At 35.6% G+C, this 60,948-nt stretch overlaps 2 protein-coding genes across 2 annotated transcripts; both read left to right on the plus strand.

Moving 5' to 3' along the window:
• Positions 1–25,424: 25,424 nt before the first annotated feature.
• Positions 25,425–27,345, plus strand: LOC149795431 (uncharacterized). The gene is made up of 2 exons (XM_089963799.1): positions 25,425–26,090; positions 26,588–27,345. The coding sequence occupies exons 1-2, from the start codon at positions 25,425–25,427 to the stop codon at positions 26,912–26,914; spliced, it is 993 nt and encodes a 330-aa protein (XP_089819925.1). The 3' UTR covers positions 26,915–27,345.
• A 5,662-nt stretch (positions 27,346–33,007) lies between these two features.
• Positions 33,008–60,747, plus strand: LOC149795432 (protein D2-like). The gene is made up of 4 exons (XM_089963800.1): positions 33,008–33,130; positions 55,470–55,590; positions 57,866–58,003; positions 60,485–60,747. Exons 1-4 carry the CDS (start codon positions 33,008–33,010, stop codon positions 60,745–60,747), a joined length of 645 nt encoding a protein of 214 aa, XP_089819926.1.
• Positions 60,748–60,948: the final 201 nt, after the last annotated feature.

Genomic DNA, 60,948 nt, shown 5'->3' on the forward strand with positions numbered 1-60,948 from the left:
ATTATTATTTTAGGTGGAAATGATGCCAGTGACGGAAGGTCACTAAATCAGATCAGAACAGATTTTGAAAGTTTATGCTGCTAAGCATTGCAGCCCAGATACATGTAAAATAATATCAGGACTACCTCCTTGTGTGGACACTAGGGTGAAAGTAAGCAATGATCTGATTATTGACCTTTGTGAAGACTTCAACATACAGTACATTCCACATCTTTCTTTCTTCAGAACCAGGACGTCAACCTAAGCCTCCACCGCAGACACAAAATTCATTTAAGTAGAAAAGTAACCTCTCAACTACTGAGAAATATTAACATGTATGCCCTCATTTTCAGGCACTATAATAAAGAGTGCTGTCTCTACTGTGGAGAAACTGGGCATGTCACAGGTGTGCCATCATGGAAAACAGATTGAGTGCTTCAGATGCCATAAATTTGGACACAAACAAAAGCTCTGTGAATCAATAAATACTAGGAAGCTGGCAAAGATGAGAATGCCAATGCTTCATTTATAACAAATCCAAATGTACCTAGTGAGACTATTGACTCTAACTATTCAATGGATGGACACTATGGTAAATGCAAAAGTTAACGGATTTTCAGGGATTGTATGTGACTTTGAAGATGCTAATATATATGAACATTTAAATATGGAAATAGGATGTCAGACTGATAAAAGTAGTATGGAGACAATCTCATTGAGTACCCCATTGCATGATGACATACATATAACTGATATGAAACTAAATACAAAAGGTTTTAACATAGGTCACTTAAATGTACAAGGTATAGTTGGAGAAATAGACCAGATTAAGCTAATGTTGTCTTCAAGGAAAATAATATACATGTTTTAGGACTCACTGAAACCAAATTAAATGCTAACCACAATGATAATCTTGTTCACTGTCAAGGTTATAATCAACCATTATGTAGGGACAGAGAGACATCAGGTCTTTATAACATATATTAGATTTAATTTATATTTAATTAAGTTGTATTTGATTTGATTTGATTGTTTGTGGGTTTTGGAATCTTTTTATGTTCTTAACATGTCAAAATAATGTAATTTTGTTTACAAGGAATTTGATATTTTCCAGAAAATTCAGTTTGATCTGAATGTTTCTATAAATACCTAATAATAGAAACACTTGTTTCTATTTTTGACATAGTTCCTGGCCTTGATTGAGGGTCAAGTAAACAACTTTTTTCTGGGAGTAAAATGATTGGTTCTTATCAAGGACATGCAGGAGCTATGTGACTTTTACATGTAAACATGATCATGTCATCCTCTATTTCACAATATATTTTGCAATTAGGCATTTCCGAAATTGCAAAATACTTAGTATTAATAGTGATGTTTAGAGAGAGAGATCTCAGAATCCGGGCCTTTAAACACTTGATGTCAAGTTGTTTTTTTCTGTTGTGACCAGAAATGAACTTTTGAGTTTTTGAGTTATTAGTTAATTTTTCTCCAGATTATTAGGACTCTAAAAGATTAATTAGTTTCTCTGGAAATATTATTGTATTCATAAAGAATTCTTGAACAAGGACATTTATTGAAAATTCTGTTTGGATTTCCAAGACAGGAGGATAAATTATTGTGTTTGTACAAAGAACTGTAAATGTCAACACAGTACAGGCTACAGCATACATCATCGCCTTCCATCTTGGATTCTTCATTGGGATTTGAACATGGAATCATTATAACATTTCATTATTAGAACTTCAAAAAAGTTTTTGTGGATTATTCTTGTATTATTTTTGGATTTGATTCTGGATACTGTAAGTTTTCATATTTTTTCCTTTTTACAGTATTTTTCCAGGCAGATAAATTATTTGTTAATATTTTTCAAAGCTTGTTGTTTTCACACTTTCTTGTGTTACTGTTTATTCGAGCCTAAACATGTAACATAAGAGTTAGGTAGCTAGTCCTTAGGATTATTTTTAATTTTGGATAGAATATTTCAGAAAACTTTGTTTTTTGAGATTAGAATTCCCCTAGTTTTTGAAATCTTTAGTGGAATTGGCAAGCTTTTTCTAAAATGTCATCAAAAGTAGAAATCTTTTTTTAAAATATTCTCCAGGAACAATTAGGTCTTTTAAAAAAAAGATGAATTGATTCAACTTGCCAGAAAATACGATCTTTCTGAGGTAAAGGCTTCATTAATGAAATAGGATATAAGAAATATTTTAGTTCAGCATTTGGTAGAAAAAAATATTTTGGATAAAAGTGACTCTGACATAAAAGTAAAGGAATTAAAATTAAAATATAAGATGGAATTAGAGTTGAGAAAGCTGAAACTTCAGAAAAATAAGGAAGAAAAATAAATGCAAATGCAGGTGCAGTTGGAGAAAGAGAAAGGACAAATGCAGTTGGAAAAAGAAAAAGAACAAATGAAATTGGAAAAAGAAAAAGAACAAATGAAACTGGAGAAAGAAAAAGAACAAATGAAGTTACAATTTGAGAAAGAGGAGAGAGAGAGAGAGACAGGAAAGAGAGAAAGAAAAACAGCTGCAAATGCAGTTACAAGAAAAACAAATGCAATTAGATAAGGAAGAAAGAGAGGAAATATCAATGTAGAATGAAAGAAATGGAACTGGCTAGTGAAAAGCACATTCATACTTCAAATCCAAATTTAAGTTTTTACCTTGCAAAAATATTACATTAGTGCCCCCTTTCAAAGAAAAAGAAGTAGACAAATATTTTCCTTATTTTGAAAAAGTTGCTGAAAATTTGAAATGGCCATGGGAACATTGGACTCAATTATTAGAAGTGTACTCATCGGTAAAGCTAGTGATATTTACCGTTCAGTCAGTTCAACAAAGTGGTGACTATGATACGGTTAATAAATGCATCTTAAGGGGTTTTAAGTTAGGCCCTGAAGCTTATCGGCAAAAATTCAGAAACTGTAGAAAAGAAGCTGGACAAACTCATGTCAAATTTGCTAGAGAAGAAGAGCAGTTATTTGATAGATGGTGCTTAGCCAAGAAAGTTGAACAAGATTATCAAAGTCTCAAACAACTTATATTACTTGAAGAGTTAAAAAAACTGTACATAGTAACATTAAGTCTTTTCTTGACGAGCATCAGATTAAAACCTTGGAAAATGCTGCTCGAGCTGCTGATGAGTTTTCTTTAACTCATAAAGTTCCTTTTGTAAATAAGACTTCTACTCAACAGTCTTCTGGCAGAAAAGTAATTCAGCCTCATACAAGTTCTTCTAAAACTCAGACTGGCACAACTTTTAAAAATCAAGCTTCTGATAAGCTTGATTCAAGATCCTTGTCTCTTCCTACGTGTACCTACTGCAAGAAAAAGGACATGTTATTTCTGATTGCTACAGATTGAAAAATAGGCATCAGAATCAAGACAGACCTATTCCAAATGCTCTTATTTCTTTTTGGTCAAGGTCACAGTCATGTATTGATAGCAATACATTTGTTGGGTCTAATAAACCCCAGTCTGATTTTATTATGGAGAATTATGAACCATTCATATCGAAGGGTTCTATATTCACTCTTGGGTGATTTGGCGCATCCTATCCCTATTAATATTTTAAGGGACATAGGAGCTTCTCAGAGTCTTTTATTGTCGGGTACTTTGCCTTTTTCTGAGAAGTCATCTTCTAATGAGAGTGCTCTTATTCAGGGAGTAGAGTGCAGCTTTGTTAATGTTCCTTGCCATTGTGTAAATTTGTCATCAGGTTTAGTATCAGGACCTGTGACAGTCGGAACGGTCTGATTTACCTGTTGAGGGCATCCATTTATTACTAGGCAATGACCTAGCTGGAGATAAGGTTGTGGTTAATCCACTTGTAACTGACAAGCCTTGCTTGGATCAGAAAGTTTATCCAATTGAAAAAGAATTCCCTGATTTATTCCCAGCTTGTGCAGTTACCAGAGATATGGCAAACAAAGCTCTTGAGAATGATGTTGATAAGGAAAGTATTCATTTAGTTGAGACATGTATTGGTCAGGCTTTTGATGAGGTCACTTTCACTCCTTGTTTGGATCAATCAGAAGGTATTGATCACAGTGATCCTCTTTTCACGACTCTTTATTCTAATCAGGGAGATAAACGACAATCACTTGTCGTCGAACAGGAAAAAGATCCTGAGATCTCCCATTTGTTTCAAAGAGCCTTAGTGAAACTGAAGCTACTGAATTTCTTGTCTGTTATTTCATTAAAAATGGAATTTTATGAGAAAATTGAGACCTCCCAAGGTACCTGCTGATGACGAATGGTCAGTGAACAGTCAAATTGTAGTTCCAAAACCTTACAGACAGGAAAGACTTAGTCTGGCCCATGAAACTCCATTGGCTGGTCATTTAGGGATCAATAAAACTTATCACAAGACTTGACTCATTTCTATTGGCCAAAAATCAAAAGTGATGTTAGCAAATACTGTAAGTCTTGTCATACCTGTCAAATGGAATGGAAACCAAATCAGAAAATTCCCAAGGCTCATCTACAACCTATTCCTGCCTTTGATGAACCATTTAGTAGAATTATGGTAGGTTGTGTTGGTCCCTTACCTAAGACCAAGTCAGGTAACCAATACCTGTTGACCATTATGTGTTCATCAACAAGGTTTCCAGAGGCAATTCCTTTGAGGAATATAAAATCTGAAACAATAATAAAGGCTTTGATCAAGTTCTTTACTCAATTTGGCCTTCCCAAATCTATCCAATCGGGTCAAGGGTTAATTTTTAGGTCTGGAACTTTCCAGCCTATATTGATTGAACTTGGCATTCAGCAATTCAAGTCAAACGTGAAATTATGGCTTGACAGAACATCAATGGAGAGACCTTTGGAGTTTTGTAATAATGGAGTTCTGTTTCTCTTGCTTATTCTTCAAATTTTTCTTAAGTTTGGAAGATATTATGGCCCTTACAAGGTTAAGAAGAAAATGAATGAGCTAAGTTTAATATTAGTGCTCCTGGGATCTAAATAAATTATAGGAGTACCAGTATATTGAAAGAGATAGGTTAAACATGCAGTTAATTTAGTTGTACCTGTCCCACTCAGTGAAGATTGAAGTGAAAAGGAATATCATCGGATTCTATTGATATTGGAGTGACAAACCTTCATAATTCAGAAATTATGAAAGATCTGCATCAGAAACTTTCACATTTGCAAGAGCAAGAAAGAAATGAACTTAAACAGTTATTATTTGAATGTGAGCACTTATTTCCAGATGTTCCTACAAGAACAAATAAAATGTTCCATGACGTTGAAATTGTAAATTCCAAACTTGTGAACCCTCTCAAACAGGAACACTTGAAAAAGGTAATTCAATATTTGCTTGAGAATTATTTTATAGAGCCCAGTAAAAGTGAATGGAGTTCACCATGCATACTTGTTCCAAAACCAAATAAAACTTTCCATATGTGTACTGATTATAGGAAGGTGAATAATGTGACAAAAACAGATTCATTCCCATTACCAAGAATCGATAACTGTATTAATAAGATCGGGAATGCCAAGTATGCCGCCAAATTTGACCTTCAGAAAGGATTTTTGTAAATTCCACTAACGGAAAGAGAAAAGGAAATTTCGGCATTCGTGACTCCTGATGGACTTTACCAATATAAAATAATGCAATTTGGGATGAAAGGGTCACCATGTACATTTCAGCATCTCATGAATATGATGACCTCTGGTCTAGACAATTGTGATGCTTACATTGATGATGACGCAATGACACCTGGAAAGAACATTTAGCAACAATTCAGAAATTGTTTGACAGACTTACAGATACATGTTTCACGATTAATTTTTCTGAAAGTGAGTTCTGCGTTGCTAGTGTAACTTTACTTTTCTAGGACACATCGTGGGACATGGACAAGTTAAACCTATATATGCTAATGTCAAGGATATCTCTGATTTCCCTGTGCCTGTAAATAAAAAGCAGCTGATGCGATTTTTGGATATGGCCGGATACTATCGAAAATTTTGTTCCGATTTTCTCTAATTGCTGAACCCCTGACAAATTTACTAAGAAAAACAAAGTTCCTTTGGACTGAAAAATGTCAGGAGGCTTTTGGCAAGTTAAAAACCATACTTAAAAGTTTGCCAGTTCTTACAGCTCCACATTTCAGCCAATCATTTAAATTGTCAGTTGATGCAAGTGATGTTGGGGTTGGAGCAGTTCTGATTCAAGAAGATGAAAATGGTATTGATCATCCAGTGTGCTATTTTTCAAAGAAATTAAATAAGCACCAAAGAAATTATTCAACAATCGAGAAGGAATGTTTTGCTTTGATATTTGCATTACAACATTTTGAAGTTTACCTTAATTCAGCTCCTTATTCGATTGTTGTGTTTAGTGACCACAACCCCCTTACTTTCATTAGCAAGATGAAAAATTAAAAAAATTAAAGACTTGTAAGGTGGAGTTTGTTGCTACAGGAATATAATCTTGACATCAGGCACATCAAGGGAAAAGATAATTTAATAGTAGATGCACCTTCCCGTGTATAACAATGTATTATTTCATGTACACTGTGTGTGCAATTCATAAGAGTTCTTATGTTTTTCTTTAATCTGTGGAAAAAGAAAGTTTTATCAGCGGTTAAACATTCTACTGCTAAAGCGTGGTTATCCATACAAGCAATATGGCAAATTTATTTACCACCACCTAAGCAAATTCGATTTGCACATCTTGATGTTAGTGTTCCTAATGAAGTTCATCAAGCTGATATATTATTTCTACCACATGATACCGTTAAAACTGGTCGACGTCAAATAACATAAATACGCGCTAACTGTTGTTGATGTTGTAAGTAGATACAAAGATGCAGAACCGCTATAAACGAAAACAGCATCTGAGGTAGCTTCTGCGTTTGAACGAATTTATCAACGAGGTGGTTTACGATGGCCACAGCTACTATAGGTTGATCCTGGCAAGGAATTTCTTGGTCCAGTATCATCGTCGATGAAGCAACATAATGTCACTATCAGACTAGGACACACTGCAATTCATCGTGATCAGGCAATTGTTGAACGATTTAATCGAACACTCGCTGAGCGGTTATTTGGATATCAATATGCGAAGGAATTTATTCAGGATACGAGATCTCGTGAATGGGTTGCAAGATTACCAAGTGTGATAGCCGCGTTAAATAATGAAGTAACTCGAACGACCAACATGAAACCTATTAGCGCAGTCACAAAAAAGTACAACTACACAACGACGTGATTTTTCAGCGCAACCAGTGGTAGGTAATATCACTGTCAGGTATTTATATGAACGAGGTGAACTTGAAGGCGGTAAAAAAAGAGCGACTGATCCTATTTGGAGTCTTACCACACATAAGATATCCACCGTGACAAGATCCTCAGGTAGACCCGCAATCTACAGATTAGATTCAACTGCTCCTCAACGTGGATTTGTACGTGAACAATTACAAGTAATTCCCGAGGATACGCAATTACCACCGCGATCACTTAACTAGCTCCTCTACGTCGATTACACTTAAGACAGGTCAACATTATATTTTCGCGTGTATGACCGCGACTGTTATCTTTTCTATACACGGTAAATAGTCTTGGATTATTACTCGAATATCTCCATAACATCACACAATTACAACTTGCACAGTGATTATTTTGTTGTTGCTTCAGCGCGTTGATAAATTCAACATCAAGATCAAATTCTCGATTATTATTTTTTTCGCTTTATTTATAACCAGCTAATTTTTTTCTTATTATATCATTGTCAATATCATCACTAGTCACTGACTCGTCCAAGACAATTCGTCTCAATTGAGATAGTTTTCTGACTCTAGACACTGCGAGATAAACTAAGTTTGACCACTCGATACGATCATCTATAATCCAAACAACTGTATCGGTAGTAGTTAATCCCTGAGATGAATGTATTGTCATTGCATATCCTAGTGTCCACGGAGATTTGTTCAACGATAATGCATCTTCAACAACATCAACATCAACTGTGATAATATCATTTAATACTAAATTCTGTTTCTCGGTCTCTCCTGGTATATCAACGTCAATATTTTGCCGCCGTGTATCAGCTGGTCGATAACACAACGGCACTGGCAGCGTCGGAAACTTTTCTCGTTGTAACTGAAACAACTCTCGTTGAAGTGTATCACGAACTATTTTTCTACTTGCAACTATCACATCATTTGGTCGCCACGTTTGTAGAAAGTCGTTCATGGGTGTTTCTGGAATTATTCCACGCATTACTTCACACTGAATTTTATTCGGTTGTAGTCTGATTAATTTTTTAAATTCCTTTAATTCTGCATCAAGCGCTCTATGATCATCAGTTATTTCTTCATAGTAATCAACAAAGTTCTTTAGCCATCCATGTGGAGATAGTCCAACAAACGGTGGTAGTTGACCGTGATCGCCGCACATTATCACAGCAGTATTTCTTGTTAACAACCAGTCTAGAAATATTTTTAATGTTTCTAACGGCACCGTGCATATTTCATCCCATATTATAATCCTCGGAATATATTTCTCCCCTATCCTTAAAGATGTCCATGCATCACCCTTCCATCGGAAGAAGCTATGATAAGTACATGATTGTACTCCTCGTTGTTTCATATCTCACGCGAGTCTGTGTGTAGGTGTCAGCACGATCATATTCGAGTTCTGAAATAGTTCGATCGCTCGAGTGGTTTTACCAGAACTTCCAGGTCCGTTTAGATAAACCGTTTTATTTCTGGTTATTGGATCATATACCGATGGTGCAGAAGATATCTCATTATTTCTGCCTGATTTTATCAGGTAAATATCTTTAACCACAACATCAGCGGATTCGGAATAATCGAGTATATATTCCTTTTTTATTCTCCACGAACCCCACGATGCACAAGTGCCTATGCTTAATTTTTTTAACAGTATTGAATATTTTTTACTTATATAAAACGAATCAGTAGCAACTCTGACAGCGAGTGTAGAAACTTTATTTATTGTCGATAATAGGTTTATTGAAACGTACGCGAGCATTGAAGATCTTAAATGAGTATACTGCATTGACTCACCGTCCATATAACTTACAATTGTACCTAATTTAGTTCCATTTGACAAGAAAGCTATTTCTCGACTTATAAACGTATTTCTGTTCGTTGTATCAGTGATTATAAAATCTAACTCAGCATCATCCATAATCAGTCTTGTACAATGTCGTCTGTGATCATATGCTCCTCCTTGGGTGAACTTGCCAATTATTTTTCTACCAAGATCTTTTGTAATTTTATTCTCGTAATCGGTTATATCGGGATTTTCATCATTAGAATATTTCTTTTGTTGTGGTAACCAAACTTCGATTTGTTTCCGGTATGATATAATCGCTTCACTTACAATCAACCGTGTTAACATCGCACCATCGAGCATATACCGTAACAGTACTATTGGTGCCCACATTTTTTCTGAAAAATGTTTTCTAAACCAGGTATAACAAATCTCATTGAGCTCTTTAGACATTTCAAATGACTCGATACAAGCAAATCCAGTTAGGTCAAAATCCGGTAATGGTCCATTTATCGATACTCGTGTCATCTCGTGCGTCGGATGACCGAATCGCTCAAAGTACACAGAACAATCTCCGTATCCAAGAAAACTTCCCGGATAACATGCAACCATATCAACTGAAATAGCATCTTTATGATCGTATTTAGTATTCCATAGTCCGCCGTGTCCGTATTCGACACAACTCAGTAGTATGACATTGAGAAAATCAGACCGAGTTGGCTTCCACGAATTTTTCTTTCTAGCAAAATGATCCGCAACTGACGGAAGAGTAAAACAGTTGCTCAATAGTTCGTCAGTGTCATCAGTATATTGCAGTGCAAGATGTTTCATTTTTTCGTGGAGAAGATCTGTTCGATAAATAACACCATTTGGTCTTACAAACTGATCAAATTTATTCTTTTCTTCTATGCATGATTCGTCACTAAAACTCTGAAATAACCATACTGACACAGGATCGATTTTACTTATTTCGTTAATAAAATCAAACATCTCCATCAGAATTGTCTATGGGATAACATTTAACAGTTCGATCTCGTGGAAACACTGTTACTGCGTTAGTCCACGCGTGTGCGTTATGATCAATAATTTCGATCGAAGCTCCTTTTGATTTATATTTTGGTTCATATAATATTTCTCTTGTTATCGTCGCAACGGTTGTTGGGAATTTTAATCTTTTTCCTAACTCAGCGACATCTTTGATAGACGCCCCGATATCTTTAACCATTTCTCCCCACGTGTTTATTATATTTTCGTCTTTTATCCGTTAGACAGTTTCCACTGGCCGCGTTTGTAAAATGTTCTATTACTCGTTCAGCCACACAATTTATTTTTGAAAATTTCATCGGCGCCAGTTTATCAACGCTGGGTTTTTCATTTATCACATAGATTCCATAAATAACCGCGGTCACAGGATATGCTCGTTCATAATACGGTTTGTCAATACTGGTCTATAGACCTGGTTTGGAATCCTTACTTAGTACGACAGTATTTTTATTACCGTGGACACGATTATATTTGTAACGGATAATCCAATCATCTGTTTCTGCAAGTATGACAAATTTTTTTTCTGAAAAGATATTTGCGATTATCAAGATAGTTAATGATAATTGCTGCTCGTTTGTCATTCATCGTAGCGTCGATGATATCTTTGTTGCGTATAATCTTGAACGTTGACCAGACAAGAGATGCACCATCTGCGTAAAATTCTTTCTTGGCGTCGTGAATTTTATTAATCAAACTTTTGTTTCTCGGATCAACCAGATCTTGCATCGGTAGGTTAGGAGATATTTTGTCGAGATTAAATTTATCTGCGCTCCAAGGCTTGATTCGGGATAATCTATCGAATTCGTTCATATTATATTTCAAACAAGTATTTAAATTAAAATATTATGTATACAATGTCTCGATGCAAATGGCTCATGGTGGGTTCATTGACTCACTACAATAAATCCTGTAAAAAGGAATTTTGCGGACAACACATGCAAAACATTCACCGTGGAAGCTTAGGACCAATACCATGTCTGCGATGTGGTGATGGAGTACGAGGTAAAACAGAGTTGTGTGCGTGTTGTGGTGGTAAAAAATATTGCGAACTTAAGAGATATTATGATAAAAAAAATAACGTCAATGACAACGCTATAAAATCCGTGGAGGATTATCTACGTTTTCAGACAAATTATGATTTAAGCAAATGATATTATTGTATAATGGAGCAAAATATGAACCACGAGTTTATAAAGCATCCCATAATAACAAAGTACGAATCAAATATTGATGGCATGATCAGAAATTGTCCGAAGAAAGTACCAGTTGGTTATATTAAAAATACTGGTTACCTATTGTTTACTGCTGGGAAGAGACCTTATCTCTGTCATCGAAAACGCTGCTCATTTACATATTTACAATATATTCAGAAACCGCTGTTTTATTATATATATATATATATATATATATATATATATATATATATATATATATATATATATATATATATATATATATATATATATATATATATATATATATATGTGTGTGTGTGTGTGTCTATATATATATATATATATATATATATATATATATATATATATATATATATATATACAGAAATATTCACAATATATTCAGAAACCGCTGTTTTATTATATCTATACAGAAATATACACAATCTATTTAGAAACCGATCTGTAGATATATGATAACTTCAGAAACATATATTGTTAGATGATTCGATAGCTCAGTTGATAACGTATCTGACCGTGATACTCGAGGTCCCAGGATCGAATCCCATGACTGACAACTGTCGGTGGTTTACGCTTATTAGCGATTTTTATAATTAATTGGAGCCCCGCCAGCCCCTCTCCGCTCAACAGAACCCCTCCAACCACGTCACTGGTGGTAGATACATGTTTTGTATCACCCACGGGCTGATTATTGGGGGGTGTTCTGTTGAGTGTAGAAAATGGCCCCATATATGTTTGTGCCGTCCTTAATTACGATTTCATTCATTGCATATATTTTATGTCATTCATTCATTGTATATGTTTGTGCCGTCCTTAATTAATATCGTCATTCATTCATTGTATATATTTCATGTACGTACTGAACTTGCTAAAACACTCGAATAGAGGTTCATGTGGGGATTATCATTCATCATACATGTTGTGCTGTCCTTGAAACATCGTCGTGAGCTCGCTAAAACACTCGATTAGGGGTTCACATGAGGATATATTTTTTGATTTAAATAAATATATACCGTATAATAATGAACTACGAAAATATTAATGATGTAATTGTTGCTATTAAAAAATTGGAAAAAGATGGAATTAATATATCTCATGAACTAAATCCTGAAAAAATAATTTCTGATTTTGAAATTTTACAAGAACGTAAGAACCAAGGAATACACACACTATCATCCGAATACAAGTTTATAAAACAGATTCAGGTGGCGATGTTTCAGTCGCTAACTACTGTAGAGGAAGATCAAGTGAAGGAACTCGTCCCCCTCTCTGCCGCAGTAGAAAGAATTAGATCGAGTTATCCCACGAATACGAGGCAAAAAATATAATTAGTACTCGTATAAGACAATTAAGAAAAATTATGTCAGCGAGTAACTTCGTTGGTGAAACGACCGAGCACGAGTAATATTTTATTTTATTTTATCAGAAATATTTTCATTTTATTTTATCATAAATCTTTGATCTTAATATTTATTTCATTTTTTCTGAAATATTTTATTTTTTCTGAAATATTCCAATATATTTAGTCAAATTTGTTATTTTTTTCCAGCTATTTCAGTCGATTTGTCAAGGAAAATTGATGAATTTTCCAATATCATTCAGGTCAAACCTCAAGCGGTTCTCTAATTGATTTATCGATAAATCGCCAAAAATCAGTAAAATTAGCTCAAAAAATGAGATTTTTCATGCGATTTGGTTAATTTTTCTGGTAATTTTCGAAAAAAAATGTGGATTTTTAACGATTTATCCATAAATCAATTAGAGAACCGCTTGAGGTTTGACCGGACGAAAAATTGTAATTTGATGAATTTTCCTTGACAAAATCGACTAAAATAGCTGAAAAAAATAATAAATTTGACAAAAAATGTCGAATTATTTCAGAAAAAATAAAATATTTCTGATAAAATAAAATGTTTCAGAAAAAATAAAATGTTTCTGATCAAAGATCTATGATCAAAAATCATTACGATAAAAATCTTTAAGATGAAGATCTATGATAAAAGTCTTTAAGACAGAAATTTTCAGATAAAGATCTACGATAAAAGTCTTTAAGACAGAAATCTTAAGATAAAAGTCTTTAAGACAGAAATCTTAAGATAAAAGACTTTAAGACGAAGATCTACGATCTTACATGTAGATTCACAATCAATTCCTCCTCACACAGGTCAATTAATCGTCCTATGTGGTCTGTGAGTTTGAAATTTATTCGTGACAAATACTGATTATGTGTACGTAGATAAACAGGATTGGTTGGCTCTTGCACGATCAAATCCCCAGGGGGAACTTGTGGTGTGAACGTGTATAAGATATATCCTTGTTGAGCCTGATTTGATTTTCCGAGATCTATTTGATAGCTGCCATCGATTACGTCACAAACAAGATTGACTGCGATCGTTGATGTTATATTAACGATTTCTTTTGAAATATGTCTACCACCTCCGTACGGGTCGTTATTATATCTAAGAACAGTTGATGGTGGGGTTATTTTTCTCCACACAGCTAGTATTTCAGGAAAGTTTTTCACGATAAGATTGTTGAATGATCTTATTACTTCGCCGGTTTCAAATCCTGGTAGTGTAAAATTTAATAAATTTGCTTCAGTTATTTTATAATGATCAATATATGCTTGTTTGATACTTTTTCTTCCTGTATTTATATAATTATTAGCATTTATTACTTCAATAATAGTCTGATTAGCGTATTTAAGATCTAATACAATTTATTTAAATGTTGTATCGTTGCAATGATCTGATGTTTTAGACTGATATTGGGATACTCCAGGATATAGTTTTTAAATAAATATGCTAATGTCGTTAATGTAGTTGTGTATTCGGTTTTAATTCTATTAGCTGATGATTTGAAATCTCTTTCATAAACAATATTAGTTGAAGTTTTTATATCAAAATCAATGATAGAAAACGGTGTTATAGGATATATTTTACCATCTTTCAAAATGTAATAATTATCCCTACCAGTCCATGGATACAAATTTCGGTATTCTGGAGTTATTATAAACTTGGCATCGTCCGTGAGAAATTCATTTAACTTCGGTTCTGGTGGTCCATGATGCTCTGGCGCAATATCAGGCCAACCTAGTACGAATCTTATCGTGGACTGATAAATATCAACGACATAATCAGTTGAATGTATTTCAACCACAGAAGATAGCGTCGGCTCATAAACGTTAATCGATATTTTTTATTCTTTTCCTGTTATTGATTTTATTCTACGCGCAAGTTCTTCGTTGATTTGTTCGATCTCATAACTGCCAGTTGGAATTCCAACAACGACCCAATCAGGTGTTCCATCTGGTTTGTTTTTATTAGCAAATACAAGTGAATTATTTGCTGGTGTACCATTAAATGATTTCGATCTGATGTTTGGCCAGCTGCAATATACTCGTAATTGTGCTAACGCGATTTCATTCGCGCGAAACGCAGTTGGAAAATTAATACTAAATTCGGGATTAGTCGAGCTTACCGAGATCATCGTGGTATTGTGCGGGGGTGTGTTTGTCACGATCTGCTGGAGTAGCTCCTGTGATGTCATTATTAATACTCGTACCTTTACAGCAGTGTTATATATTTTAATCATTTCTGAAAACTCAAAATCAGAAATCATTCCATCACTAAGGCTGATAACTTCGAGTATGTGACCGTTGCTGTGTGTAATTTTATCATATAATCGGAAAATTTTTCATTCGTGCAAGTACATATTTTTTTGACAATGATATTAAGCACACCTGCAATAGTTGTTGCTCTTGAAACACAAATAGTTACTGCTACTGGTGCCATCATTGTCACCGCTGATAATATCACACCGGTTCCAGCAACAACAGCGGATACTGAATAAACGATCACGTCGACGATAACTAGACGTCGTCGATATTTCTTTACTTTAACCGTGTATTGTTCGATGATATCTTGCAACGCTGCTTGCCATTCACGCGCTTGATTATACCTAAATGTCTGAACGTCGATTGAGGTACTCATTATATTTTATACAGTAACCAAATGAGGTATTTCAGCTACAAATTCCAAACACCACCAGTAAGATGTTGCGGTTAATTTCTTATCAGCTGCTTCCAGAATAAATGTTTCTTCGGTTCCCTTGTTTAATATGATCGTTGCAACTCCAGAAAACTTATCAGTTGAATGACGCCATGGATACGTTGTAAATATTTCAAATTTTGCAGCACTGAACACAGACAGCCTGTACACGATAGTGACTATTGCGGTATATTTAATAGTATTATTCTGCGTTGACCATGTTGCGAATCCAGGTGATACTGTGTATACGATGTTGGTAATATGCCCGGGAGTAACCCCGCCGGGAATTTTACTCAAACTGGTTTTATTAACGATCTCAGGAATCCCCGCTACGATGTTTTGCTGTGTTTGTTTGGTCGTGTCGATGTTCGTCTTGATATCAACGAGTTTTACGTCAACGGTCAACGGATTACCAAAAATTCCTCTGCGGTTTCATTAATTTTTCTAAAATTTCTGCGAAGATTTGTGAACGCGTGTACTTGAACGTCATACTCGGCCCGCAACGTGGATAATTTACCATCTACGGCGTTGTAGTTAACGTCAACGTATTTTTTTGTTGCTGCGTCTTCGTCGGATGTTGGATCTCCAAGTGTTGTTATCTTATTCCCGTTCATGTTGAGTTCTGCCGTCATTGTGTCACCGGTATTTTTCACGCGATTAGCAACGCTTGCTGTGATTTGATCTCTGATGGTTGTAAACGATACACTCGAATCCCTGATTTTTCCGCTGTCAGTAAACACAGGGATATTATCCGTGACCACACCGAGTACTCGTCGAATTATATCATTCCATTTGATATTGCTGGTTTTTAGTTTACCATATCGATCCTGAAAAATAACAACCTCATCTGGGTCAACTCCAGCCAGGTTCATAATATCAGCGAGTTCATCTTTAGTCGCATACTTCGACAGATCAGTGTCATCGGATTTTTTCTTAACGCGTGAAGAATATCTTCTTCCGTAAATATCAACCATTATATAAGATCTAAGATTTAAGATCTGTTTAAAACGAAGCGGTTGCTTGTATAATTATGCACGACTTTATGAGGTGGTTTGGATGATTTTGATACAGCGTTAAGTACATTAATTACTTCACGGTCGCATATTAGCGGATCTGTCATTGTTTTGTGGGTAGAGTTGAATACCAAACTTGCGCTTGAAGTGGTGCAACATACTTGATAAACTCACGCGGTGGAGCTAACCCATATGAATCAAAATAAACGATTCCACGTTAATCAACCGCGTATGATACCCAATGAGTACCGGTCCTGAATTTGAGTCAAGATTAATAATACCTGTTTCGAATTCATTCGGTTGTTTCGGTAATTGATCTCGCATAAAAACACCTCTAAAGGCAGATATTTTTAGTTGTTTAGCAGCATTAAGTAAATCAAAATTTGATGCTGGAACGTCTAACGTGTTCCTGGAAGCCTCAGACCTCTTCCCCAACGAGATCCTGGCAATCTTAGGCCGCGCCCTTTTTTGTATTCCTTTCCTGTTGCTTTCTTTAGAGCCATTCCAGCAGCTGTTCCAACAGCACCTAACGCGGTTGCTTTTGCTACGGCTGGAGCAGCAGCAGTTATTAATGCCGGAATGGCCGCGAGAAGTGGAAAAATACCACCTGTTTTAACCATGTCCTTGATGGCGCTCGGAGAAAGATGAAATTGCACTCCGGTTTTTTATTCTAGGGCTTTATTGAGATGTTTAATCTGGTTATTTGTCAACGATAATTTGTTTGGACCGCCACTAGAAATTTGATCTCGCTTTAGTGATATTTTTGTTCCGCATTTGTTGGCGTGTTTTGATTGTAATATTTTTTACCTGACCATGAGTCAGAACAACATTAACATGACTGTATGACATTTTATCATAAATACTTACCACGCTCCAAATAATGATTAAAGATTTTCCACTGGTGCTTCGATGACTCTCATTCAACCGCTGCCACCTTCAAGTAACATTACTTTATCGCTTAGTATAACCGCGATTGCTCTATAATCAACACCACCTGTATTTAATGTTGCTTTAAGATGTATATCAACGACATATTGTTTTGATAGATCAAGATGCTCCAGTGAAAAATAATAAATCGGATACAAAGTTCTGAAATCATATTGTGATATTTGCAACCCAGTATCAACATTTTGATCATGTCCCATGAATGACATCAAACGATGATATACACGTCCTATATGATTTTGTTCATAATTTAGTTGTATATTCTCTCTTGGTTCTTGTTGTCCGTTTATCCGTAAAGAAATATCTGTGATACCTAGTTTATCAAATATCATATGAGAGTGAATTTGTGAGTTTAATCGATCATAGTTCTGAAACGCAATGAAAATATGCCGCGGCGCAGAAACGCCTTGTTGTGATGCTATATGCCATGTAAACTGACCGTTAATACCAGTTTTTATACTATCCATGCTTGTTGTTAACCATGACAACAAGGATTTACCACCTGTGTCCATGAAGGAAATCAATTTTTGCTCTTCTGCGATCGTTGGAGTCATCACCGGCATCCACAGTGAAAGTTTCAATAATACTACTTTACCAGCATCACCAACAGGTCTCCACAACCGTTTGTCTAGCTCCAAAAATAACCTTTTTAACATTCCTACAAAATCCAAAAATATGCGATAGTGGAATTGTACATGAAAAACTTCTATTGGCTCCTAGCAACATATTTTTACGCGTTGCAAATCCCAAGTTGAAATCTGGGTTAGCACCATGAACTACTGGCGTCACATCAGCATCAGCGTTTCCGGCAAAATTTCTTGGTCGTCTTATATTATACGGATCGCTTTCAGGGTGACCAGAATTATCTTTCACAAACATCATTGTGGGACCTGCTGATCTTGTACAATCATCAGAATATCTTGCCGATCCTATTATTGTTGTAGCAACATCGACATCATTCTGAATCGATTCGAGATTTCTTCCATCAATCATGTATGTGGCGCTACTAAACAATGCCATAATCGCGTACAGACTCATCTTTAAGGACAGGTGCTTCCATGTCAAATGCTGTGTCGGACATGCGCTTGAACATTTTATTGTAATTATTTTCGTCTAACACGTTGATTACCGCGTTCGGGAAATTCCACTTCGGGAAGTTCCACTTCCGGATATTAAACTAGAGATATTATTTCCCGATTCACCGAGTCCCCGATCTGCTAACACTGCTAGTTTTTGATTTGCAGCTTGATTTATTATTTTGCTGACATCTGCGAGCATAATTTCAGCACTTGGTAATTCTACTAGTTGTCGTTTTCGTCTTATTAATCGTGCTAGTCTATCTTTGATCGCCCAGAACACCTTACCAGCAACAATGACAATTGCACCAGGAGTTTTTTCACGAACAATATCAATAGCTTTCATCGATAATTGTTTTGCAATAGGCGCTGCTTTTGGGGCTAACCTTGTAAATAATCCCTGAATGACATCACCAAGTCCATCTCCGTAAATTGCTCTGTAGATTGGTAATCGTGAATTTACTGCTCTGACCTGTACGGAGTCACTGTAATCATCAACAAGTTCATCGATAAGTTCTCAGTAAACACCGATATCCATGATGCCGCCGCGAAATAATCGCTGGCAAATATCAGCTGCTTCATTGGTTATTTCTGGTGAATTATTTCCGGCACGTTTTCCTCCTATAAGAACTTCTAACCGCGACACGTCATTAAGGATATTATCGGGACAAACAAAATTATTTTCTGGCTGTGTCACGATATTTAGACCACTTCCAGTTGCTCCTTCTTCTTCCTCACTTATTGTTCTGAGAGACTGTGATAATTTTGATTCTTTTTTTTACAAGATACATGTTTATTTTTCTGCGATAATCTTTATATACCTTATCATTAGAATAAACTCTATCTTTATTGTAAAATATACGATATATCCATTTATACCAGATTTCGGGATTACTAATACGAGCGGAACTATATTCAGGTTTTAAAAAATTTTCTTTTTTATCAAAACTTTCTGCTGCAAGTTTTGATAACGTATTAATATCACTAATTTCTTTTATGAATCTGATACCCACATTGGTAAATTTATTGCTCAGCATAATCATTTCCCTTTCATCATCTTCCTCTTCTTCTGGTTTTATTAATTCACGATCATTCATATCACCTATCTCAGCACGAAGTTTTCCAATACCTTCAAGTATTTCTTCACCAACGGGTGGAGGCTGAGTTGCATCTATATCAGTTGGAAGATCTCGCAAAATCTTGTTTGTTTGTTTGGTTCTTCTTGCTATTTTTTCAGTCTGCGCTGCAGTTTGTTCTAATACTGGAAAAATACCCTCTTTCCTCTTCTCATCTTCCTCCTTAATATCTCCCCATATAGTTTTTTCAACAGCCGCTGCAGCTTTCTTAGTAGCTGTAGTGACGGGTTTAAATAGTGTTTTAGTGTCTTCTTCGTACTCAACTTGTGATTGTTGCTGCGCTTGTAGGTTTTTTCTAAATGGATCTCTAACAGGAAGAATTTTTTTGATTGCTTCTAATCGTTCTCGTGCTATCCTTGCAGTATGAGATTCCGGATATACCATTTTATTATAACATAATGATTTAATTAATAGCAGCAGAGGGGGCGGGACCTCAAGTTGGTTCATTTTTTGTAATGTACTCGCCATCGACAAGTTTTTAGTTGGAGAAATAACGTGGACTAACCCTAGGGACTCTAGGGACTCTTTGAGAGACTCTTTGAGAGTCCTCCGTAGTTAGTTATTTTGATTTTTTAAGTTATTAATCCTTTTTTTAGGAAGGCTTATTTCGGTTTTTGGACGCTCCAAAATTCGGTCTGTTCACCCCCTTTGCTGCTACAGGTGTCATGAAGGTGTTCTGCTGAAGATGTTCAAGCTGCCCTGGTTAGCTTGCCCCAAATAGCTTATATTTCTGACATTACATGATGTTCAATGGTGGGTAAGTGAGGTAAGATTGACATTTAGGACATATTGAAATGTAATTTGTTTGTTTGAAAACTATGTGATATAAATTGTATGCTTCAATCATCTACATTCATATATATATATACTGACCAGTATCAGTGAAAATATTTACCATGAAGAAAAATCATATTTGATAACATATGTATCATATATTCAATTGGCAACATAGATATGGTATGATATCTATGTTCTATGTTTATCAAGAAAAAATGAAAAAGAAATGTTGATAATGAGTCCAAAAATTGGTTCAGAAAACGCAGGTTGCAATGGGGAGTCGAGACATTGGGAAAATGAACAAAAATAATCGCAAACTTTAATACAGAAAAAGCCAAGCCTATTCCCACACAAGATGGTGCATAAGGTGACATGGGTTTCACCAGACTTTCAGACCAAGAACTAGACTGGCCACATTTGCATAGGCAAAAAGTTCAGAAGGCATCGACAAGATGTAAAGTGAAAAGAGGAGCAGATGCAACCTCAGATCATTAGCTTAAGAAGGTCAAGTACAATGTAAAATCTCAAAGAGCAGAGTAGTTGAAGAAACATTTCAGCCGAAACTTGGCAATGTATCTGAGATGCAGGATGAGGAGGACAGATGAATATAAGAAACCTTTGTCTACACTAACACTGAACACAAACTATGGACTATTTTGACAACTCTTTAAAAAAAAATACACTTGCAGAAGAGAATGAAAGAAGTACAGAATAACGGTCACAGAGCAGAAAAAGCGACAGCGCAAACATGATACATGCAGGTGCATAGTTAAATTGAAGAACAGCATCAGAAAAAATAAAAGGCATTTTAAGGAAGAATTAGCATCACAGGCAGAAGAGGCAGCTGAGCAAGGAGATATGAAAGCCTTGTATGAGTTCATGAGGAAAATGGCAGGAAGAGAACAGATAGAAGACAGAACAATCAACACAGGAAGAACAAACTCTGTGCAACACAGGAAAAACAAGGGAAAAGTTGGGTGGAGCAATTTTAAAGAACTTCTTCACTGACTGGCATCCACCAGCAGACCATAATTTCACTTGCTAAGGATATATTGTGTTTCCTGTGAAAGGCAGACGAGAGAATCAATAAAAGTAAACCACCATCCAAATGTTGAACAATGGTAAAGCTGCGGGTCCAAAAGCTCTATTAGTGGCCATCAACAAATCTTCAGAAATGCTGTACCAGCTGGCAGAAATGATCTGGGAAAACAGAAAAAAAACATCCCAACATACCAAAGAACAGTGGCCTTGGTTAATGCAACAACTACTAGTCTCTCCACACCATGTCAGATAATCAACAGATGAATATTCGAAATATTAAGATCATGTGTAGACGTAAGCAGGCTCTGGACAACAAAGATTATGTGTAGACCAGCTACAGATGCTTAGAATTATCATAGCACAAGCTACCATTCTTCTGCATATGTAAATTCTCGTGTTGTTCATATGATGCCATTTTTTAAATGAGCGATTCAATGAACACTTTGTACTATGCGAACCAATGCCTAAAGTACCCGTTATTAATATTGTAATTGGTGATCAGTTCAAAGATTATAAACATTTTAGACGAATTTCCGAGATTCAATTGATGTTATTCGCTGGTGCCTTGAGCGACATTATCTATTACGTCCACATGCTGGCTATGTTGTTCGTCCACTCATGAATTCGTATCCATGGTCTGCATTTCTATTTTTTCTATGGTTTTTGTTTTTTGTCTGATATTTGTGTAATATTTTAAAATTATCTATCCAAGGTTGATTTAAATAGTACTTGATTTTAACAGGGTTCTTCAAATTTGAGTTTTGGTATACCTTGGTGAAGTAAATGAATTGTCCGTAAGATTTAACTCCAGGCGTTTTCTATTGAGACAGGATTTATCCTCATCAGCCTCTAGATCAAACGAGGGATATTGACATTGAAAATCATCATCTTCTGTCATTATTTATTTGCCTATACAAACCCTTACATCTGAATAAGGTATCATCGAAAACAAAATTCCATATTTACATCTTTTGTTTTAGAAATGGAAATATACAAACAAGAACTAGACACTGACAAAGCGAAAGTAACTGATAATAGAAATAACTGACATAAATTTGAAAAATCAATGGCAAAAAAATCAAGAAAACCTCTAATATCTTTATAATGCAGGAACTGCAAAATATCCAGTTTAATATCAGATAGAGCCATCTGTGCCGTCACTTCTTTGTTCAACGTTCAAAGATCTCAGAATGAATTAAACAGAGATTACTTGGTTTCTAATGATATTATATTCTTCTCATGAATTAGATTTACCTTAATCGTTATTAGGCGCATCTGTCATCACATTTGAAACTGATGCACGTTGTAAGATACAGAAGGAGCGAGGCCCAATGAAATACTCAGTAAATTCTTTTGGTACATGTCTACGTTGTACTTTCAAAATTGCTCTGAGCAGAGTCTAAATAAAATACAAAATTACTTGCATAGTATACTTGAATATCAGTACCTTCAGAAATTTTGTTGACAGAACTTATCGAACATATTGGTGAATAAACTGAAGACAAAGAAAGCCAACTTGCCAAGAAAAATATGGTTGACAGATCTGTAACGGCCTTTAAAAAGTATTGATAAATTTAACATTTTGCAATTAGACCTACTTTACATGGATTTACATGCGTAAGTACGTGTATCATTTAAGGGAGGAAAATGTGTGTACTTTCAAAAAGACAAAATTAGAAGAATACTTGATATCGCCGCCCAAAATGGTAAATACTCCTCTACTGAAATGTAAGACTTCAAACAATACATTACTCGTTGAAGCAGGGCTCTGAAAAATATCAAACATTATAAATTTGCAAGACTTATGTTAACGAAAGCTTCTCCTTTTTAGAAGGATAGTATTTGTTTATTTTGTTCTTTATAATAATATTTAATACTTGTATTTGTTTATATATATTGGGCTTTTGAATTACTTTTTTTACGTATAGATAAAATATGATTTTCAAAAGATTCGATCGATCGATCGATCGAAAATAAAAAAAACAGGTCGAATTATATTGATTGTTATGAGTCTAGGTTCTTACAAAAAGTAACAGGAAAAAAGTGAAGACAACAAACTTGGTAAAATTAAACAAATACTTTATTTCTTTAGAATATCAAGTGAAAATTGAGGGGTTAAAAAGAACTTACGGTTTTACGAATCAAATCCAAAAATAATCCAAGAATAAAAATATAGAAGTCCTATCAATAAAAAGTCGTAAATGAAACTGAGATCGAATCCCGATTAAATCCAAAATGGAAGACGATGATGTCATTAATAGTCAGCGAAGTGCGGCAGTGTCAACAGTCTATTGTTGAATCACAGAAAATAGTATTCCAGTTTTGAAAACTGGTCACAACAACACAGCTTAATGTGTCAAACGTTTAAAGCCCACTGACTACTTCTATACAAAACATTAGGTATAAGGCTTACTTAAGACTCAAAACAGATTCCCGGATGGAGGTCAAGAGTTCAACCTTCCAGAAGAAATGAAGTTTGTTGTTGTTGTTGTAGGGTTTTGTTTTAGGGTTTAACGCCATTTTTCAGCACACGATAGGCTATACATGGCGGCCAGTATTAATGGTGGAGGAAAACCCCGGAAAGAACCACCGACCCACGAGAAGCTAGTGGGAAGCTTTCTCACATACCCACATTAGCCGAATCGGACACTCAAACCCACGCAGACAGAAGTGAGATGACAATGATCCGTAACGAAGAGCGCTTTAGACCACTCGGCCACTCGGGGCCCCATGAAGTTTGTTACATGAAAATTATCATGTACTCCCACGTGTTTGACCTTAACTGAAATCAATGGTTCTTACTCTGGGAAATAATTTTTTTTTAAATTTAAAAGTTGTTTAACAGAACTGCCAGTGTTTCTGAATCAAGGTCAGAAACTAGACACAGTGTTTTTATTATTATAACAGTCAGGCCAAACAGAACTGAACTAAATTTCTGGAAAATGTCAAATCTAGTAAACAAAGTCACCTTACAATATCATGTAATGGAATATACAAAATTAAAACTAACAAACAAATCATTAAGTTAAATATATATATATAACATTATGATACATATCCTAATTAAAGTGTAATGAACATGTCATAATGATGACAAGAAAGATTAGCCATTGATTACTATATTTTGCAACATAATAGTGCCCCTAGACAGACATTTCCTCATTTAGTATCGCATGTAGCTTTTCACAATTACATGATTTTGTTTGTACTCCTATCAACTTAAAAATTACACCCACCGATCACCGATGCTGAATTTCCTCTGCCGAATGTAAATGTATATCTTTCTTTTTGAACAAAGCAACTGAGCTAGAATTGGTTTAATATGGAGCCCCTTAAGTAACATGGATGCACATATTTTTATTTCGTTTAATCGAAATATATTTCGTTATTTCGAAATGCTATTTCGTTATTTCGAAATACTGTTTCGTTATTTCGAAATGTTATTTCGTTTAAACGAAATGCTATTTCGTTATTTCGAAATACTATTTCATTATTTCGAAATGCTATTTCGTTTAAACGAAATACTATTTCGTTATTTCGAAATACTATTTCGTTATTTCGAAATACTATTTCGTTTAAACGAAATACTATTTCGTTATTTCGAAATGCTATTTCGTTTAAACGAAATATTAATTCGTTATTTCGAAATGCCATTTCGTTTAAACGAAATACTATTTCGTTATTTCGAATTAATATTTCGTTATTTCGAAATGCTATTTCGTTTAAACGAAATGCTATTTCGTTATTTCGAAATGCTATTTCGTTTAAACGAAATACTATTTCGTTATTTCGAATTAATATTTCGTTATTTCGAAATACTATTTCGTTATTTCGAAATGCTATTTCGTTTAAACGAATTAATATTGCATTGTTTCAAAATAGTATTTCGTTATTCCAAATATTTCGGATTATTTTCGAGATAACAGCTTTTCACTGATATTTAGGCGTTTGGTATTGCTTTGATTGTGAGATTGGATGAGGACCGTTTTGCTCTGATAAAAGTTTATTTTCACTTGGGTTTAAGGTATAAGGAGATTGTGTTCATTCTGAAAGAAAGACATGGATATAATCTCAGCATTAGACAGCTGATTCGTATTTTGCATGTTCTTGGTCTTTACCGGTATAAAAATCCCACTGATATGATGACTGTTGCCGAATTCATAATGAATGAACAGCGGTTCTCCGGTACCATGCACGGTTACAGGTGGATGTATCATAAGCTGAAATGCAGAGGTATACGGGCAAGAAAGGAAGAAGTTCGCCTTTTGATGAGAGTTATAGATCCTGAAAATGTTGACCTCCGCCAATCACATCGACTTCATAGGCGAAAGTACCTATCAAAAGGTCCTAATTACATCTGGCATATGGACTCCTATGACAAGTTGCGCCCCTATGGTATTTGCATCAATGGTTGTATTGATGGGTTTTCACGGAAAATGATATGGTTAAATGCATATTGCACAAGTAGTAACCCTCGCGTTATCGGGGGTTACTATCTCGAAGCTGTGAAAGCCTTCGGTGGTTGCCCCCTTATACTTCGAGCTGACAGGGGCACAGAAAATGGATATGTTTGTGAATTCCAACGTCTCTTTCGCCGGCATGGAAATGATTCATTCTGTGGTGATCGCAGTTTCATGTACGGACGCAGCACAAATAACCAAAGAATTGAAAGCTGGTGGGGCTTTTTGCGCAGGGAATGTGTAGAGTTCTGGTTGTCACTCTTCGACCAAATAAAAGCTGAGGGTAAATTTGACGGCGGATATCTGGACAAGAATCTTGTACTATTTTGTTTTCTTGGTATGATACAGGTATGGACAGTATAGCTCTGTCTCTGTCTGTTTGACTCAAACAAACACACACGCACACACAAACGCACACGAATATATATTAAATATGCATAATTCATCGTAAGGAAACACAAGTGCTGATTACAGATTACAATGTTCAAAGAGCACATACTATACAATAGAATTATCACATGACGCTCCTTTGAGAATTTTAATGCAGACTGTGAATATTTGTTTCAAAGTCTTACTTGTATTATAGATTCCGAACCATTATGTTCCTTATAAGAGATGATGTCACTGATAATAATCACTCTTACATGTCAGAGTTGCGATTTGATACATCAGTTGCATATTTAACAAAGCTGTGTTACCAGATATTATATATTTATAGTGTTTCGTTATGCCTCATAAAGGTCATATGTTCACATGAAGAAATTCTTTCTCAGCCTTTCTTTTCTTTTCATCCCTATTATCAAGTATTTCATGTGTGAACATTATTTCTTGTCTTTTATTTCCAGGATGAATTAGACTCAGTAGCCGAAGTGTGGGATTCCCATGTGATTCGTCCATCCAAAAACTTAACAGTTCCAAGTGGTATTCCAAACATCATGTTTTCAGTTCCAGAGTTATATGAGACGGAGAACTACATGTGTCTGATAGATGAGGAAGAATTCCAGTTATGTCAGAATAATGCAAGGTACCGTGATGGAATGGCTTCTGACGAGGATGTGTACAATATATGTGTATATATAATGGCTGAGCAAAGTTTACACATGGTAAAGGATGCATATGAAGCTCTTGATCTGTATTTGGAGTTGCGACAACATATTAATGACATACTGTAAAGGGCATCCTCCTAATACTATATGTACAGTCATTTTATGCTCTTGGATAATGATCATATTTCTGTTCCAGATGAACCGAGCTGAGACCAATGTTTAGAAATAAGAGGATATGATATTGAATGGAACTTTGTCATTTGTGTTTATTATCAGAAAAATATAAATCTCGCACTTAAATCGCTTGAAAAATATATACAAAACTAAGTTCCTCGGTCATTCAAGTTCATTTACATAGCGTGCATCTATTTTAATTGGTAGCACGTGTGTTTTTGTCTTTTGATGTCGCAAATTTGACGACATAATTGATCTCTATGATCCGCCAGTGTTATTAAAACAACGATATCTGACTGTAGTTAAACAAGTTTAAACAGTTTCTAAACTATACTCATTCTGCATCCTTTCCTTCTCTCCAGTCACACAGATAAATGTTTTAATTAGTATTGGGTTCAATTTAAATTTATTCAGTAAGTTTCATAGTAAACATGGAATCAATGCTCTGCTTGTAATTATGCACAAAGCATTTTAATCTCTGTAGCCTTCCCCCATCCCCCCGCAAATTTAAAAAAAAATATTTTAAACAATTTAGATTCGTATCATTTTGTAGAAAACTAGGGTCAGTATTATTTGGAGCTTTTCTTAATCTTGGTTCGCCGTTTTTCTTAGAACTGAAAAAGGTGTGCTTATCTCTATTCTTACGATCTGCTAAAACATAAATGTTTGCATTTCTTGATTAACAATAGCGCCAAAACGAGTAGGGAAATATCTGCAATGGAGTAAGTGACCAGCAATACACTCATATCTTATACAAATTAGGGTTCAAAAAACAAAAGTGTCTGCTTTGAAAATGGAGAACTGTTGCTTGTAATTTTAATTGGTTCTATTTATTATGACTTGCTGAACTAGCAATGTTTACTTCCATAGGCCTATCTACTGTGGTGACATGAAGTGCAATATGGGAATTTTATCCCTCAGAAAAGATCACAAGGAATATATCCAGCATCTATTTTATATGTTTCAAACAATTTCTGAATTCAAATGATAAGTTCATATCGGATTTTACAGCAGGCTGTGGAAGCGCGAGGGTTTTAGGCGCCCGGTAGGCAATATTGTTTGGTGAATCCTCTACCGATCCGCCCGGGGGCAATATTGTTTGGTGGATCCCCTACTGTCGCTACCGATCGGCCCAGAGGCAATATTATTTAGTGGCAGCCTCCTACGTTGTCTCTCAGAACAGTTTCATGATTAATGCTCAAATTTTTGGGTATTTTTCATCACAACACAGGAACTGTTATGACATTTTTATTAATTTAAAAAATAAATGTATTCATGAATAAATGTTGCTTTTATAACCCTGGGTTATAATACATAAGGAATTGTTACCACTTATATAATTGCACAAGATTTCCATTGACTTTTATGTCCATATAGTTTTAAAAATGTTATTCACAGGTGAAAAATGCTCATGTTCATTCTTTTTCTGAAAGAAAATTAAGCAATTGTTAAAAAATGAATGTTCCTTTGATAGTGAATTTTCAATTGCAAAGCATTACTAGGAAATATGGGCCAGTACAGTTGGAACAGTGAATTTCCCGTAGACCTTATTCAATACAAAATGTAAATACAATTTTCATCAAGAGGTAATGTGTTGTTTCTCTATGAACATTACAATTTTACCTTGACCTTTCATAGAAATTTACCATTAGAATTGCCATGTTTTAATACACAGGATAATTCAATTTATCAAGCTGTTTAATTTCTATAGTATCTGTAGAAATATATATTACCAGATAAATCTACTGGACTTTTTGAAAACTGAACAAACATTTGGCAAAAGAGTCAGATCGATCTACAAAAGCCCATTATTATGAAACCATGAAGTACATCCTTAAAATCCCCTTCAAACACCACAAGGCAATGGTAGAACATGAACTACTAAAAACAAGTTAACCATGCCAGGAATCATGAGGAAATGCATGTTGAAAGTCACTCACCTCCTTGTTTATTTGAAACAGTCATAGAGACCCCCAGAAAAATGTTTCCTTTTGCACTGGTTTTAAAATTAGGGTAGCTGGGTATGTATATTTTTAAAAAATTCTTTTCACTAAACGTTATATATTATAATGTAATGATTAGTATATATAATGTACTAAGCACTTAAAGTACTGGACTAAACCAGCTTAGTTTGATGCACAAAACAATTTCAGAAATTATTTTTTTTTCGTTCCTTCTTTTAACGGGGTGGGGGATGGGGGGTGCAAGGGTCGTCACCAAAAAACAGGGATGGTCGGCCGACCAGAAATGCACACGTTTTTTCTTGCATAATATGTACAATGCTAAAATAAGAATAAGAAACTAAAATAAAATAAGAAACAACAAGAACTAATACAACCACTATTATTATAGCTTGACAAACATGCAATGTCATGGTTGGAATTTTTAATGTACATAGCAATGTTACAAATAACTGGGGCCCCGAGTGGCCGAGTGGTCTAAAGCGCCAACCGTTACGGATCACTGCCATCTCACCTGTCTGCGTGGGTTCGAGTCGCGGGTTTGGCCTATGTTGGTATGTGAGAAAGCTTGCCAGTAGCTTCTCGTGGGTCGGTGGTTCTTTCCGGGGTTTTCCCCTGTTCTTCCTCCACCATTAATACTGACCACCATGTATAGCCTATCTTGTTCTGAAAAATGTCGTTACCCTAACAACAACAACAAATAACTAAAACTGGACCCAAATGAAATATCTGAAAGAAAAAAGCCAGAAAAATTGCTCAGATTTACTTGCATGTTCTTACAAGAGTGATAGTGAATGAAAGTCCTGTGTTTGGTACACATTACTAAGAATAGCATGCACTATGCAACTGTTTAATGATACATGAGTGGGGTATCCGTTACTAAGAAAGCATGTACTGTGCAACTGTTGGGTGGCTGATTCGTATTTAATTGTATCATGTGAATGAAGACAAAATACTGACTACTAATCATTTAGAGATAGACATGGAGTGTGATGCACCCCCACTGAAAAATTATCCGTTTGAAATAATGTCAGGCCAAAACATTGTCAAGCGTTCAAGATTATTCATCCACACTATACAGAGTTTGCATGCTACTACACCACAACAACAGTTTATGTTTATTTATTGTTACATCTACGTCTTACATAGAACTAAGCCTACACCTAACTCACCTTCGTATCTTTCACATAAATGACAAGACGCTGGCACAACACCTTTTACGTTAAGGTGAGACCTAAACAATACAAAGGGCGATAATCGACACATACATTAATTTTTCAAATTTAAGTTACATATATGATTCCCAAGAACGAAATAGTATTTCGAAATAGCGAAATAGTATTTCGTTTAAGCGAAATACTATTTCGAAATAACGAATTACTATTTCGAAATAACGAAATAGTATTTCGTTTAAACGAAATAGTATTTCGAAATAACGAAATAATATTTCGAAATAACGAAATAGTATTTCGTTTAAACGAAATACTATTTCGAAATAACGAAATAATATTTCGTTTTAACGAAATAGTATTTCGAAATAACGAAAAAGTATTTCGTTTAAACGAAATAGTATTTCGAAATAACGAAATAATATTTCGTTTTAACGAAATAGTATTTCGAAATAACGAAAAAGTATTTCGTTTAAACGAAATACTATTTCGAAATAACGAATTACTATTTCGAAATAACGAAATAGTATTTCGTTTAAACGAAATACTATTTCGAAATAACGAAATAATATTTCGAAATAACGAAATAGTATTTCGTTTAAACGAAATAGTATTTCGAAATAACGAAATATATTTCGATTAAACGAAATAAAAAATATGTGCATCCATGTCACTTAAGGGGCTCCGTAGTTTAATGCCCACAATTTTAATTTTTTTTTTAAATTTCTGATAATATTATTCTTTGTTATTAAGTCCCGACATAAAATATTCCATTTCCCCCATCATCTTCTTTGATACGTTTTCTTTTCACTTACAGCCTTCACTGGTGTTGTATTTTATAAGTTGTATCATCTTCATAACATTTACAGGATTCTGAAAAAAATCCCAAACAGTCCTAAAAGTTCTATGACTAATCCAAACGTTTAGATTGCGTGGCCCGAATGAATTGCAGTGGTATTCCTAATGATGTTCCAATAGTCTGAAATCTGATGTGCCAAAAGAATCGATGTATCACAATGATATAATCCAGAATGTCATTGAATATATTCACAATAATCCTAAAATAATGATTTATTCCCAAACGATCAATGAGAACTTTGTAATTCAAAAAATAATTTAAATAAATAAATCATCTCAAATTATAACTTAACACAACTAAACGACTGATTGCATTATACAGATGCAGATATAGGAAAAATTTTCATATAAATAACTTTATATACAGTCACCTCACTTACAACACAATAAAAAAAATCATCAAATTCGTAAACAAGGTCAGGTCTTTTAACTTAAATTTTAGCAAACTACCTAGCAAACAGCATACACTACTTCAAAGGTATTATCAATAAAATCGTATGAAATTGCTGTGTTTTTTTTTTAAACGTACAAGTGAATATCATGCATTTCAAGAAATAAAATAGTAAAAGTAATATATAGTCCAAATGGATTTCATAACCAGCCTTCTATTAAGATATATCGGTAGAAGACGGTCCAAAATGAAGTTGTCTTTCATCCATGCAGAGATTGCATTTAACGCCAATCCATGATCGATCCGTTGACAAGTCTTCCTGGGTCAGATATATCTAACAAAATAGGTGAAGACATTCTCTTTTTATGATTAATAGATCTGTTTGTTAACTGAGCACCTGCCAAACCCAGCACTTAATGCAGGTACAAAGAATGCCGGCGGCAACGTGGTCAGGTGTTCTTCCATACATCAAGTAAATAATGTATGAACAGCAAACACGTGGAACTAGCCTGCTACTCTTGACCAAAGAACTAATTTTAACGGTATTAAATGAATTAGGGTATCAGGTTAGTATCAAAACTTGACCAATCGGAAAACAATATCTCACTAATAGGTCGGTATACCGGTGACCACAATTTGGACAGATAGAGAGAGTGATTTAGTTTAACGGCCTAAATAGAATGTGTGAGTGTGATTTTATATTTTTAACGTAGCTTTAACAATGTTAGTTAGGTCGCTACGGTGTCTGCAGCGTGGAAGTTGATAGTGATGTCTAGCACTAATGGCATCACGCCGCAGACATTTAGCATCATGCCCCTCCCAGTCACATTATCCTAACAGCGGGCCGACCAGTCCTAACATTTTAGTACGATATTTATAAGCCTTTGTTATGGCTCGGCTGGATTTCGAACCCGCGACCTTTCGCATCCGAGGTGGACGCTCTAACCACTTAGGCCACCGGAGCGGTCCTTCGTTTACGTCCGAATTGTTCATAGCAGTGGAATGTTGTTCTTGTTTTTGTTGTTTATTGGCACGATAGGCTACACACGGCGGCCGGTATAACTGGTGGAGGAAGAATCTGGGGGAAAACGCATAGAACCAGCGACCAACGGAAAGCTACTGGCTAGGTTTCATACCTACATACTCACACTGGCCGAACCCGAGGCTTAAATCCATGCTGAAGGAGTTGAGATGAAAGTGATCGGTGTAGTCGAGTGCTTTAGTCCACTCGGCCACCAGGAGTGCACATTTTAGTGCAAGACAAAAATTCGAGGGGATCATTTCTGTACGAAGAAGTCTTATTGTCATTTGTTTCTAGGATTACCAAATCACAAAACATGCACTAGCTTACTGGTATAACTTTCAGCAACAATGTGATTGAATCTATAATACTTGTTTTGCTTTATTTAATAATTAATCTGCCTTAAATTAGACGAACATGAATTGTTGAGACTTTCCGTCATGTGTACATGTAATATGACACAAGACATTTTATTACAACATAGCATCAGCTTCGAAAAACTATTTCGCCAACAAAACCAACCCGATAATATTGATTTCATTCCTTACGCTAGAATTTGGTGTAGCTATTCACTCTTTTGTTGTTAAGAGATCAACACAATTAGTGTCATCATCGTGATGAGTCAGAGATAACGGATACAAAAGAATGAAAAAGAAAAGAATATGGCAACAGTTATATGGAATTCACATAGGTGTACATGAGAGGATTCTCCTGTACGCACAACTTCCTCTTGGGGATCCTGGTATGAGAGCACCATACTTGTTAAAAGTAAGGCCGTCTCAATCCTTTGATACGTAATTATTTTAAATATTATTATCAGCATTTTGTTTCAGTGAATAAAATGTTATGTCAAGATTACCAAGCAACGACTATGAAGATTTCTACCATCGTATGTCTGCCAAACTTAGATGATTTGAAAATCAAATGAATAGAATTCATTCAGATGCAGAGAACAAATAAATTTCTGTTACATTTTGGGTTCATCCAAGAAGATGTCGTTGAGAAATCCTATATCCAGAAGATGTTGAACACGATTCCTCATCTAATATATTGTGAAGAAATACGCTAAGACAAATGACAACATTATTTATTATACGTTTCCAAAATTATTTATCTTGTACCACAATGCTTTGACAATAAAATATTATTTGGATTATTATATCTGCAGCGTTTACAAAATTGTATGTTCTTATTTGGTACGTATCAAACCGTTTGCAAGGGGTGCGGTTAACTGTAACTCTCTTCATGCTTTTTGAATCTGTCACAACATTTACGATTTTATAGAATTGTAAACACTTAAGATCTTGTGCAGGATATGTCAGTGCCCGTAGTCATGCTTAAAGAATCATCCTTTATAATTTGTTTCCAGTTTATTTCTCTAACAAAATCTTAAAAAATTTCATAAATATTGTATGTGTGCAAAATGCCACATGTATCGGGAACGAAATCTTTCTGTTTTGTAACATCATTTCAAGAATGATATAGGTACTATCCGAAAATTTAATATTTTAGATGTTACATTTTCTGAAAGATGGCATCATTTACCTTGAAAATTCTATTTCCCTTTATTTGTGTCAGCGTTCTTTATCCACAGTAAACAAACGCCAATTCCTGACTGGGTGGTGTGAAGAAAGCCTTGCAGAATTATGGTGCAATGATGCTGAAATACATCGAGTTTTCTTAAATCTTTCATTCTGGTATTATACCAACTCCACAACCATAAAGGGCAATTGGCATCACACTTATTTTGTACAATTGATGCAGGTAAAATGACTGGATCAAGCTTTATTTCTGCCAACTCCTACAAGAAAATAAAATGATTTTCGACCTTTTCTACAAATCTGGTCTACTTGTGACAAACAGTTCATATTAGAATACAAAGAGATTTTAACATGATCGACTACATTTGAAAAAGATATAGAAAGATTGCTTATTTTTCAGTCCTTTGTGTATTGTGATTTCAAATTAATACACAGATTTTACTACCGTTGATGGTGTAGTTTCTTTGTCAGGGAGTATTTGTTATATATATATATATATATATATATATATATATATATATATATATATATATATATATATATATATATATATATATATCAAACGTCTTTTGCATATTGATGGGTGTGATTGCAAGAAGTTTTATAGTCGGCTAAAGTTGGATTTCTAGATGGAGTGGGACCTACATATATCAATAATTTTGATTGGTGTATGTCCTGTGAAAGGTCATTGATAAAAATATGGTGAAAAAGTGTTGATAAAACACATCCCAGCCGAATCCCCGTTCTATGGGAAAAAGGTTCAGAGTTTGGTTCGTTCATACTGGTCATATCTAACGTAAATGCAATTTTGAATAACATTGATGCTTTCCTAAGTTTGAGCTGTTTTATGACATAAGTTATTTCTTGATTAATTTTTGTTTTGCTTCAATGACAAGTTTATCAATGCAAAATCCGTTAGTATGTTTATGATTTACTGGGGAGATTTCACTAGAGCAAACACAAATTCACCGTCATATTTTAATTCAAACCATCATTTTTAATATTTGCCTTTTTTACGCTGTCTGTTGTACAACTTAAAAAAGCTTGAAGTCTAATTCGGTTGCTCGATGTAAATATGTTATGATAGATTCTTCAAAAGCCTGTAACGCTTGTTCTTGAATATTTTAAATTCCCATTTTGCAGCTGTCCAACAGTTTTGTTTGGTAAATATTTATTCCCTCTCTTTGAATTTCTTTTTTTTTAAAGTCTAGATACCACTTTGCAATAATAATAAATAAATACATTCTATAATTATCATAGTTTTTAAATGTTTAAACATATTTTATTGCCCATAGGATCGCAAGCATGGATACTGTTAAAATATTGAAAAAAGTTTACTTGATAATTGTGTTTGTTTCGATCTCCTCTATTGATTTTAAACGATGGAGAATTGTCTTTCTTGGAGACAAAAGCGTGAAACAAATTAAATCAAATCGAGCTAACTGAATAAGAGATACTATGGCTGTTGTAAAGGGGTGAACCTTAGTTGCGATTGTATTTATCGAAGACACCATGGCTGTTGTAAAACGGTGAACCTTGGTTTGGATTGTATTTATCAAAGACACTGTGGTTGGGATTGTATTTATCGAAGACAACATGGCTGTTGTAAAAGGGTGAACCTTGGTTTGAATTGTATTTATCAAAGACACTGTGGTTGGGATTGTATTTATCGAAGACAACATGGCTGTTGTAAAAGGGTGAACCTTGGCTGTGATTGTATTTATCGAAGACACCATGGCTGTTGTAAAAGGGTGAACATTGGTTTGGATTGTATTTATCAAAGATAATGTGGTTGGGATTGTATTTATCGAAGACACTGTGGTTGGGATTGTATTTATCGAAGACACTGTGGTTGGGATTGTATTTATCGAAGACACTGAAAGTAATTTCGTGAATAAGCTGTTTATTAATAATATAATTGAACGATGAGTGAATCTGACACCAAACACGTGCGCATTAAGTCCAACATTGAAAAAGGAAATTATATCTGTCCTGACTGGAAATAATCACAAAATGTAAATTCCACGATTAATCAAACAAGAACGAATGTATGCAACTTATAAACAAATATGATTGATATATGGATCGATCACCATGGATGATCAATCTATAGAATATGTACACAAATATGAACAATGAATGATTATATTACCATGGGTGATCCAAGTATAGAAGTTGTACAAAATATGAACACTCTATGTTTCATCCAAACGTAAGCAATACATATGGTAGAATCATTATGTAACATATGAGATAAAAACGGATATTAAAATATTGGTATAGAGCCTTGAAAATCCTAGATAATATATTTCCAAAACATTGCTACATTCTGCAACTGAAATGGGATAAAAATGTTAGAACGTTTTTATTTCAGCATGTGTTTGTTGATGTTTGATTGAGATAAGGAGTTAGTGAAAAAGAATGTAATTTTAGAAATATTCAAGTTACGACGTAAATATATATTGAGACCAAAAACATTTAATGCGGAGATAGAATTTATGAATACATTACGTTTTTGCAAGCTGAGATAATGTCAGACTTTACTTGTCAAAATTTGTTTGGATATTCTATGTGATATAAATTTGGATGGATAATCACTACTCTGAAGCAGATATTTGCCATTGAGAACAAATTTATGAAGGCATTCTCATTAGGTTTTCCATTATCGTAATTATACATTACAGTGCAAGTATTACAATGTTGTTCGTATCCGTATTTATTTTAATCAATATTATGACTGCAACATAAACTGCATTTTTGTGGGGTTGAGAGGTGGGGGTAAGGGAATTTAGGCATTTTGATTAGTAGATTTCGTATTTTCATCAGCATATGACAATATACTCTGTAAATTCAGGTGTAGCATTTTTAAGAACAAAAAGGAGATAGTTAACAAAAGTTTGCATTAAAACTTCGAATTTTAGTGAACACTGCACAGTATAAGTACGTTGACTTACATTAAATAAAAGATAACACATATAACATTAACAGTGGCTCGTGTGTATATTTCCCTATAATTAAGAAAGAAAGATTTAAATAGAAACGGTCAGTAATTGAAAAATATATGTCAGTCGAGTGCGTTGTTTATCCAAAAATATGCACATGTCAACTTGTCAATCAAACATGTTACACCATTTGTGCACCAATACCTAGAAGATTAAGAAAAAAAAAGTAGGTTGTTCCTTAGTAACAAATGACCAGTGATGGAAAACACTTCTATTTATTAGGTTGTAAATGATAAAAATCAATACATAAAGTATTGTCTGAGTTCTAAAAAATGCAACAAAAGAATTAAAACGGGATAGAAAAGTTTTATACCATGAAGAAAATATGCAAGACAAACATTGATTTTATTGTTTTCTATCGAAAATGTGTAACATGGATGAGATTAATGGAGTCAGCAACTTTTCTAATAATGAATAACATTGGGGAAAGATTGTACTCAATATACCTAATTTATACACCCAATTTATCATAGATTTTTGAAGTTAAATTGTTTTTCTTTGCGATAAAGAATTCTGAAAGATAATACATTTATAAATTCAATAAGGCCTGTTATATTCAACTTATTGTTGTTTTACTGGTAGTATCTGTGTTATACTTAATAATACAAACTATACAGTTTAGTCCTTTTAGTTTGTATTTATGGATCTATAAGGAACCCGCTATCTTAAGTGCCTCGGCCCCCACCTTAATCCGGCCCTGTGTGAGTGCATGTAAACGCGAGTGCCTTAAGCCACTGCACCCCCCCCCCCAGCCCTACCCAGTGGAAAAAGCACATCGGTCGGGGAATTGTCAACTCTAACATCTCTTTTGAAAATCAGCACATAAAGTTATACAAACGTGTCATAATGAGTTTCGTAGCAAGGGTTACCTCAAAATTTAGAGCACTTGTGGCATATTGGCCGCTACTCGTATGTGGACGACACTGAGTCGCCGTGACCTTAGTTAAAACACGATCTACCTTGGCACAACGTGTATCGCAGAGCTTGGTAAATCAGGTGCTGCGTGATTTATATCAATGGAGCATTGTGCATTAAAACAACAAAAAGAGGCGGAAAAAACATCAGTATTTTGATGACAGATGGAATATATCCAAACGTTTTCTCCTAAATAGTTGCATAAAATGGTAATTGAAAATATGCAAGTTTTTTAAAAACCAATTACTCTGTTATCTGTCGACAGATTTGGATGAAATTTGTTAGGCCGGAAACAATAGTTGAGATTTGTGCCAGGAAATTTAAAACTAAAAGTCACAAGTTTTTCCTATGCTCTTATCCGTTCCGCCAATCGAAGAAAATATTCGTCTAAAAAGATTCTTTAATAATACCTTGACGAAGCAAACTATCGGCAAAATCTGAGTCGGCTAACGAGATGAGACTCTTCTGAGCTATCCTATTACAATACGTTTACGAGGAGTCTTACATCATGTGGAAAACGAAAAGTATTAAAAGCCTGAGTGATTCCAATTATGAACCAATTATTTTTCTCGTGCAAGATCCATCGATTCGGGTAATTATAAAATGTAACAGATTGAGTTATGAATTTATTTTTAACTGAAAGATAAAATTAAAATGTATACCTTGTACAATATACTGGCGGGGGGGGGGTAATTAAAATTTTAAAATTAATCACGGACTTGAAGATTAAAAAGATTCAGACACTATTTCAGTGAAACATTAAATATGTTCAACTTGTTTGAAACACCGTTTGCAAAAGAAAGTTTTGGTTAACTCGAGATAAGAATATCTGCTACATTTTCTACACGGAGCAGTTTAACACTGCTAATCGTGATAAAAGAATGCAGAAAATTGGCTTAATCTGAAAAATTGTCTTATACAGAGATACTGAGAGCAACAGCATCCACTTCTATTTTTCTTTCAGTTTTAGGTCAATCTCGAAAAATGACACATATCCGTTTTATCGTATACAGAAAACGACATATTAAATGAAAACAAAGTTTGTTTGAAAGAATTTTGTTCATCTGAAACAACCATTTACTTCAGTTATTTAATCTTATGTTATCTTAATTTTATTTGATCCAATGTCACTCATTTTCACTCTCAGGCCATACTAATTTTTCAGAGTGCAGGATAGCGAGAATTTCGTTAAAAGTGATGTTACTGACATAGTGCCGTAATAAGGGGCGGGGGGGGGAGGGAGGGGCTAAAATAAACACGAAACAACTTTGCTACCGCAGCAGTGGCATCACCACAGGCTTTTATAAACAAAAAAGAACCCGCGTCTGCATTTCTCGGTGGAGGTTTTCATAAGTGGTGAACTTCCTTGCTCCACATCGAACACAAATTCCAGTGATCGCAGCTTTACCATTACGTGTGTGAACCTGCATTGGAATTGCAGTACGAGTTTTTTGTTTTGCGGCATCGCACACAGTATGAAGACGTGATTGTGTTATACAACAGGCGATATTTGACATGGCATCACTAATGATAAAATTAGCCGTCATTGATTTGTCTACGCAGGCTAAACCTAAACTACCCAAACATGTTGACATGTTCCAAACTCAGTTCCTATGTTGATAATTGGATCAGGGAAAACCCAACTGTTAATGAATATGATTTTGGGATCGGTCGTACACAACTGCGCCATCAGCTGCCGATCGAACGTGTTATGATTTTATCAGGTAGTTTACGGCAGCGCTTTAGTTGTCACTAAGATGCAAATCTTCCACCATTGATTTCTTTTCAACAGTCGATGAAGCTCCTACCATTTTCAACTTTGATCTGAGTGAGTATAATCTTGTCGAGTACGACGACGTAATGCTTGAACACCGAGACAATCGCGTCAGAAGATTTTCCAGAGGTCGACAAGCAACACAGACGTGATCTAAATCGCAAAAAGTTTTGCACACGTGCCTAAAATGAATCGGGACAACTGTACCGTGTTAATTATATTTTGCGGCATTGACGCATGCAGTCTTGCAAATATTCATTGGAATTGGTCTGCTGTTGATTAATCGTGGGATGATTTATGAAATATCTGAGCTGAGGCCACTCAAGGGCAGTAAAGTTTCCTCACTCTTGACTTAACTGGTGGACCATCCTGTACTATGCCGGTTCAGACACGATAATTTAAACAGGAATGAGAGTGATGCCATAGCAAATATATGGGGACCGGAGCTGCAAAGCTGTTCGTGAATACCAGAAACTAATTCGTATTGTTATAGCCGTCCGAAAAAAAAATGTTAAAGATATGATACAGTCGAGACAGACTGCACGAAAAGATCTCACATAGGGGTTCTTAACAAACGTTTGCGCCGCTCATCAAATTCACGTAGCAGGCTGCTTTACGAATATGAACCCCAACAATTATACAAACCTGAAGCACCTCCATTATACAAACCTTAAGAAGCAGAGAAACAAAAAGAAACAAGAAGAAGCGTCAACCAAATACGAACATGCAAGTACACGCGAACGTACACGGAAAGAAATATTAGAAATGCTTCGAGAATCTATTTATTCCATAGCAAAACTGTACCCAAAGAGAAACAACAAGACTTCTTGCGTCCACAACAGAACAATGTGCACCTATAACAAAACATATATCACCCGAACAAAGACCTTCTTCTCTCACACAGGAATAACAACCTGCACCCCAACTCTGATTTCGCAAAAAGGAATAAGAAACAGAATAGCTAAGAAAAACAATGAGAACTAAAGAGGTGGATGGAGCAACAAGAAAGGGAAGGAAAGAGCCTTGATTGACTGTGTGACCCTCACAATCTTGTAGATCGGTTTGAAACACTCGTAAGATAGGTTTGGGCTGGTACCATAGCTCCAGAACTCATTAATGATGTCACGATGATTTGTCAGCAGTTGTTCACTAATGACATCGTCCTGGACCCGGTGTCGTTTTGCGCATTGATGCATGAACTTGTTGAAGACATCGATGAGTAATCCAACGATGAGACCTGATGCACATCTAGCTGAGACGCTCTGTGCCTTGCGTGAAATCAGCGCTAGGATTTAGCATGTTGAAAAAACAACTCCGCTCATTACCTCGTTTATCACGATCTCATCAACGAAACCAGACTTTTATGTGACTTTTTCTAAACCAATCACAGCGGAGGAAAGTAACCACATGAGACTGCATTAGCATTTATGAGCGTTTAGTATAGTTGGACTAATATTCGATCACGTCCATTTGGGGGATTCTCCGCGAACAGCTCGTTTGTGTTTTCGTCAGAGGGTGGATCCATCTGGAACGTTGTTTGACTTTCTCCAGATGCGTACGAGATTGAATCAATCAATTCAATAAAGATATCCGACGAAGGACTAAATTAGTGACCAAACGCGATTCCAAAATCAACATACGCGTACAAGACCCTAAACTCAGCTTTGCCATCTCGATCGAATCTCCATACGCGGTTCTTGGTTGGCCTGATGTTAATAAGATTTCCGAGGACATACGAATTATGCGTACTTAACCTAAGGGCCTGATGGCACCAGTTACACTATCGTGCCATACATTCTCAGGATCACCACCAAGACTCCGGCTAACCTGACCTGTGACGCCATTAGTAGTAATTATGAAGCATCAGCCTCGACAACGCAAGTGTCGCAAGGTTATATATTTTTGTGTTTTCACCCGTTGATCTGACAGTTGCATTTGGATGTGTGATACCAATGTGTGTCATAAACTCAAGAAAACCCGTTTGCATGGCATATAATGGAACAGGCCTCAATGGTGTTGTTCGTGGGTTGTTTACAGGCACGCCAAAGGTGCGCGGCATCGCCTTTGCGCGCGGCACCAATCGCTAAACAAGTTACAATGTGAGTGATTGTTAGCTTCAAAGATGTTTCTACGGACAGTTTGATAAATCTAAGATTGCAAACGATTCATTCTATTCGAAATCGACTTCGGTGATTAGTGACTTGAGCACGACTTGAACCTGTTGTATTGCTATCTACAGAAACAATGCCAGTTCCAGTTGTTAAGATTATCAAGTAAGCCCTCAATAACGTATAGCTGATTCAGCTATTGCAAATTTGACGATTGGGAGCAGATTATTATTGTCTCACAAAAGATATGAGATGAAAACAACAACCAATAATGTATAATAAAAGGAAATATTCAAATATGTACGCGATTCCGCATTTGGCATAGACGTGCCTGTTTTGGTATATAGCATCATCAATGATTTGCAGTATTAATCGTACCCAACTAGGGTCCCTGATCAACAAAAAATAGAATTACAAATGCAGGACATGTCTAGGTGAGACCTTATTGAAAATCGAAGAAAAAACTGATACAGGGGGAAAATAACCATTACAGTGCTGATCTCTTAGCTGTTTTTGTTAACAATGGCACCATGGCGCTGTTCAGCATAACCGGAAGCAAATCGAAGGAATTTTCGTCAACGTTGAAATCGCCACAACAATTATTGAACTAGCCAGGTACAACAACAATTTTGCGAAGTCTGCTGAATCGTCTATGATATTTAACAAGGATTCGTCTGATCATGCAGATCATAAATCGGACACTAAAGTTGTTGTTCGATATTATTCTTTTCAGTCGCACCTTGCTGCTTACATCGCCGTAGACCTCATTATAGCAACCCGAATTTCAACATTGGACTTTTAAAGTCGTCAACAACAACAATCATGGGGGCTCAATGAGGTTTCCTAATGAGATTTTTTTCGGTCAGATAGTTGGGTCTTGCAGAGATTGTTCAGATGGTTGTTTTCGGGTCTAAACATATAGCCATTTTCTAACGAAAGGGCACATAAACAGATGCAAGTATTTGCGGTGATAGAGGTGCTTCTGTTGTTAACATTAACTTTGTGGATGCCTCCTCTGATCCCTTCACTAGCCTTTGAAGACCGTTTATTATCGTTTATGCGGTCTGCAATCTCATCAACGCTATCATTTCTGGCCCACCTCACGGATGCTCACACAAGAGGTGATATTCAGGAACAGTGTGCATGGCAAATAAGTACCAAACATGGTTTCACACATCTTGGTTGTGTTTCAAAATATGGATGAAGAAAATAAACAACACAAGTGCTTTGATATTTGATAAACTAGGTGTATCTGTGGTTTTTTGTGGTTAAACGGTCATCGGGAAACCTACGGAGAAATTTTGCCTAACTTTAACAAAAATCAAATCGCACGTACATACCACAAGCTACTTCCGTACCTGGACCGAGATCAAAACGGTGACACGGGTATGCATATTTTCTATAATCATAAGACAGTTCTACCAATAAAAAGGTGTAATTGCTTAGAAATACATGTGCGTGTTGCATATAATCAAGGTCAGCATGTGAAGCAATGTCATATTATTAATAGAAGAACTATAATAGAACCTCAGTGTTACCAACGCGAGAAAATAATCGACGCAGAACAAAAGATGCGAGATGAATAATCAAGAGAACTGCGCTACTCGTGAAATACAAACACGTGTATGTGGTCATATTTGTCATTTATGGAATCGCCGCAGCAGTCACAGTTGGTATATGTGTGGAGAAAATCACTTCTACGTTGACTATTCTAGGCACACGGAGCTATATCAATAGTAAGCGGTGTGACTGATGGCGCCAGTAAAATAATCTCGTCACGACTGTATGCGAGAATACGTGTATGTTCAGAACTTCTCTCAGCTACACAAAGCAGTCTCAGTGTAATTACCAAGCTGTACTCGATGGTCACTGAAGATAAAACGATTAGCATAGTTGAGTTCGACATCGTGTTGGCAGAAATAGAAAACTACAGGAGATTCAGATAACAGAGACTGAACCGAAGCATTAACGATTCTGATTTACTGGCAGTGAAAATTGAGTAACTGTTTGCCACTGCACTGTAGTAGGTTCCATAAGCACCACAAGTATGATTATGCAATCGAGTGAGGAGTAGTATGATAATAACGGTTTTGTTGATTACTGATCTAGGTTGAAGTTCTCTATCCCATTTGACTTCCTCTTGCAAGCGCACATGTGGGTAACGTTCACGCGTGAACATGTGCGTTTCATAGTCACGGTGGGGTGTATAAGGCTTTAATCTAGATCAGTAATGAAGTATAAAATTATCTATTACCATACTACTTGTTTACATGGTAGCCTAAACTATATTCTTAGATCTGCCTGTGGCAATATAAGAAATCCTTACTTGATCACCGACAGTGTCACTGAGTTAACCATTGCAAGCATTTAAATTAGTTAATAGTAACTAATGTAGTAAAAAGATTCTCTTAAAAGTTTCATTGATATTGAACAGACTCGTTCTGGTAATGTACATTAGGCCATACATTAACACGACATTTGAGCATAGGAAAGTATCACACTGTAACTACCTCCTTCCCGCGAGAACAACAACAAAACAAAAACACTTGAAAATCGTTTCTTTCGTCATAAGCAAACAAGGTGTGGCGTTTGCCCAAAGGCAGAAAGCGTGTAGTTTCATTTGTCTAATCCCATGAGTGATGACATGTTATTATCACTGCTAATAAAACCACAGTCTTGAAGACAAATGGCAAATAAATTGAAGTGGTAGCACAAAATGTCGACTGAAAAATACATGTCGTACGTATGCTATCGTATATGTTTTATGGTAACTTGTATAAAAAAAAATGTCAAATGTATTTAAAGGATAAAGCAGTAACATTAATTTTAATACGAGGCAAGGATCTGATTTATCTTTTGTTCTTTTTTCCATTTAGGAATTCAAAGAAATGTGTAATTGTAATCACTGGTGATAACCAGGATTAACTGCATTCCTGATCATTATTATTGACTGAAGTCACGTGCTATATGTTGGAGTTAACGAACCTGAATGATACCCTCAGCAAAGTAGAAATTAATCATTTATTGAAGTAGAGATGAAAACCCAGTGCTTTACTAAAAGCAATAGGAACATTTCTGTATGCATTGTGTTACTGTCCTCCTCAAGTCTGTATCTATTTTTGGTCATAATAGGTTACTGACATTTATTATCAGTGACTGGCTCAAATATCACGTGTCGATAAACTTTTGAAGTTCTAGATAAAACACTACGTATGTGTACCAAGCACTGAATAGCACAGCGGCATTAGAAAAATATTTTTCATAAACGTTTTTTAAACAATGTAACATCCATAAGCATTTCATTTTGTACAAGTCAAATCTACACTTGTTCTTATGTATTGCAATGAAGAAAAGCTCGTTTAATGTAACCCTAAGACTAAGAAGGCGCCACCCAATTTTTTGTAAAGCTGTAATGATGTGCATTCTGTCATAGTTAGAATTATTCTCTCTAAGAAAAAGTCTTTGAAAAAAAGAAAACCAATCAAAGACCTGCATGCTAGTCTCAGGTAGTGCTGAATGTACAAACTAGGCACTCGTGCACAGACACAAAATGCTAAGCGCACATTTCTGTATCATTTTTTTTTCTTTCTGACAGCATATGAGCGTAGCCACAGTACAGCTTCATGTTTGCTGATCGATCGAAAGTACATAAAATAGCTTTTTTTTCTACGCGATGTTATAACTACATTGAGATGAATGTCATTGGTTACTACAAAATGTTGACGGTTGGAAAGCGTTAAAAGTCCGTAACAGTACTGTCAGAGTTAGTGTTTACTACGAATGTTGATAGATTGAAAAGCATTACAAGTCCACAATTACACTGTCAAAAAAGAATATGTTTTACATATTGTTTGTTTACCGGCAAATGGTTTGTAATTGTACAATGACTCTCATAATTGTAATAATTGTTCAAACTTGTAGATCTCTTCTTAAACTGTAGAACAATATACAAGTGGCTTTACAGTTCGTACAAGTTTATATATAAGGAGTATTGTATGAAAGTATATTGAAAAATATAATTATTACTCAAAGAAATATCTTTTCAAACCCAAATATGAAAGCTTTAGTGCAAATATATGCCTTGCAGATGATAGAGTGCATCATAATTACTGTGGGCATTTTCTGTCGACTTCTTTATGGTCGTCGTTTATGACTGGATACTTTTTTGCCACCACGTATGACGTCAACGACAGGTGACCAAAAGAACAAATATGCACAATTAGGGGATGTCCGAGCACGGGAATGGTAACTGTCAAACGATCTCGTGGGCGTGGTCATCTGCTGCATAAAGGTTAACATTCTCACGGCAAGTGCTGAATTGACCATTCGATATGACGTACATTACACACGTTTCTCTCGCTGTTAGCGAAAGAAAATGGGCAAAAATTCTTGCATTCTGTCACCACAGACTGTTGCTTATTACAATCGCCTCTGTTGCATTTTCTCTGCCTGTAACTTCGGCTTTCCAGCCATCCGGCCTAATCAGTTTTAAGAAAGATGGAGTTGTGCCAGACGTCATTGATGTAGTGCCACCGAAACTTTTAAGGGTGAGTGATATTTAACTTATTCTTCTGTATAAACAACTGTTACATATATATATATATATATATATATATATATATATATATATATATATATATATATATATATATATATATATATATATATAATAAGTTGTCAGGATTTTACATGCTTCCTATATCATTACCTGGTCTGATGTAATAGGGATTACCTTAAATTGCCTCGTATCCTCACCTTTACATACATTTGCTTTCTTAAACACGTGCACATACATATTGCACACAAAGACACACGCTATCACATAAACCCAAAGGTATTGTTAAATTGCCTGGTAATCTTTTATTTGCCAAAAACACATGAAAGGGAGAAACTGATTTAAGACTTTTTTTACAAACTGAAATCACGTATTAATAATTGACAATAAGGTCCATTTAAAAAAAATCATATGTTCTTTCATTCGTTTTGGCAACATAGCAACATGACTGTCATGGCTTTCACGTCATCTTTTTGCATAATTCTAATATTCGGGTCATACATTAAAGTCCATTCACACAAATGATTTTCAAAACTATTTAATAATTGGACAGTCATATAATACTTGCTCAATAATGTCTATTCCCTCCGTACATAAAGTGCATTTTTATTTGTTAGCATTGTCAACATTCTCAATAGTATAAACACTCCAAGTATATGGATATATTCAGCCAATAACACAAGTATACACTTACTGACATTCAGCGCACGCGTCTTTTTTCTCCTTGAGCGACGATGATTATCATTAGGAATTTTCTGGTGCTGTACAACAATTAACCTATCGATAGAGTAGCGATAACTACACCTACAAATTAACATACCACATCATGCAAAATCAGACATGTTTTATTTGACAACTGCTCCAGGATGAGCTAGCATCGACACAAAGAATATATTGAAAATATCATAAAACTGTCTGTACATTGATGAATATATGCCCGTTTGAATTTGTACTCTGATAAAGGTATGGTCGTTTGAATTTGTACATGTAGTGCAATCATTTAGGTGACAGACATTAAACTAGAATTTCCATCATGCTGACAATTATGCCTATGAAAACGTAATGCCTGATACTATTTTTTAATGATAGGATTGACCAGCGGCCCATGAATATCAATGTGTCTGACTCTGGAATTCAGTGATAGGTTAAATCTTCTGCGTACATCATCGGTCTCATTCCGGACAAGTCTTTTCTTCATTACTAAATCCAACCACACAACTTATCTTCTTTACTCTGGATAGCTGTCATATCAACAATATACAAAATTTGACTGTATTTGACTGTAGATCAACAGACTGGTTAACATGACTCGTATGCTTGAATTTGACAACCATGATTCAACTGTCACTCGTAAGAAGAATGTCACTAGTGGAAGCAATCTATGATAGCAATGTGACAAGTATGCCACCAGGGCAAGCAACGTGTGTTACCTATTTTACAAGTATACCACTAGTGGAAGAAGCAACGTATGTTAATCATGTTACGAGAAATGCCACTCGTGGAAGCAACGTATGTTAACAATGTTACAAGAAATGCCACTCGTGGAAGCAATGTATATTAATCATGTTATGAGAAATGCCACTCGTGGAAGCAACGTATGTTAACAGTGTTACGAGAAATGCCACTCGTGGAAGCAACGTATGTTAACAATGTTACGAGAAATGCCACTCGTGGAAGCATCGTATGTTAATCATGTTACGAGAATGCCACTTGTGGAAGCAACGTGTATTAACAATATTACCAGAATGTCAGCTACACATGAATCATTTTAAGGTAATGGCCTCCTACATTTTTTCTGTTGTGTGCATCATTTAAATCGTTTGTCCTATCAATAAGAGCAAGCTGATATTTGATGGACTGCACAGTACTTAAACAAGCAAACCATGTGTTCTGTTGCAAGTCTTGGATTTTGTAGTTGTATGCTTCTACTTTTGATGCACACGAGTCAGTCTTAGAACAACGAAACATAACATTGAAAATCATAATTATCTGGGATGACTATGTACACTGTGTTTGCATAAGGATTGACTACTGCTAAAAACTTTACATTTAAGAGCAACAAAAGTCTATCAAAAGGTATTTATATAACAAGCACGATTGCCTTGCCAAATGTGACAGATCTTAAAAGTGAAAAGAGCACTCTGTCCTCCTGCAACACACCAATAGTGCTTTGAAGAAATGAGAAATAGGCTAGAAAGTCCATAAAGATTAAAAAGCATTTTGCTTAACATATGAAAATGACTAAATAAAAGTATAACTGAAATCAACGAGGCACGAAAAGTAGGGCACAATCACCTTAGTAACAGTCAGCAAGACTCTTAAAATAAAGTCTGAAGAGAGCTGGTTAAACAGGTTATAAATACTGACTTAAATAAAATAAACCTGAAACAAACACATAGATGAGCAATTATTATTATTATTATTATTATTATTATTATTATTGTTGTTGTTGTTATTGTTGTTAGGGGATGACTATTATCTATAAAACAGACTACTGGACTGTAGTTCAATAATGAAACACAAATATATTACAGCTTATGCCAGTTCAATATGAAGGTCAGTATATTCCAGCTTTGACTAATTTGAAATAGTACCGTTCGAACAAATCTGTTTTTCATTCATCATGTTGATCAAAGTATTTTTTATAAATATGATTTGCAACACCTGCGATTTTTAATTATTGCTTTTTGCTTTATTCTTGGCCTGGAAAAAAATAAGGGATTAATAGGATGTTTTATTTCATTCGTTGAGAACACGTGTTGGACCAAGGTAGTGATTCCCCTAAACTCCTATTAGAAGCGTCCAGGTCGGTTATCATCAGATTCATCCAGCTTTGTTATTATCAGAAGCGTACTGGTCCAGTTCATCTGGGTCTTCGCTCTCTGGAGGTATATTTAAAGTATGCCGAGGAAACCAACGATCCTGCTCACAACCATTTTAGTTATCAGGACTATGACTAGTATATGGTCTCTTTAGGAAAAGATTGCTATGACGTCACAAGCTTACATCCAAGTCCCCGCGAGATGTACAGTCTGCTCAGCCTGGTTAGAGATAACGCACTTATCCATTACAAGGGTATACCAATCTTGTGCAAAAGGAGGCATGTTCATAAAAAACAAAAAAAAAAGCAAAAAAAAAACAAAAAAAAAAACAGAAGATCAGATGCTGCTCAGGTTTTAATATTAAGTACATCTCTGATGAAGAGTCAAAAACTGAGTTGAAAAGGAAGATCTTACCTACGCGCGCAGATGTCATGTTCATAGACGATTTGCACGATGCTGTCATCTGTTGTTGTTGCTGCTGCTGTTGTGATTTGGATTTTTAACGTAGCTTTAACAATTTCTCAGTCACATCGCTACGATGTCTGCAATGTGGCAGTTTATAGTGATGTCTAGCACTGGGACATCATGCCGCAGACATGTAGCATGATGTCCCACCCAGTCACATTATCCTGACACCGGGCCGACCAGTCCTAACACTAACCTCTTAATGCTGAACGCCAAGCGAGGGAGCTGTTAGTACCATTTTTGTAAGTCTTTGATATGACTCGGCCGGGGATCGAACCCACGACCTCCCGCATCCGAGGCGGACGCTCTAACCACTAGGCCACCGGAGCGGTATGCTGTCATCTACAGCAGACATTATAAAAATGGGTTTTAAATAAATTTGCCGACGATTATTAGGAAATTGGCAATAAAATCGTGTGGCAACGTGCTATTTCAACTCGAAAATGGGGGCCCCGAGTGGCCGAGTGGTCTAAAGCGCTCTCCGTTACGGATCACTGCCATCTCACCTCTGTCTGCGTGGGTTCGGGTCTCGGATCGGCCAATGTGGGTATGTGAGAAAGCTTGCCAGTAGCTTCTCGAGGGTCGGTGTTTCTTTCCGGGTTTTTCCCGGGTTCGTCCTCCACCATTAATACTGGCCGCCATGTATGGCCTATCATGTGCTGAAAAATGGCGTTAAACCCTACAACAACAACAACTCGAAAATGCATTGTCCAATGCCAGCTTTAATTTAGGAATGAAAATGAATCTCATCCAACCCCGGCCCCATCCTTTAACCCGTGAAGCCAGCCCGATCGCCGAACGAACAAAACTGACAAAACGTAATAAAACCCTTTCACTATCCAAATTGGTAAGTTGAAAAGGATGACATTATATTTATAGTGTTCCTATTCCATTTCCATATAGTGTGAACCTCCATAAAGGAATACGTGTACCCTCAATTTTGACTAAGTACCGAGAGTTAGGGACCGACTATTTCATGATCAGTCGGATATATTGTGTTTTTCTTTTATATAAAAAATTCCAACATAATATGATGGATTACGATTTTCACAAATCGGAGCAAGAGTACTTTTTCTCAAGCTATTTGAGAGTCACTTTAACGCCCCCCCCCCCCCCCAAACAAAAAAACATAAAGCAATCGAAAATGTAAACTTTAGGTCCCTGACATTATTTATAATTTGCTTCAGCAACATCATTATACAGATGATGGTTATAACGATGATAATAGTGATGATGATCTCAAACTAAAATTGCAATTATGTTATGCTGATTACTCTCGACTCGTTTTTCATTTCTTTCGCAACGTCTTGGTCATGTGTATTCTCCGCTATATTGATTGTTGATTTTACCTCTGGGGGATACCCTTATGTATCGTGATGACGTCACATCTTTTTCTAAAGCGCCGATAACGCGAGAATTCTTTTACATTGTGGTATTTTCTGACAAATTCCAAAATTGCACATAAAAGCAACTCTGCGCTGAGTTGCATCCACCTATTAAAATTTATTTTTAACAAAACGTAAACTCCAGTTTTCCTGAAACTACACAAACTATGCAATTCGTATATGGTTTAGTTTAATGATAAAATCAATTTCTGATATATATATATATATATATATATATATATATATATATATATATATATATATATATATATATATATATATATATATATATATATATATATATACACGATGCTTATTTGCTACAAATCTTAGGAGAAAAAGGCTCGAACTATGCCTGCTGAATACTTCATATCAACATTTGGCACAAACTAAAAATATGTACTTTGATACCTTTTGAAGTTTCATTCTACAAACATGTATGCAATGTTTTAGATAAAGCTTTGTCAAAGTCACAAAATAATATGAAAAATCTTGAAGAAGAATTATAATTCATTCATTCAATAACAACAATGCTGAAAAGACATGCACACCATTGACACAATAGCAGCGCCAAGAGAGCCAACTAATAAAATAATTGTAAAGTGTATACGTAATTGTACGTAAAGCAGTATATAGTAAACAATAAATCCCTATCAGACAGATGACTAATTGGTATCCGTATATATCGTCCAGGAGGTAGCGAATGTTATACTTTCAGATTTAAAAATGAGTGGATGTTTGCAAACGCAGGCATAATTCTTTTATGGAACAGGATTCCAAGAGTTGAATTGAGTAAATGGTAGCACTGCGATGCGATATGGATTTTTTAAAGTAGCTTTAAACAAATTTCAGTTATATCGCTACGATGTCTGCAGTGTGGCAGTTTATAATGATTTATAGCACTGAGGAATTATGCAGCAGACATGTGGCATCACGTCCCACCCTGTCATATTATCCTCCTAACACTAGCCTCATTATTCTGAGAGCCTATCGAAGCAGCTGTAAGTACCATTTTTATAAGTCTATGGTATGACTCGGCCTGGGTTCGAACCCGCGACGTCCCGCATCCGAGGCGGACGCTCTAACCACTAGGCCACCGGAGCGGTCAGTGAATGGTAGGAAAAAACTTACTTTTGCATCTACCACTGTTCTCAAATCAATGTAGGAATGTATACCTGCAAACACTGTATCTCTCAGTAAGCACCGCAAGTTGCAGGTGAACGTAAGTTTGGCCCGGCAGGAAAAATTCACGCAATTCGTAAGTTCTGAGCCTGTAACTTCAGTTTGGAGCAACGCAGAAAAGTCAATGACGGCTTGATGAATAGAAAAATATCTCAGGAGTAAAACAAATCTTCAAAAACGGAAATAGTAGCAGGAGATCGAGGGTCAGATGTGGAATGAAATATTTGCAAGTTACTTACCTTCTCTCTTTTTTAGTATGATAGATAGGGTCATCTGTCAAGATAGGTAATGGAGGCAATCTGAGGTAATTTTGTCACTCTGTATGTTTTCCTCAAGCTGTGGTTTTTCAACATTAAGCTCGCATAAGCCTCCTGTGTTCCAGAGTGGTCTGTAGAACTATATAGAGCGGCTCCCATCGAATTTGTAAGGTCTTTTGAAACAAGCATTATTGAAAGAAGAGAGTCGTTTGGAAGAGGCAACATTGAAAGAAGAGAGTCTTTTGGAACAGGCAATACTGAAAGAAGAGAGTGAAGTCTTATGAGACATGCAATATTGAAAGAAGAGAGTCTTATGGGACAGGAAATATTAATAGTTTTTTATATAGGCTACAACAGGTCTGACTCCCGTCTCCGGAAGGGGAAAACATTCGGTTTACACGGGTCTTATTCTACGTCTTGCTTTACCAGTCTCTAATTCCGTCGTCATAGAATGTCTAAAAATGAATCTTGTAAAATTTTTAATACATTTCAACATGTTATTAGCGATGAATATCAATTTTGAATTAAAAATATCAGGCTAGAATGATTTTCTTGGCTATCAAAGTCAAAAACATTGTAAAGTATCGAATTTTGAATTTCAGTGGTGTCGAATTTTGAACTGCAGTGAATGTTAGAGTTGAAGGCATTGAGCATTAAAAGTTTATCGAATTTAAGCCAGAAGAGCCTTTCTTCGTTCATCTCCCCCCATGTCAGTGTAAACTTCAAAGGGACAGCATTCCAACTCATTGAAATTGACCGGGGTATATTAACACGGTCCTTAGAAAGTAAACCTTTGAGCTACCAACCTTAACCGCTTGGTAGGGACCAAAGTGAAATTGTCACGCACTGTCGTTCACAGATTCCGAGCTGTCTAAACCTGATGAAAGGAATTATTTCTTTGGGAAAAATTAGGGACCGCTGCCTACGATTGGGCAGAATGAACTAGGGCGTACACTTTAGAGCAATCAGACTTTAAAGTGACGACCTTAGTCGAAATTCTTTACTTTGAAAATTTCCTGGAAGGAGGAAGTGTAGTCGGCTCCGGGGAGGCATAAAGAGAATAGTGCTTTCCTCGTGAAACAAGAAAGGGACCAGGTGGTCGTCTTGTAAAAAGAAATACATGTTTTAGTGCTAGGACGCACAAGTTCTGAAGAGAACACCAATAAGGAACAGCTTTCTGGGAGAGAGACGAGACAGTCTGAAGAAAGAAGTCTGAGGAAAAGAAGGATCAGGAAGTCCATGAAGGGACATAGCATAGAGCTTAGGAAGGATGAACTAGGAGACGTTGATATAAAGTCAAAGAGAAGGAAGTGATGCACATCAGTCATGGACATTGCACTCTTTTCACGTCTCGTTATGATAATGGAATGAATCCAGTTTGGACACACATGATAAATTGTATTGATATAATCTAACTTGAATTGGAATTGCCGTCATGATTTTTGTTCTGATTAAATTTGTTATTTCTTTGTCAAAAGGGGGCTCGTATCGCTTCATTTCTCCCATTATTCTTGCTCAGTTCTCTGTTGAAATTATATTCTTCTTTCACTCACGCCGGGCTATAATATCGAGAGAGGTCATCCTCTAGACAACCCCAGCCAAATCCAATTAACCACCCCTCTTACTAAGAGAGCGACGTTACAGACATACAAGGATAAAAGCTGAGTTAATCACCGATCAGAATGAGTCAAAACGTGGTGTTTGATTGGCTAAATGCCAGTGATTGCGTCACTGAAAACTACTGATTTACGGGCAGCTACGGGGGAGAATGGATAGACGGACCAATTTAGCGCCCACCTAAACAAGTAATATGAAACAACCGCAACGTTTCGCAGAGTTAGTTTTCTTGACAGTTAGACGGTTAAATTTATGCCATAAAACTGCTTAAAATGCAAACACCTCTGGGGCTTCACACCGATATTTCTGGATCCACCGATGATACTGAAAGTCAACACAATTTCTCTGAAGGCATGTATGACTGACGTTTCTTTGCATATGGTCATTCAAATGTACAAATACGTTATGCTTATTTAAATTCGTAAAAATTATTCCAGGTTTTAACTGGATCAGAATAAATAAATATCATATCACTTTTAGAACAATCTTGATACCACATAAATATAATGGGGTAAATGAAAAATTAATTTCTCTTGATCGAGCTGTTTTCAATACAGGCTATAGCTTAAATCTACCGCTGCCTGATCGTTTTAATTTCCAAAATAGATGCAACTTAAAAATCAAATTTGTTAAGTTTGATATTTAAAGCTGAAAATAAGTAAGCACTGCTTGCTGTAAAGGCAATTAAAATCTAACCTGCATATAGCAAGGAAAACAGCACAAGAAAATGCGGCTTGACACATACAAGAAGATAATAAAGAACATTTCCAGTTCATGGATGACGAACTGTTTGAGAGCAGTTTCCATGCTACAATCAAGCCAGTCATATTGACATTTCCAAACATTGTAAGTATTCATACATGTTCTATAAGGCGAGGCTTAACATCAGCTGAATCGCCATCTTGAAAGATGGCGTACCAATGCTACCAATACTCATATGCGTGGAAATTTTACTTAAGTACCAAACACATATTTACCATAGCTGATTATTGGCTACCTATAGGTTACGTATGACAACCAATGGTACCCTACTGATAGCATAGGCTACCAAAGGTTACCTTCGATATTAAGTTCGAATGCACCTGCAGTAATATGAAACAAATCAACCTCCGTAAAACATAAAAATCAAATATATTGGCGTTCAAGTTGCAAGAAGAAGATAACTCTTTTCACTGTATGGCTGGCCGTTATGCCGTTATGAAAACAAATAAGCATGTATAATGCCAGAAAATGATATCCTAACATTAAAGAGCCATATTTGCCTAATGTCTAAAATTAGAAAACAGTTTTCTAATATCTGAAATTCAACCTCTTGAATAATATTAGAAGATGCATCTGATTTTTAAACATCTGACATAATTTAATATAATAAAAAAATCAGACACCTTTTTATTATAAGAAAACGATTTACCAATATTAGAAAAGAAGCTATTTTGGTGACATGTCCTTTCAATTATACAAAAGCTTGTGATTTCTTTATGCAGGTGTGTTATGGCAGTATTGATGTCCAGCCTGGCATCATTTTGTCCACAGCTTTGGTTAGGAATCCTCCCCGTGTGACCTTCAACGCCGAACCAGGAGCATATTACACCCTGATCATGCATGGTATTTTGTTGTTCTTTTTTGTAAGGTATTTGTTTGTTTATTTATTTTTAACTGAGTGGACCGAGGGCAATGTGATCTTATGGTACAGCTTTGTCTGTAATCCGTCCATTTTCCACGTGTATGACATCTGCTTCAAAATGTTTTAATCAAATTTTACCAGGATGTTTCTTAGGATCTATTCTATGCAAATATAGCTTCGATGTCCAAAATCTGGCATCCATAGCAACCAGTGCAAATTTTGACCACAATTTGTACGAGTCTTCCTTTATTTTTATAGTTTCCAACTATGTAGCTTCCGTATCAACCAAGTGGAAAATATTTTTTGGACATCTCCGCAACTACTGGGTCAAAACTGATTATTTGTTGGAATGTTCGTTAAGACATAAACCCAGTTTTGAAGGAATTTACCTCAAGACATGCTGTTTTTGGTCCCTTCAAAACTTCTAAACTAGTTTTAATCAAACTTCGAGTGAATCTTTCATTGCACATGTTCTAACAAAGTGATAGCATTCGTGGCTCCCCTAGCACTTGTGTGACTTCCGTGGCAACAAGGTGGACAATGGAATTTTGATATCTTGAAATAAAATCATACAAGCCAATTATTGTAATAATGTTAGGAATATTTTTCTATGACATTATGTACTAACATTGTTTTTCTCATTGCTATCATAGCAAACAAGTAACTTCGACAGTAACAAGTGGAAATTATATTTCTAACATATCAGAGAAAATTGCTTTACTAGTCTTGAACAAACTTTGCAGGAATATTTCTTTGAACATGTTCTAACAAACCTGTATCTTTGATAGTTTTCGTAGCAATCACATAGCTTTCGCAGCAAATCTGCAGGTTGTTGCTTCTTCTCAGCAACAGCTCAACATAATTTAACAAAATGTCCTGACAAACAGTGCTTTCAGTTTAAGATAAATGATTCTGATTTGCCAGCAATCAAAGGTCACAACTGCTAAAAATAACTAAACATTGAAATAAATCTTTACTCAACGCCCGCTGACTCGAGTATGACAAATAATGACAGTAAGCGCAACTACTAAACTAACCAAACATTAAAACAATTCTTTACTCAACGCCCTCTGACTCGAATATGACAAATCTTGACAGTGAGCACCCTAGTTTAAAGGACTTTCAAATTGTTATAAATGATGACAATAAGCCATCAAATATGGCCACTGTAACTTCAAATACAAAATAATTAAACGACTTGTTCTCAAATTTACTAAAAGTAAAGACTTAAAGAACCTTACCAAATTTAACAGAAATTATTTCGGTACAAAGGGCTTTGTGGTTTTATATCAAAAATAACAAAAATAATGAAAATTTATCATCAAATATGGCGACCGTTACAAACAAATAGAAACATTTTTTAATCCATATATCAAGCTCCACTCAAAAGAAATTATTCTCGCATAAAAGGATTGCAGATTTGTAAAAATTATTTCGATCAGATAAATTATCAGTATTGTTATTTTCTTTTAATAACATTTATGGAATTCATTTTTTAAAAAACATTTACAACAAAAATTGACTAAATTTGACCAAAAATTCGCAAGCTTGAATGGCTGGTGACAGTCAGTCATCAAAAATTGCTGTTGAAGAAAGAATAAACACAAGTTTATCTTTAAAAAGACCAGCTCCATAGAATTTGACCAACTTTGCAGAAAGCATTCCAGTCAAAATGTGTTTCAGTATTGAATCAGTGATGCTGATGGGCCATCTAGTGTAGATGAATATATAATACAAAAGTTAAACCTTGAAATAATTGCTTTCATAACATGCACCCGACAGCATTGGAAAAACATCTATCGAAAGAATCCAAACATCGGCTCTTTTCGTCTGGCTATGAAGCATATGTCATCAGGTAAGCAGTCTCAGGTCCTTTTGGGTCTCTTTTTATATTATAATGGATAGCTGATAACAAAATTTCAAATCATTTTCACGTGAGAGATTTACAAAGTTTTGTTCCTTCGGATTAATTTGGAAGATATCATGTATGCCAACGTGGAAAGGGCTGTGACACGAACACTATTGAAATCTTTCCAATAGAAGATTAGAACAAGATCAAAGTGCCCTAACTTTGTCCAAACGTCGATGTGATACGTAAGCGTTTCACTCTCATTGTACCGTCTTTGAGGTACGGTCTAGGTTAGATATGTTTTTCGTTTAAATTTTTTTATATTCATCAACTCCAGTATCCTGCAAAAAATATGATTGATTTTCACACTTTAAATGTAGTATCAACGAGCACTGGCTTTTTTGTAGACCCAGATGCACCAAGTCGTGCGAATCCAGTGTTTGGAGAATTTCAACATTGGCTGGTCACGAATATTCCATGGGGAGATGTAACAAAGGGGTTTGAGGCCACTAGGTATATGGGTTCAGAACCACCACAAAACACAGGTATGTGAACCACTCAAAGTTGTACCATGCAATTAGGCAATAGTATGAGTGTTTCTGTAATATAAAAGCGATTCATGTATTTTGGATATTATGATGTGTGTAATATCACAAGCCTAATGCAGGGGGTAACATTACTTTTCAAATGTTGTATACAAGTACATATCTGTAAATATATATTTTTAAAATCGTTTTGGACAATGCATGTATCATACAGATTAAGTCAGACAATATTGTGTGAAGATGCTGTTAGGAATATATATTAATGATACTAGTTAACGTACTGCAATATGTTATATGAGAAATTAGGAATATATATTGATGACACTAGTAAACGTACTGACAGTAGTTACAAGGCAAAATAGGAATATATATTGATGACACTTGTTAAGACCCTATGGTCAAAAACTAAGAAACAGGAAAGAAGGAACAATTTTTTTTTTGTAAAGCTTAAAAAAATTAATTATCAAAGTTATAAATGAAAATGTGAGATGAACTTACAGTATTACGAAGTGAATCCAAACTAATCCCTATAAAGGTCCATGAAAGTCCTAAATAAATGAAAAGTTCCTTATAAATTTAAAAAACCGGAAATTTACTGGTCCTCCAAGAACCGTGATGTTGTCAAGATGGCGTTGTCCAAAATTCCTTCGAATAATTTACAACAGTTTCAGAATAATATTAGGGTCCAAATAATTAGCACTTTCTATTTCCACTGAACAGGCCAAATAAATGTTTTTCCTCTTGAATAATGTCTAAGTACAACATAAAACACGTCTGCAGACTTACAACAGGAACACAATAAGTGTGAATGTCTCCAAAATCGGAATGAAACTGATTGCTCAGTTCTCTCTTTATATACACTATCTATTGCGACTGTAGTTGGAAAAGGACCCCACGTGACAGAATACACTACTCATTTTTCGTCGAATTGGCCTAATCATATGACATAGCTCAACCAATGGGAGGCTACATAATTATTCTAGAAACGTCGTAATCCCATCAGGCAACAAGAAGTTAAGCAAAGGCGCCATTTAAGTCGTATAATTATTAATTATTGACAACACAAATGTAAGCATATATTCGAAGATCTATGCCATACTATGCTTTTAACAAATTCATGTGACTTAGGCAAGCCTAATTAAAGATATTCTTTACAGTTTACAGCCATGAATAAAAGTTATAAAGATTAGATAGTTACAAAAAAATATAGATATACATAATGCACTAGTGAACGTCCTGGCAGATGTATATAACAAATTAGGAATAGATGTTGATGGCAATAGTGAACTTACTTGCAGAAGTTACAGACAAATTAGGAGATAATTCTGTGACTATCTCTGTGGAAACTGTGACTGTCTTTCCATATTTCAGGTGTGTGTGTGTGTGTGTGTGTGTGTGTGTGTGTGTGTGCAAGCGAGCGAGAGAGAGAAAGGCGGGAACATTTCTTGCTTGTCCAGTCTGTTTTCAAGTCTCGTAAAATCTGCAGATTCAAAATTCTGTAGGATCAAGCACTGTTCTACGAAACATTAAAGCTGTGATTTTTGTCCTCATTTAAATGAATATGTGAAAGTCTGTATACGTCTGCTGTGTACATTTTTCATGATATTGTAAAGTACAGTCTTCAACAGTGATACAAGGAATGGATCAGCATTGCGTGCGTATGAGAGAGCTAAAATAGCTTTTACTTTTATGCACACAGGAATTATTTTAGCTAAGCCATGTATATTTGCCAACATTCGTATCGATACCAAGATTTTCAGACAGGCCGCTACGGCAACATATTAGAGGTGACCTGAGCACCATTTTCATTTACAACCAACAGCACATTGCTGTAGAATTTAATTTTGAAAACTACAAGCTGATACAACCATCAATTCAGGAGAAGTAGCCGTATAAAGCTTTTCAATATGACTATTAAGCCAGCCATTACTGAAGCTGCTTCAGGAAATTTGCTGACCTGGCAGTATGGACAGCTAAGCTTCTGACATGGTAATGCATGGTTCGTCCATTAACCGTCGTGATCCGTCAACAATTGCTATTTAACATTTATTCCCCAAAACACTGAACAACTTTTCATATGAATATGACGAAGAGAATCGTGGTTTAAGGGTTTTAAATTTGTACAGATGATGCCAACCCACCATCAAATATGGCGGCCTTTACTCAAAATAACAAAACAACTGATATTATCGAACATGAACAGGTCATGTAAGATCAGTCACTGATAATTTGCATGATTCATTTTTGGAAAACTAATTACAAATATTTTAATGGCCTAAGATGTGATACTGCAAAAGTAAACTGAGCGGATAGCAAAATTATTTCTTTTTCTCTATTTAGCCAACTATTTCTGAAAAAGGCACACATAATATTCATTCCTGCCCACACCCATAACGTCGACCAAATCTTCTGCAATTCATTAAGGAAAATAAAACTGTGCCTATGTTTCCAACCCTTGAGTTTCGACTTAATATATTTCAGGGCTCCACCGTTATGTCTTCTTGCTATATAAACAGCCATATGGAAAGATGATATTTAGAGGCCTTCCGACAGTGACCGATGGAGAGGGTAGGATGAACCAGAGTGTGCGAAGATTTACGAAACTGTATGGACTGGACGGATATTTGGTGGCTGGCAATTTCTTTAGAGCAAAATATGATGACAGCATGGCCACTTCAGAACGAGCAGTTGGTTGGATAAATCCGAGTAAAACCAACTGGATATATCCAAGAAAAACCTGGTGAAAAACTGATCTCAGACGAATCTCACTTTCTGAACGGTTAAAAATGCACAGACAGTTTTCACACTTGGTTAAATGAAAGCTTGCATTTAAAAATCAACTGTCTTTGTGTAGTTTATATGTTACCAGGAGTCCATTACTAGTGGGGAGTATGACACCCCTACATACTCGCTATGTGAAAATGTCAACCACTAGGCAAGATTTA

Source organism: Sinohyriopsis cumingii, chromosome 7, assembly GCF_028554795.1.
Source record: "Sinohyriopsis cumingii isolate HCF-2022 chromosome 7, ASM2855479v2, whole genome shotgun sequence".
In the NCBI taxonomy this organism is placed as follows: domain Eukaryota; kingdom Metazoa; phylum Mollusca; class Bivalvia; order Unionida; family Unionidae; genus Sinohyriopsis; species Sinohyriopsis cumingii.

Bases quoted from the DNA above. Each gene is read 5' to 3' on its own strand.
- LOC149795432 (XM_089963800.1), top strand. From the start codon at position 33,008: ATGAAAAAGAAAAGAATATGGCAACAGTTATATGGAATTCACATAGGT. The intron at 33,131-55,469 runs GTAAGGCCGTCT...TTCTTTATGCAG, and splicing joins GAGCACCATACTTGTTAAAA to GTGTGTTATGGCAGTATTGA. The intron at 55,591-57,865 runs GTATTTTGTTGT...GCTTTTTTGTAG, and splicing joins TTACACCCTGATCATGCATG to ACCCAGATGCACCAAGTCGT.
- LOC149795431 (XM_089963799.1), top strand. From the start codon at position 25,425: ATGACTGTTGCCGAATTCATAATGAATGAACAGCGGTTCTCCGGTACC. The intron at 26,091-26,587 runs GTATGGACAGTA...TTTTATTTCCAG, and splicing joins GTTTTCTTGGTATGATACAG to GATGAATTAGACTCAGTAGC.